We start from the raw sequence: 72089 nt of genomic DNA on the forward strand, positions 1-72089 counted from the left end.
TAGTTAAGCATTTCTGATTTTTCAACTTATTTCATTGTTTTATTACTCAATACTATGTTTACTAAATGAATATCTGAAGGAAAACATGAGGCATTGTTTTCATTTAAATAGAAAACCACAGTTTTTGGTTTAACATGGTTAGATGCACGCATGATAACATTTAAAAAAAAATCACGGCCCAATTTTTCCAATATATTTGCTTTAATGTACAGCCAAAGTATTAATAACCCTGTCTTCACTCACCAATCTTTTACAAATACAAAAAACCCCTTACAATCTACTCTTTTTCTAAATCTAATTCTAGAAAGTAATACAGTTTCCAAAGACTTAACCATTTTACATATTTATGTATTTCTTTGCTGACCCCTAAGGGATTCATTTCTCAGTTGTGTCACAAGACACTACAGTATAATGCTTGAATTATTTTCCCATCAACTATTATCCCACAGCTTCACGGTGCTTTCTATTTGTTGTTGTCTATAGGATACAGCATTGACCCTGCCTGCTCAATGTGCGGGACTCTTGCCTGCAAGCGTTGAGATGTTATAAGACTTATCACTGTGCCTTTACTTGTCATATCAGCAGGCTCTTCTGCAGAAATGCATTCTGACTGAGTAAGCCTGAGGTAGACAAAGCTTAATTCTCCATTTCAAAATCTTCTGGGAATAGAGGAGAAATTTGACTGGAGGGCATTTATTCTGTTAGCACCCTCTTTACCTAATGCAGAGTTTACTCTGCTCTGGTTTCACTTTCTTCATTCACATTTGATAATCACATTAGAAGTTTTCCTGTGTCAGTGTACATCAGTTCACACCATTTTTATGATCAGCTGTTAACCTGTGAACCTAGGGCTTAGTGTCAAGGTTTCTGTTTCACTACTGTGTTGTACCTTAGAACAGTAACAGTGCTTTTCTAGGACTGTTACTCTCCGAAGAACAGTTTGAGACAAAGAAAAAGAACGGTTTGATGTTTGCTAAAGAACAGTTTGGGACAAAATGAAAAGCATTTAGTGACTAAAATGAACAAGTGTTGAAATTTTTTTTTTCAAAATGAATGTCATGTAAAATATATCTTCTTAGTCTTCTTGGAAAGCAAAAATATCTATCCACATTTTAAAATAGCTGCTACTCTGACCTGACAAAAGCAATGGAAAGTGAAATAAAGGTAACTATTGTTTTAAATTTGGTTAATTATTTTTCTCATTCATTAAACAACTTTACTGTGTGATTATCAGTATCAGAAGAGTCAGGATTGCAAAAAATAAGATCAACTTTCCTTCAAATAATATAATTTAGAAATATGAAGTATTTGTGGAGTGATTAATTGTTCCTAGCACTGCAGTCAGAGTTCGGCAGAGTAAAATCAGTCAATAGTATTTACTGAGGACTTGTGCAGAACACTCTACTAAATGCTTGGGAGAGTACAGTATAACAAAGGGAAAACACATTCCCTTCCCACAACGATTCTAGAGAGGAAGACAGACATTAATACAAAAATTAATAAATTACAGATGTGTACATAAGTGCTGTAGGGCTTGGAGAGGGGATTTAAATAAGGGAGTAAGTCAGGGTGAAGCAGAAGGGAGTTGAAGAAAAGGAGAAGAGATTTTAGTCAGGGAAGGCCTCTTGGAGGAGACATGCCTTCAATAAGACTGTGAAGGTGGGAAGAAAAATTGTCTGTCAGATGTGAAGAGGTAGAGAAGCAGCATGGCTCAGTGAAAGAGCACGGGCTTTGGAGTCAGGGGTCATGGGTTCAAATTCCGGCTCTGCCAATTCTCCGCTGTGTGACTTTGGGCAAGTCACTTAACTTCTCTGTGCATCAGTTACCTCATCTGTAAAATGGGGATTAAGACTGTGAGCCCCCCATGGGACAACCTGATCAACTTGTAACCTCCCCCGTGCTTAGAACAGTGCTTTGCACATAGTAAGTGCTTAATAAAAGTCATTATTATTATTCTTCTTCTTATTATTATTATTTGAAGAAGGAAGGCATACCTGGCCAGAGGCAGGATGTGGGCAAGAGGTCGGTGGTGGGATAGACCGGACTGAAGTACGATGAGAAGGTTAGCATCAGAGGATCAAAGTTTACGGGCTGGGTTGTAGTAGGAGAGTAGCAAGGTAAGGTAGAGGGGGCAAGGTGATCGAGTGCTTTGAAGTCAATGGTGAGGAATTTCTGCTGGATGCAGAGGTCTATGGGCAACCACTGGAGCTTCTTGAGGAGTGGGGAAACATGGTCTGAATATATTTTTTGAAAAAGATCTGGGCAGCAGAGTAATGTAAGAAATGGAGTGGGGGAAGGCAGCAGTCAGTGAGGTCAGCAAGGAGGCTGATACAGTAATCAAGGTGGGATAGGATAAGTGAGTGACTGGATTTTACATTCTAGCAGTTTGGATGGTGGGGAAAGGGCAGATTTTAACAATGTTGTGAAGGTCGAAAACAGTTGCTAGACACAGTCTCTGCCCTCAAGGAGTTTACTGTCTAGAGAGAAGGAGAAAAAAATAAATTACATCTAGAGGAAGCAACAGAGTATAATTATATGTACATAATTGATAATCTGTTTTAAAATCTTATAAAATTCCCAGTAGTTGTAGTCAGTTGCAGAAATTTACTTTACATCATTAAGAAGCTTAAAAAAACTTTTCAATCATTATTTCAAGTACACTTGTGTTTATATGGGTCTTCATGGTTCAGGACGTTCCAAACTCATTCTTCCTAAGTGTTAGGAAAGGCAGTGAGGCTATAGGGGATCCTACAGTTCACTGTGTGGAAAATGCTTTAAAACAATTGTAACTAGTGACATTTGAAGTACAAAATCATATTATTTCGTGTTACTGGAGATTTTTCTGAATATAGTTTTATCATATGTTGAGTTTCCATTACTATGAACGCAACATTTTTTTCTCTAATTCACACTCCCTCCAATCCCTCTAAATAATTCCTTCAATTCACACTTCCTTCCTCTAATACTAACCTTCTCACTGTACCTCCATCTCATCTATCTCTCTATCTCTTGCCTAACTCCTACCTCTGGCCTGGAAAAGCCTCCCTCCTCATAACAGACAGATAATTGTTCTTCACCATTTCAAAGCAGTGTGGCTTAGTGGAAAGAGCCTGGGCTTGGGAGCCAGAGGTCGTGGGTTCTAATCCTGGCTCTGCCACTTGTCAGCTGTGTGACTTTGTGCAAGTCACTTAACTTCTCTGTGCCTCAGTTACCTCATCTGTAAAATGGGGATGAAGACTATGATCCCCACATGGGACAACCCGATTACCTTGTATCTTCCCCAGTTCTTAGAACAGTGCTTGGCACATAGTAAGTGCTTAAAAAATACCATCATTATTATTATTCAAAACCTTATTGAAAGCACATCTCTTCTAAGAAGATTTCAGTGACTAGGCTCTCCTCTCCTCTTCTCCCACTCCCTTCTGTGCTGCTCTTACTTGCTCCTTCACTCATCCTCCTTTCCATACCTACAGCACATATATCTATGCCTGTATATATCTTTAGGTAGGGACCATCTCTATATGTTGCCAATTTGTACTTCCCAAGCGCTTACTGTGTGCAGAGCACTGTACTAAGCACTCAGTAAATACGATTGAATGAATTAATGAATCTGTAATTTATTTACTTATCTCCTTATTTATTCATTTATATTAATGTCTGTCTCCCCCTCTAGACTGTGAGCTCGTTGTGGGGAGGAATGTGTCTGTTGTTATATTGTACTCTCTCAAGTGCTTAGTACAGTGTTTTGCACACAGTAAGTGCTTAATAAATATGATTGAGTAAATGAATGAATGAATGAACATTTAAATATTGTAGTGGATTTAGGAAATACTGAGTTTTATCTTCCAAATTGGAAAACATCTGGAACTGTTGACATTTCATTATGACATGTATTTATTCTTATGAATTAAGTTCACTTTGAGACCCAAATATAGTTCAGAGTAAGCTCATTGTTTGGACTGTAAGCTCATTGTCTAGACTGTAAACTCATTGTGAGCAGGGAATGTGCTTGTTTATTGTTATATTGTAATAATAATAATGGCATTTAAGTGCTTATTATATGCAAAACACTGTTCTAAGTCCTGGGGAGGATACAAGGTGATCAGGTTGTCCCACTTGGGGCTCACAGTCTTAATCCCTATTTTACAGAGAGGGAACTGAGGCACAGAGAAGTTAAGTGACTTGCCCAAAGTCACACAGCTTTCAAGTGGCAGAGCTGGAATTTGAACCCATGACCTCTGACTCCCAAGCCCGTGCTCTTTCCACTGAGCCATGCTGCTTCTCCCAAGCACTTAGTATAGTGCTTTGCACATACTAAGCACCCAATAACTACAATTGATTGACGGTGAATTATGTAAAATTAATTTAGCAGAGTTATAGCTATTGTTACGGCCCTAACCCCAGTGGTCAAGACCTCCTGTAATGTTCCCTTCCACAGCAAAAAATCCTTAGCCCTGGAGTTGGTACAAGAATAACCTGTATTGCTAATTTCCTCCCTCACTATAGGTGCATAATGAAGGAAGTCACTCCACCAGAGTAACACACTGGCAAGTGGTCTTGATAGTATATTCCCCTGTTCCTTTATTTCATGAGCATTCTGAAGGCAGTCTTTCAACCTGACCAACAACAGGTGAGACAACTTGACATAGATTGAATTATCTTGTTATTTATACACTCCTAACCCTCAGTATACCCTGTCTGTAATAGACAGGCATGCCATGGATTTTTCAGAGAAGTTTTTCTTTCTTTCCAAATATGTAGGCGGTGGAGAAGCAGTCAGCTTCAAAGGTAGTCAGTTGGCCTTTTCCTTTCATCTATCCTTCTCTTCTGGTGGTCTGTATTTGGTCACTGCAGTTGATCTTTCACCTATATTGTAAATCTGGTCCTTCTTCTTACACACCACTCTTGTATCATATCTGCACCTTCGGCTCTGTGTCTGACCTTCCAAAATGCATCTTGTGTTGCCAGCTTTTCATCTCACATCCTTCTGCCTTGTATCATACGGCTCTCTTTGGGGTTGTGCAAGATCCCAATGCCTGCAAGATCCGGATGCCTTCAGTACCATCATTTTGGCTAAGGTCAAGTGACAGTTATACTTCAGAAAATGGGCATCGTATTTTCTGTTTTCTCTTTTGCTCTAATATTAATTGAAAACAATCTTCCCTCACCATTTAGTGGTAGGTGGTTAAGTGTTTCTTACAGGTTTCGTAAAAGGAGAGTCCTAGCATCCAACCCTTCAATATTTCATTTTTTATCATTAGCATAAATATAGCAATAACAACAATAAAATATAGGCACTGGATTTAAAAAAATACAAAGTTATTTAGTTATTTTATGTAATTCAAAATTGAAAATTAGGCATTAAATTATCAGGTGTGCTACTCTGGTGGAGTGGCTCCCTTCATTATGCTCCTGCGGTGAGGGAGGAAATTAGCAATAAAGGTTATTCTTGTTATGGGGCTCAGGATTTTTTGCTATGGAAGAGAGCATTATAGGAGGTCTTGACCACTGGGGAGGATAGGGCCACAATAATAGCCGTAACTCTTCTTAATTAACTTTATGTAATTCACAGTCAATCAATCATAGTTAAACCATCCAATTGACTCTACAGGTGAGTAGAAAAAAGAAAATAAACCAAATATAAAGCATCAAAAAATAGAGTGCAGAGTGAGCTTAGAGTCTAGAGGGAGAGTGATTATCAGTCGGATATGAAGAGGGAGGGCATTCCAGCCAGAGGCAGGACATGAGCAAGAGGTTGGCCAAGAGATAGGTAAGATCAAGGTCCAGTGAGTAGGTTGGCATTAAAGGATTGAAGTATACAGTTGTAGTTGCAAAATAATGAGGTAAGGTAAGAGGGGGCAAGGTGAATGGGTGCTTTAAAGCCAGTGGTAAGGAGTGGTTTTTTTTGATGTGGAAATGGATGGGCAACCACTGGAGGTTCTTGAGGAGTGGGGAAACACGGACTGAATGCTTTTGCAACGATATGATCTGGGCAACAGAGTGAAATGTAGACTGGAGTGGGAAGAGACAGGAGGCAGGGAAGTTAGTAAGGAGACTAATAAAACAATCACGGTGAGGTAGGGTAAGTGCTTTGGATAAGCACAATTTGGATGAATAATAATTATAATGATGGTGGTATTTGGTAAGCGCTTACTATGTGTCAGGCAGTGATGAAAAGAATAGGGCATATTTTAGCGATGTTGTAAAAGTTGAACTGACTTGATTTAATGACAGATAATAATGATAATAATGATGGCATTTGCTAAGCACTTACTATGTGCCAAGCACTGTTCTTGACAGATTGAATATGTGGGTTGAATGAGAGAGATGAGTTGAGGATAACACTAAGGTGATGGGCTTGTGAGACACAGGATAGTGCTGCTGCCTACAGTGTTGGGAATGTCAGGGCGAGGACAGGGTTTGGGTGGTAGGTGAGAAGTTCGGTTTTAGACATGTTGAATTTGAGGTGTTGGTGGAAAATCCAAGTACAGACATCCTGAAGGCAGGAGGAAATGAGAGACTGCAAAGAAGAGAGAGAGAGAGAGAGAGAGAGAGAGAGAGAGAGAGAGAGACTGAGAGATCGATCAGGGCTGGATATGTAGAAATGGTAGCTGAAACCTTGGGAGTGAATAAGTTCCCTAAGAAGTATATGTAGATGGAGAATGAAAGAATCCAGAAGTGAACTTTGAGGGACTCTTACTGTTATAATGTGGGAGGCAGAGGAGGGGTCCATAAAAGAGACTGATAATGAGCATCCAAAGAGATAGAAGGAGAACTACAAGAGGATGATGCAGTAAAGCCAAGGTTGAATAATATTTCCAGGAGAAGGGGGCAGTTGACAATGTCGAAAGATCAAGGTGGATTAAAATGGAGTAGAGGCCTTTGAATTTGGCAAGAAAGAGATTATTGGTGACCTGAGAGATGGCAACTTTGGTGGAGTGAAGGGGGCAGAAGCCAGTTTACCGGGGGTCAAGGAGAGATTTGGAGGGTAGGAACTGAAGGTATTAGGTGTAGAAAAGACATTCAAGGAGTTTGGCGAGGAATGGTAAGAAGGAGATGGGGCAATAAGTGGAGGGAGTTGTGGGGTAACAGGAGGGTTTTTTAAGGGTAGGGGAGACCTGACCATGTTTGCAACAGTTAGGAACTAGCCCTTGGAAAAAGTAAAGTTGAAGGTGGTGATCAGGGAGGGAAGAAGACAGGGGACAAGTGCTTTGATAATGTGTGAAGAGATGGGGTTGGAGGTGCAGGTGAAGGGGGTGGATTTTAAGAGAAGGCAGAAGATCTTGAGATACTGCTGGAAAAGATGATAGAGTTGAAGAAGCGCAGAAGGAGGAAGAGACTGCAGGAGGAGAAAAGCAGAGGAGATTTTAGGAAGATCATGCTTGATTGTTTCAATTTTGTCAATAAAGTACATGGGCCAGGTTATTAGGGGCAAGAGCAGTCAGGATGTGATTGCCGAAATTTTGAAGGCTTCGGGTAGTACAGGGAATGAGGTTAAGAGAAAAGGAACAATTTCAGCAGATGCTTCTGGAAGCACGGAGGAGTCACATGGGAGAGAGGTGTTTTTGTCTTTTTGCAAGCTAAGAGAAGTTTCAAACCCTTTTGTAGGAGCAGATAAGGTCATAGTCTGGCAGAAACTGCAAAATGGGAGGGAAAGCAGGAAACTTTCTCCAGTCCCTGCTTAAGGATTAGAAGCTTTTGTGTGCCAGGAGAGATGGGGAAAGTGAATATGAGCTCAGTTACATGTTCTCAGGACCCAGGCTTCCAGGTCCAAGAAAGTTGGGTGTAAAGGGGTGATTCCTGAAGAGGCAAAGGGCTGGATCCTTTCCCCACATAGTAGGGAGATTCTTCCGTGCATTTTCCCAGTGTATTATAGAACATTTGACTCAGACCCTATGGTATCAGAGGCTCTGTACTTTGTGTCTCAGGACACTGTCTCGAGCTCCTTGTATTCTCCCCTATTCTCCTGTTGTTCCATGGAGGACATTACAACTGGGGACCATAGAATGAAAGGTTCTGAATGTTTGGAGCCTGTTGGGAGGGTGAAAGAGGAAGACCAGCACCATTTTCCTCTTGCTCTTTCTGAGTTACCCAGACAGTACAGGAAGCTATGCCCCGGGGTCTACACTGCTCTTATAAACCTCCTATCACTTGAAACAGGAAGGGAGAGTGTGCTGGTGACTCAGCCCTATGACTGTGCAAAATGCACCACCAATTAATCAATCAATTGTACTTATTGAGCACTTATTGCCTGTAGAAGACTGTACTAAATGCTTCAACTCAATACAACTGAGTTGGTAGATCCATTTTCTACCTTGATATGTCCCAGCACTGCACAATATCAAATAAGAGTTGGGTAAAGGGACCTTCACCCTTTAAACTCCCCTCCTCATCTGGATAGGGCTTCCAGGTATTCCAGGTATTCCTGTAGATTCAGATACAGACTCATCCATTCCTCTAGTGGTTGTCCATCCACCTCCACATCAAACAGAAACTCCTTGCCATTGGCTTTTAAACACTTCATCAACTGTCCTGTCGTCCTATCTTGCTGCTCTGATAACCTACTGTATTCCAGCTTGCGCACTTCTCTCTCTAATGCCAACCTACTTACTGTTAGCTCAGTCTCACCTATCTCACTGCCAACCTCTCCTGCCTCTGGTCTGGAATGGCCTCCCTTTCATAAATCACAGATGATTATTCTTCCCACCTCCAAAACCTTATTAAAAGCACATCTCCTCTTTGAGGCCTTCCCTGACTAAGCCTTCATTTCATCTTCTCACACTTCCTTCTCTGTCATCCTTGCATTTGGAATTATACCTTTAATTCTCCCCACCCTCAGCCCCATAGCACTTATGTACATATCCATGATTCATTCATTTATATTAATGTGCGTCTCCCTCTCTAGACGGTAAGTGCTCTGTAGGTAGGGGACATGTCTACTAACTCCTTTATACTGTACTTGTCCAAGCTCTGCACAAAGCTCAAGCTCTGTACAGTGCTCTGCACAAAGTAAGCGCTCAATCAGTCGACTGATTGATTGATTCCTGCCATAATGTTCTATCCAAATCACGGTTGAAGAACAATCATAGCCATAACAAGCCATGAATCAGTTGTGCACAAATTACACAACTTGCAATTAAATAATTGGCTTTAAAATCTTGTCAAGCAGATCAGCAGAATCTTCTGCAACAGCACAGTCAGTGGCATTACCCAGGAAATGTGTCAAGTCTGAGAAGGGCCGGATATACCAACTGTTTGAAATAAGCTTTAGGGAGCTTTTCCATCTTACCCAAACATTCTTCAACTTCACTAGATATGACAGAAGCCAGGCACAATTTCTATTATGCTTGCACCATCTTCTTCTGGCCTGTTATTTCCCAATGGAACAATGGTTCATCCAACACAGAATTAACACAGGAGTTTGAAGAAACACAACTCCTGTGTTGTTTAAGGCATTCTTCCACTAGGTTTGTTGTGCATACCCTTCACTGTAAAATTGGCCCTGAAAATTTTTACAAAATCCTAGCTCCCAATCACACCTCTGTAAATTAATATTTTCAGTGTAAATTAAACATTAGACAAATGTATTATTAAAGTATGCTTTCCATTTTAAAGGTTCACAATTGTTTGTTACTTTGGAAAGGAGTATTGGTGCACTTCTCCTCTCGGGGTCGCATTTGGAGAGTTTCCAATACTCTACCAGTTTCAGCTATGGGAGGGAGAGTCAAGCAGAGGCCTGTCCATTCTATTCCTAGCTTGGCCAGTGGCTAGTGAGTGGAAGACAGTCAAAACTCACCTGTGCTAGTAAGGAGGCATTGGAAAGAGTCGAGAGTGGACACTCAAGTTTATTGCGTGGAAGGAGGCAATGGTAAACCATTTCCATATTTTTACCAAGAAAACTCGATGGATACACTACCAGAACAATTGCAGATGGAGAGTGGGGCATTACGGAAGAGATGTGTCCGTGGTGTTGCTATGGGTCAGAAACTACTCGATGGCATTAGACAAGATATTGATACACTCAGTTTGCTTGCATTGTGTTAGATCTTTAGCTCTCTTCCTCCCTTCAAGGCCCTACCGAGAGGTTACCTCCTCTAGGAGGCCTTCCCAGATTGAGCCCCCTACTTCCTCTCCCCCTCCTTCCCCTCTCCATCCCCCCGCCTTACCTCCTTCCCTTCCCCACAACACCTGTATATATGTATATATGTTTGTACGTATTTATTACTCTATTTATTTTACTTATACACAGCACCTGTATATATGTATATATGTTTGTACGTATTTATTACTCTATTTATTTTATTGTACATATCTATTCTATTTATTTTATTTTGTTAATAAATTTTGTTTTGTTCTCTGTCTCCCCACAGCACCTGTATATATGTATATATGTTTGTACGTATTTATTACTCTATTTATTTATTATTTTACTTGTACATATCTATTCCATTTATTTTATTTTGTTAATATATTTTGTTTTGTTCTCTGTCTCCCCCTTCTAGACTCTGAGCCCACTGTTGGGTAGGAACTCAATAAATACGATTGAATGAATGAATGAATGAATGAATCTTTAGAAAATTTCCAGGTATTCTAATTAACACCCTAAATATTTTGAAGTAAGTGTTTCATTTACTAATTGGCTCTTCAAAAAAAGCAACACATCTTTTATGTAGACTTTTTCTTGAAAGAAGAAAGAAATAAACTCAATGTCAAGATTTATTCAGTGCTATTTTTGTTAAATATATTCCTGCAAGCACATTTCTGTTCCTTCTTCATTTAGATGTTGTCACCCGTTGTCCAGGGAGACGGGTTCGTTCAGTAATCGGTGCAGCGAGAGAGAGAGAGAGAGAGAGAGGCCGGGGACGGAAAGCCTGAGTTCTATATAAAATTCATTCCCCAAGGCGAATTGAATTATGTAATTGTTTAGGCGCAATGGATTGAACTTCCCTTTCGGGAAAAATGTAATCAATTAGTAATATTAGAGCTTCCCTAATGGGAGGAACGTACATATACATTACTCACGCATGGCAGAACCTCCAGGTCTCACCCAGGCGAAATTCCCTTACAGTTGGTTTACGCTCATGTGCACTTCCCACTCAGGAGGAATCCACTTGAGTTACACACCCATTGGGGAAGCCCCTAGATCCCACCCACGAGGATTTTCCATTTGGGATGAATCCATTCATTCGTTACGTACCCATGGCGAAGTGCCTGGCTTCCAGCCCCACGAGCCTCCAGCGGGACGGGACACTTCCCCATCCCAGGGCTCCTCACTTGGTGCAGGCAGAGCGGGCTCTGGACAGAAGCACCCTGTAGCCATCTGCTGCAAGTCTCAATTCTCTGCATAGAGGGCCAGAGGCCGCAGGTATTTATCACCTGTGCTCCTAGGCCATTCCAGCTTCTGGCCTTAGTTTATCCAATCTCTGCCCTCCCCCTCCTCCATACCTAATTTGATTGGCACGGAGGGGCGAGGGAAACCTTCTGTATTCCCATCTTGGGCTGTCAATCTAACAGTTTTGGTTGTGGGGGTGGTATCCCACCCTCACTTCAGAGTTCCGCCTGCTGGTTCAGGTGGCCACAAGATAGCATTTGACCTTGAGATGGCTGGTACCCAAGGGTCACCTTGGGACAGATGTCTCATTGGGAAAGACACTGTAAATACAGTTTATGTGCTACAGATGGCCATGCAATTGCACTTTAGACATTTTTTTCTTTCTGCGCTGAAAGGGTATTCGGCAGTTATTGAGGTGCATAATCCTACATTAGCTAAGATACATCATTTGAAGCAGTTGAGAACTTTAAGCATTTGGTGCCTTTGACTATTTTAACTTACCCTGTGATTTAGAGAAGACGAAAGAGAGGTACAGTTGTAGAAAAATAACACATACCCCATCAGGAACTGATTGTACAAACCAAAAGTGGCCATGCCAGAGAAAAGCATGTAAATTTGTAATGAACCTGAGCCAGTGCCATCCTAATCAAATATAGTACTGAGTTTAAGGGAAGACAAGCTATTAAATCTCTATGGTTATGAGATCATTTTTTACCTTTGGCTGATTACTGTCATGTATTCAGCAAGTTGACTTTCCAGAAATTGTCTCAGTACTAGAACAATAATAATGATGATGATAGCTTGGTTTTATAGAGCATCTGCTCTCTAAGAAGTTCTGAGCACATGTGAACGTTACCACATTTAACCTCCCATCTTCCCACATTTTATGAGACAAGGAAAATCAGATATTAGCATCCCGATTTCAAAAAGAGGTATCACAGGCAAACTAAGCCTAAATGACTAACGCAGCATATGACTGACGTGAGGCCCAGTTTGTGATTGAATTTCAATTAGAAGGATGTTGCCTGCCTACAAAGGCAGCATGGGATAGTGGAAACTTCCACACATGGGGCTGGACATCATTTGACTTCTCTGAGACTCAGTTTCCTCATCTGCAAAGTTGGAATTATAATATTCACCTTTTTCTGCTTCCAGGGATATTGTAAGGATAAGATGAGAAAATGGATGTGAAAACTTTTTGCTAAAATAAAAGTTTTGTGCAAAGACAAGTGTTTCACTGCCTTCTGCTAACCTACTATCATAATTCATAGTGAATGTGAATCGATTCAGTGCACTCAAATGATCCCATAAGGTCTGGGTGATGGAAGGCTCAACAACTGAAACAGAAGCAAATATATATATATAATGCATATCTAAGATCTAAGTGCTATTTACTCGTGTACCTTGAAGGGAGTATCAAGGTGCCATTTTAAAAGTTCTTATCATTGATCCATGTTGAACTGAAAATCTTTTTTGTGACCACAGTTGAGGTGGACATTAAGTGACTGTCCCCACTTCAATCCTGTTACACAGATTTCTAGCTCCCTGCCACCATTCTAGCCATAGATAATTGGAGATATGCAGAATGAAGACATGGCTGGATAGCAGTGATACCAATCATCATCAACCAATCAGTTATATTTATTGAGCACTTACTTTATGTGGACCACTGTACAAAGCACTTGGGGGAGTACAATATAAGAATATAACAGAGTTGTTAGAAACATTCCCTTCCCATAGTGAGCTTACAGTCCAGAGAAGTAGACAGACATTAATAAAATAAAAATAAATTACAGCTATGTGCATAAGTGTTGTGGGGCTGAGGGAGAGGTGAATAAAGGATGCAAATTCAAGGGCAGGAATGATGCAGAATGAAATGGGGAAGGGCTTACTCATGGAAGGCATTCCAGAGGGGCTGTGCTTTCAATAAGGCTTTGAAGGTGGGGAAAGTAAATCTGTTAGATATGAAGAGGGAGTGCATTCCAGGCCAGAAGCAGGTTGTGGGCAAGATGGCAGTGAGATAGATGAGATCAAGGTACTGTGAGTAGGTTGGCATTAGAGGAGCAAAGTGTGTGGGATGGATTGTAGTAGGAGAGCAGTGAGGTGAGGTAGGAGGGGGCAAGGTGCTTGTGTGCTTTAAAGTCAATAACGAGGAATTTCTCTTTGAGGCAGAAATGGAAAGGCAACAACTGAAGGGTCTTGAGGAGTGGGGAAAGTGGCCTGAACGTTTTGAAGAAAAATGATCTAGAAGGCAGAGTGAAGTATTGACTGGAATAGGGAGAGGCAGGGATGTCAGCCAGGAGGCCGATGCAGCAATCAAGACAGGATAGGTTAAGTGCTTGGATTAATGTGGTAGCAGTTTGATGGAGAGGAAAGGGATAATTTTTGCAATGTTGTGAAGTTTGAACTGACAGGATTTAATTATAAATTGATTATGTGGGTTGAATGAGAAAAATAAGTCGAGGATAATGCAAAGGCTATATTGTCTTGTGAAACAGGGAGAATGGTGGTATTACCTACAGTGATGGGAAAGTAGGGCAAGGACAGGGTTTGGGTGGGAAGATGAAGATTTCTGTGTTACCTGTTGAATTTGAGGTGCAAGCAGGACAACCATGTAGACATGTACTAACAAGGCAGGGGAAAATGTGAGACTACAGAGAAAGAGAGAGATAGGGCTGGAAATGTAGATTTGGGAATCACCCCGTAGAGGTGGTAGTTGAAGCCATGGGAGTGACTGAGTTCTCCGAAGGAGGACTAACCCACTTAACCCACAGCCCTGGATCACTGCCACTGTCCACCTCCTTCACTGTTATGCTCAATCTCCTGAATGCTGCTGGCGAAAGTCTAAACACCAAGCCAACCTCGTTCACTTCAAGTTTATACTTTCCTGCCTTAACTCTGCCCTCTCCTCTGCCAGACAAAACTATTTCTCCTCCCTTATTGACACCCATGCCTATCATCCCCATCAGCTCTTCCGTACATTTAACTCCCTTCTCAGGCCCCCTGTTCCTCCCCCTCCTCCTTCCCTCACCCACAACAATCTGGCCTCCTACTTCATTAGTAAAATTAATTCCATCAGGTCTGAGCTTCCCAAAGTCACTCCTACCCCTTCTCCAACCCCCCGGCTCTCAATCCTCTCCGCTACTCTCCCATCCTTCCAAGTAGTAACCTCAGATGAGATCTCCTCCCTCCTCTCAAGTATTACTCCAGCCACCTGTGCTTCTGACCCCATTCCCTCTCATCTTATGAAATCTCTCACCCCTTCCCTCCTCCCTTCCTTAACTTCCATCGCTCACTCTCCACTGGTTCCTACCCCTCTGCCTTCAAACATGCCCACGTCTCCCTCACTCTAAAAAAAGCCTCTCTTGACCCCACCTCCCCTTCTAGTTATCACCCTATCTCCCTCCTACCATTCCTTTCCAAACTCCTTGAACGAGTCGTCTACACCTGCACTCCAACACTCCCCAACACTCCACTGAAACTACCCTCTCAACGGTCATTAATGACCTCCTTCTTGCCAAATCCAACGGCTCCTACTCTATCCTAATCCTCCTCGACTTCTCAGCTGCCTTCAACACTGTGGACCACCCTCTTCTCCTCAACATGCTAACCACGCTATCCAAGCTATCCAACACACGATCCACAGACTCTGTCCTCTCCTGGTTCTCCTCTTATCTCTCCCGCTGTTCATTCTCAGTCTCCTTTGTGGGCTTCTCCTCCCCCTCCCATCCCCTTACTGTAGGGTTTACGCAAGGGTCAGTTCTTGGTCCCCTTCTGTTCTCTATCTACATTCACTCCCTTGGTGAACTCATTCACTCCCACGGCTTCAACTATCATATCTACGCTGATAACACCCAAATCTACATCTCTGCCCCTGCTCTCTCTCCCTCCCTTCAGGCTCGGATCTCCTCCTGCTTTCAGGACATCTCCATCTGGATGTCTGCCTGCCATCTAAAACTCAATATGTCCAAGACTGAAGTCCTTATCTTCCCTCCCAAACCCTGCCCTGTCCCATTACTTTCCCATCGCTCTAGATGGCACTACCATCCTTCCCGTCTCACAAGCCTGCAACCTTGGTTTCATCCTCGACTCTGCTCTCTCATTCACCCCTCACATCCAAAACCTGCTGTTCTCACCTCCGAAACACCGCCAAAATACGCCCTTTCCTCTCCATCCAAACCGCTACCCTGCTGGTTCAATCTCTCACCCTATCCCGACTGGATTACTGCATCAGCTTCCTCTCTGATCTCCCATCCTCCTGTCTCTCCCCGCTTCAGTGTATACTTCATGCTGCTGCCTGGATCATCTTTGTGCAGAAACACTCTGGGCATGTTACTCTCCTCCTTAAAAATCTCCAGTGGATACCAGTCAACCTACGCATCAGGCAGAAACTCCTCACTCTCGGCCTTAAGGCTCTCCATTACCTCGCCCCTTCCTACCCCACCTCCCTTCTTTCCTTCTACAGCCCAGCCTGCACCCTCTGCTTGCCTGCTGCTAACCTCCTCACTGTACCTCGTTCTTGCCTGTCCCGCCGTTGACCCCCGGCCCATGTCCTCCCCCTTGTCTGGAATGCCCTCCCTCCACACATCCGCCAAGCTAGCTCTCTTCCTCCCTTCAAAGCCCTACTGAGAGCTCACCTCCTCCAGGAGGCCTTCCCAGACTGAGCCCCCTCTTTCCTCTCCCCCTCCCCACCCCCCCGCCCTACCTCATTCCCCTCCCCACAGCACCTGTAAATATGTTTGTACAGATTTATTACTCTATTTATTTTACTTGTACCTATTTACTATTCTATTTATTTTGTTAATGATGTGCATCTAGCTTTACATCTGTTTATTCTCATGACTTAACACCTGTCCACATCTTTTGTTTTGTTGTCTGTCTCCCCTCTCTAGACTGTGAGCCCGTTATTGGGTTGGGACCATCTCTATACGTTGCCAACTTGTACTTCCCAAAGTGCTTAGTACAGTGCTCTGCACACAGTGAGTGCTCAATAAATACGATTGAATGAATGAATGAATGAATGAATGAATGAGTGTGTGTAGATGGAGAATAAAAAGGGACCCGGAACTAAATCTTGAGATTCTTTCATCATTTTCATCACCATCTTCATCATCATCATCATCAATGGTATTTATTGAGTGCTTACTGTGTGCAGAGTACTGTAATAAGCACATGGGAGAGTACAATAACACCTAACACAATTCATTTCCTCAATAGTGGCCCTCAAGTATCCCTTGGCCATCAATTCCCTGCACCCCAGAACTTCCTGCTCCAAAGAATGTCTATAATTGCTGGGTGTTCTGAGGGTCTGGGGGAAGATCTGGAGTCCATCTGAAAAGGTGATTGGGGAGGGTAAGAAGCTCCAGGACCCTGAATTGTCAAACCCTTTCCCTTGGCAACATTCTTGCACACAGCAAAGGATACTGGACATTGGGAGGGTGAGAGGAAGGAGGGGTCTCAGTCTGGGAAGGCCTCCTGAAGGAGGTGAGCTCTTAGTAGGACTTTGAAGGGAGGAAGAGAGCTAGCTTGGCAGATGTGTGGAGGGAGGGCATTCCAGGCCAGGAAGGATGTGGGCCGGGGTTGTCAGCAGGACAGGCAAGAACGAGGTTCAGTGAGGAGGTTTGTGGCAGAGGAGCAGGGAGTGCAGGCTGGGCTGTAGAAGGAGAGAAGGGAGGTGAGGTAGGAGGGGGCGAGGTGATGGAGAGCCTTGAAGCTGAGAGTGAGGACAGTTTTCAACCTGCTGTTTCTGGGAGGTAACCTTTCTTCCAACCCAACTTCTCCTTCCTTGAATGTCCATCCTCCCAGCTACCAAATTAAAGCCTCCTTGTCCTCAATTCTCCTTGTCCAACCTGGTTCAGACCACCCTTTTCTTTTACTGGATCTCCAGATGAGGATGAAGAAGAAAGGAGTAGGGATTTGTTCATTTACACACCTATAAACTGGTGTCCTGGAAAGAGACCCACCTTTTCACTCCTCTAACTCTATACTCACCCCAGCCCCAAACTATTTATGTAAATATTCTTATACTATTTCCCCCACCCTTTAATCTTTTTTAATGTCTGTCTCTTCCTGTAGACTGTAAGATCCTTGTGGACAGGGATCACATCAACCTACTCTATTGTACTGTACTTTCCCAAGAGCCTAGAATAGCATTTTTCATACAGTAAGTTCTTAAAACTATGTGCAGAACACTGTACTAAGCGCTTGGGAGAGAACAATGCGATATGCTGGTGCTTTGCAGGTGTGATGCGTGCTTGGAAATTGGGCAGCCAGAGGGACCAGGCTGCCTGGAACGATTCTCATTCATTGGTTATGGAGCTCTTCTGTGTGTGCAGAGCACTTCAGTAGGTGCTTGGGAGAGGACAATATAACAATAAACAGACATATTCCCTGTCCACAATGAACTTACATCTAGAGGGGGAGTTGGTTGTCTGCCACCTCTGTTGTATTGGGATCTCCCAAGTGGTTAGTACAGTGCCCTGCACACAGTAAGCACTCAGTAAGTTCCATTTAAGGATGATGATACTGGGGTGGGATGGCCCTATGGTCCATCTACCATTTTGTCTCCCTGTGGGGCACTCCATCCCAGTCTCTGTGGTGTGGACAATAGCTGAAAGGTCAGAAACCACCAAACTTTGTGGGTCACTGGGATATGGATCTTTTTTGTGGCTTTGCAGGCCTGTAGTTTTTAATCAAATCATACTTATCTGAGTGCTTATCATATGCAGAGCACTGTACTAAGCACTTGGGAGCATGGCCTACTGGCAACAGCATGGGTTTAGGAGTCAGAGCATTTGGGTTCTAATTCTAGCCCCGCCGCTTGTCTACTCTGTGACCATGGGCAAGTCACTTCATTTCTCTGGGTCTTAGCTCCCTTATCTGGAAAATGGGGATTAAGACTGTGAGCCCCTTGTGGAACAGCCTGATTACCTTGGATCTACCCCAGTGCTTAGAACAGTGCTTGGCACATAGTAAGTGCTTAACAAATACCATTATTATTATTAATAAATCCCAATGATTCAATGTAAAAGGAGAGAGATGGGTATCATGTAAACAAGGAATAGAAAGGACAGGTTGAATATGGTGTCACCTGTGTCCCAATAACTAGTTGGTTTATACCTGGAAAGCATGTAGGGAGTAATAGAATTCCTACTTGGAGTAATGACTGGACACTAACGCTACTGAATCAGGTGGGTTTTCCAGTTATCTGATCCATAAGTGATATGAATAATATATATTTTTTTCTGAGTAGTGTAACAGTACTCAGAAAATAAAGTCTACAATAATGATCATAGCATTTTTAAGCACTTACTAGACACTTAGCACTGGTACAAGTATAAGGAATTGTTTAGAAGCAATTTGTCACAAATAAGATTCTTAATCTAATAGATAAGGAAAGCAGGTATTTTATTTCCATTCTACCAATGAATAAATTTGTCCAAGGTCACAGAGTCAGACCAGAAACTAGAATATTGGTCTTCTGACTCTATTTCATGCTCTTTCTACTAGGCCACACTGTCTGTCTCATTTAATCTCCAATTTAAGAAAACACTGCTTTACACTAATGCTGTTACTTGGTTAATTATTCTGTAACCTCTTTGTTGAAGACTTGAGCCTACCACTGTCTTCCCCTTCCCAAAATGAGAATAGTATAAGGAACTTGAGTTTTAGAAAAATGCTTGGGGTGTATCCCTTTGTATCCTAATTATTTTTTGTTTCCAGCTCCAGAAATCACCACTAGTCTGGGTCAGAGTCATCATTAATAGGGTTTGTGATTAATGGGAAAACAAAGACACCTGAAGTTCATTCATTCATTCATTCAATCATATTTATTGAGCACTTACAGTGCTCTGTATGCAGAGCACTGTACTAAGCGCTGGGCAAGTGCAAGTTGGCAACATATAGAGACGGTCCCTGCCCAACAAAGGGTCTAATTTTTCTTTAATATCAAGTGCCATTTATTTGTCCCACCCTCAGTGCCACATAAGGTTTTTACATATCAAAATATATTTATTTATTTTAATGTCTGTTTCCCTCTCATTCATTTGTTCAGTCATTTTTATTGAGAGCTTACTGTGTGCAGAGCGCTTCGGAAGTACAAGTCGGCAACATATAGAGACGGTCCCTACCTGACAACGGGCTCACAGTCTAGAAACTGTAAACTCCAAACTGTAAACTCCTTGTGGGCAGGGAAAGCGTCTAATAACTCTTTTAGCTAATTCTTTTGCATCCTCCCAAGTAGTTAGAACAGTGCTCTGCACATAGTAAGCACTTAATAAATACCAGTCATTGACTGATTATACTGCAATCTCCAAAGCACTTAGACCAGTGCTCTGTACACAGTGCAGATTGATTGATTAATTGATTGAAGTAGTCCCTCTGACAAACAAAAGCACTCCAGGATACTAGTCACGTATTTGCCGACACAATAAAGGTTTCTCTAATTTGCATTCAGAATTTCAGCTGATTTAGTCTCAAATTCCAGGACAAGGGAAATTTAGAAATTCTAAGAATCCACTTCATTTTCCCTCACTAGAGAGTCAGCTTGGGAACAAAAAGATACTTACAGAAAAATTATTTCTAACATATGGCTTGTGAGTAGCACAAAGTAAAGCCTGTTATTGAAAGGAAGATTTACTTAGTTGCATACAACGATGAAATCATGTTCCAAGCATAGCATATTACTGCATTTCAATTTTCACTTATTTTCATGCATGACAGTCAAGATAGTGGTTTCCTATACTCAAAAGATTTCAGAGAGAAGTCTTAATCTTGGAAAGTTCCAGCTGCTGGCATGTTAAATTGATAAGCTGTAAGTAGCATGGGCTTATTCTTTAACAATTTATGGAAATAAAGGTTGTTCTTTAGGTCTGCACACCTCCTTAGTGTGCACCTATATGATAGCCGGTGTATTCCTGGGAGAGTGATGGAATGAATAATCCTGTTCCTTGCCCATAGCACTCCACCATCTTGCTCCCTCTACCTCACCTCACTACTCTCTTTCTAGGACCCAACCTGCACACTTTGCTCCTCAAGTGCTGATTTTCTCACTGTGCCTCAATCTTGCCTATCTCACCGCTGACTCCTAGCCCATATCCTGCTTCTGGCCTGGAACTCCCTCCCTCTTCAACTCCGACAGACAATTACTCCCCCGCTTCAAAGCCTTATTGAAAGCACTTCTCCTTCAAAAGTGTTTCTATCCACTATCTTGAATGTCTCCTTAGATTCAACTGGCACCCTTTACTATTGTGTGGAAAATTAATGAATCCAAGAATTCTGAATAAAATCCTTCATGCCTTATTCAAGAATACACATCACACTGCGGTAAATACCTATCTATAAATGAAATGTTATCAATTATTTATATTAATATCTGTCCCTATAGACTGTAAGCTAGTTGTGGGCAGAGAATGTGCCCACTAACTCTGTTGTATTGTACTCTTTCAAGCACTTAGTAGGCTGCTTTGCATACAGTAAGTTCTCAGTAAATATTATTGATGGTGATGATGAGTAAATCATAGAAATCAGCACAGTTCTTAAAAATCTTGAGACTCACCATAAGGTTGAAACCTATTCATCTATATAGAAAAGATGGTTCATTCACAATTTGCCCAGGGTTATGGTTAAATACAGACATGTCTCATCACTAACACTATGATTGTGTCTTACTTTATTTGTGAATGCTATTAGCTGCTTTTCCAAATAAAGGTACTAGAAAATCAGCATGGCTCAATGAAAAGAGCCCGGGCTTTGGAGTCAGAGGTCATGGGTTCAAATCCCAGCTCCGCCAATTGTCAGCTGTGTGACTTTGGGCAAGTCACTTAACTTCTCTGTGCCTCAGTGACCTCACCTGTCAAATGGGGATGAAGACTGTGAGCCCCCTGTGGGACAACCTGATCACCTTGTAACCTTCCCAGCGCTTAGAACAGTGCTTTGCACATAGTAAGCACTTAATAAATGCTATTAAAAAAAATCAATCATTCAAATTTATTGAGCATTAATGGTATGGAGAGAACTGTATTAATGCTTGGAAGAGTATAATACAACATGCCCTGACCACAAGAAGCTAAGATTCCTAACTTCTGATGTGTGCCATAAGTTATATTGGAAGAACCTGCCTTCTATCTATTTTGGCCAGCGGCGATTATGTGAAATTACTGTGATAAGAATTCCTCTGACAGATTTCTATTTTGCAATTTTTTAACAGCTGCTTTTCCTGAGTTCTAATAGTAGTTTCTCTTCTCAGAGGCGTGCTTGAATTCAGCTCATAATTCCCTGCTAGTTTTAGATTTGTCAGCTTTCCTCAACCATCTCCCAGATGTTTAATCTAATACTTATATCCATTGTTTCTTCCTATTTCAAATTATGAATTTATTTCAGATCTCAATTTTGTACAAATCCCAGCTGCACAGTGGGCTTGTAAAATGTATTCCTAGCTGTGCTGTCACGCTCGTTCTCTGGAGTTCCTGGTACAATTTTCACTGATGCCTCTTGGAGTTATTATCTACACAAAATCCCTGCTTTAAGAGAGTCATCTCAATCCTAACTGCCTCTGAGCTGGTTTTTCAGCGTGCCATGTTGTCTCTTAACTGTCCGCATCTAGTCTAAATAGTCTGAAATGCTCTTCATTTTTATTAGAACATTTACTTTGCCCAACTATTTTATGATCCCACAAGTTATTTCACTGAACAGCAGTTCTTCTTGTTCATGCCAACTCTGACAAGTACTTACACTGGAACTACCTATAATCTTCAATGGTAGTGTGTTGGTTGGCAATGCTGCTCGCTCAGGGTCTCATTAGAGGCAGGAGTGAGTTTCACAGGGTCAAGAGGGAAGTAGGAATGATCCTCTTGCTGCACCTGTTGCTTGGCAACTTATTTTTCCCAGAGATCCATGTTTCCAATGAGGCCCAATTAACTGGGAAGAGTCTTTTCAGTAAGCAGGGAACCTTACTCCTTCTTGCTATCCTCTGGCTTTGTTGAATGGCCTGCTCCATATGGTGATTTGTGAGTATGCATGCTTAGAACTTGGGCAGGTATTTATGGAAGTTTGCTTGTATATTTATCATACTATTGGTTGATAGGTTTGTGTATTTTCTGTATGTATTTATATTCCTGGTGTGCCCTGGAAGCATTTTAGCTTTCTCCCCCTGTTCTCCCTCTATATTAACTCCTGTGTCTGAATTCTGAATGTTTGAGAAACGTCTGGAAGTGCCTTTATTATTTTTCTCCTTTTCTCACTTCCTCCTCTATCCCTGGAAGACCAGCTTTTGCTGAATATCACATGCTAATAATTGCAGTCCTCTTGTTTAGAACCATGACCCAAGATATCTTAAGAACTAAATCTAGCACTGCAATCCAAAATCTTGGTTTGATGTTACTTTCTTGGATCTCTTCTTTTTTTATCTTATTCATGTTCCTTAACTTGTTTTATATTGCACATATTAGTTTCTGTTAATATCCCCATTATCACAGTCGTGTTGCTGCAAGTTGGTGATGATATAATTTATGTTTTGCTGTCAGCGGGACTTTCATCTTGGTATCTTTTTTGTCAGACTGGTCCTGATATTTTTGAAAATGGTCACAATATTAAAGGCTGTAGTCAGAATCTCCTAGAAAAGCCTATTTGTTGGTTGCATTGGTAGAGACAGATACATTTTTGTGTTTCCAAAGAGCCTTGTGATGTTGCTGTCAAGTTTCTTATAGTTGTTTTCTTTTTCCAGCATATTGGAACTCAGGTTTCTAGATAGGTTGGATTTGAAAATTGACTATATTTTATGAAATTTAGGAAAAATGTATATGCTCACCTCATGCTCACCTCAAAAGAACAAGAAATCAAGGAAAATATAATGATTTAAAACAGTACAGGGAATCTAGATATGTTAAGTTTAGCTATGATTTAATTAATAATCGTAGTATTAAAGACTTACTATGTTACACTTACTATACTAAGTGTTAGGTTGGGCACAGTCCCTGTTCCACATAGAGATCAGAGTTAAAATAGGGCAAACAAACAGGTATTTTACATTTGAGGAAACTGAGGAAATCAAGTTACTTGCCCAAGGGACACAGCAGGCAAGTGGTGAATCCGGGATTAAAATCCAGGTCCTCTGACTTCAAGGGTTTTGCTTGCTTAAATAGTGCCTGGCACATAGTAAGTGCTTAGTAAATACCATCATTATTCTTACATTATTATTATCTGGCCAGGATGCTTCAGTTTATGTATTACATGGATTTGTCTTTAATAAATGTCAAAATTTTCTTCAGCATAGCAGTGTATTCTGCAGTAGTATGTTCTGCTTTGAAGGTTTTATTTTTTTTTTTAAATAATTACCATTTCACATTGGTAATTTTGCCTCCTTTCAATTGAATTTAAAAGTATAAGATTTAATGTCTCTTTTGAGCTTAGTGAAACTCAGAGTAAAAGGCTCCAAAGAAAGCTGTTGTTTTTCAAATGAAAAAATGTATTTAACTCACCACAATCAAAGTTCTTCTATCAAGAGTATTGAGCTTTAAATTTACACACAAGCAGCTGAGGTCATTTGTGCAACCTAGTGACAGTGATTTTCCCACCATAGCCTGAAACAAATTGAGGTCACTGTACATTTTCTCATAGCCTTGCTCTTAGCTTTCTTCCATGAACTGCAGAAGGTTTCAATTTACTGAAGCATCGAGGTAGGTAAGATCCAATCAAAGTAAAAGCAGAATCAATAAATGCTAACCTCAGAGGGCTAAATGGTAGTGGCATCGGTTACAAAGAAAAGTTGTTTGCACTTTGAGTTACTGTGTCCTTTAGCAGTGAGAAAATGAAAATGCAGCACTGTGCTCTTATCAGCCTTGTTTACCATAACATATTTAACATGTTTAGCAAGATAGATTACATTTACACCTGAAGGTCGGGGTGGGGAGAGGGGGAATTCAGATTCTATAACCAATTCAGGAAGCCACTGAATTCCCAAATGTGCATTTTAACAAGATCCATCTCAGAAAGAGTTTTAGTACTCCTAGAAAAAGTATATTTGATCTAAGTGTAATCAATCAATAGCATTTATTGAGAGTCTCCTATAAACAGAGCACTGTTCTAATACCTTGCAAGTATCTTACAGAGTTAGTATACCTCATCCATGCCTTTCAGGAGTTTACAATCTAGTGGGTGTATTATTCAAAAAACAGTAATAAACTTAAAAGCAGTTTCACTATCAGTATTTTTTAACACTCCATTTTCATTCCACACCCTGCACCATATTGTCTATCATTCAAATGGGGAGTTTTGATAACTATCTGAGTTTTTAAAAAACTTTTTTTTCGTCCTCAAAGGACACAAGAGAATGGATTTTGTTATGCCAATCAAAGGTAGATTTTTAGAGGATTTTTGAATTAGATGTAGTGTTAAAAGACTAGAAACAAGAAAAGTTAGATGGAGTGAAGATATATTTAAAGGGCTACCCTGACTTAAACACCAAGACAGCTAATCTGCAGATTTTTCCTGGTCCAGTTGACAATATCATCATTATGAGAAATTTTGTTCATTCAGTCGTATTTATTGATCGCTTACTGTGTACCTAGCCATTTATTTTATTATTAACCTTGGATTTGAAAGTCTATAATTTCAGGGCATTTTTGTATGTACTTGTTTTTAAAAATCTACTAAGCTGTTTTGTATACATTGTCTGAAAGATTTGGTAAGGAGTCCAATAAAAATAATAATTAATAGCAATGCTCTAGGGTTCTGGATTTATTCAACTTAATTTTTGATAAATTTCCCCCCGATTTTTTGCTGACTGTACTGGGCTGGGTAGTTTGTTTGTTCATGGCATTTGTTAAGCACTTACTATTTTCCAGGCAGTGTATTAAGTGCTGGGGAAGATGCAAGCTAGTCAGGTTGGACACAGTCCATGTCCCACATGGGGCTCACTACCCCATTTTACAGATGAGGTAACTGAGGCACAGAGAAGTTGAGTGACTTGTCCAAGGTCACACAGCAGACATGTGGTGGAGCTGGGATTAGAACCAGTTCCTCTGAGTCCTAGGCCCGTGCTCTTTCCAAAAGGCCATGCTGCTTCTTCAGTCTTCTGCTTCTGTCTACCAATTGTCCACCATTATACCACAGTGTATTTGAAACTGGATCTTTATAATGTTTATCTACTTACCATTTTCTCAGTGCCTGTATTTGAACTCACAATCTAGCAGCTTGTCTGGGAATTGTCCATTCTCCTCACATGGACTGTTTAAAGAAGCAGTGATACAATGAGCATTGCTTCAGTGCTTCTAGACTGTGAGCCTGTTGTTGGGTAGGGATTGTCTCTACCTGTTGCTTAGTACAGAGCTCTGCACACAGTAAGTGCCCAATAAATGCGATTGAATGAATGAATGCTGGTTAACTGACTACATCCAGGGAGTCAGAATAATAATAACAATTGTGGTATTTAAGTGCTTACAATGTTCCAGGCACTGTACTAAGCGCTGGGATGGATACAAGCAAATCAAGTCGGACACAGTCCCTGTCCCATGTGGGGCTCACAGTCTCGCTCCTCATTTTATAGATGAGGTAATTGAGGCACAGAGAAGTAGAAGGACCTGGTTTCTGATCTCGGCTCCGCCACTTGTCTGCTTTGTGACCCTGGGCATGTTGCTTAACTTCTCTGTGCCTCAGTGACCTCACCTGTAAAATGGGGATTAATACTGCGAGTCCTTTGTGGACTATGGATTGTGTCCAATCTGATTAGCTTGTACCTACCCCAACTCTTAGCACAGTGCCTGGCATATATAAGCACTTAACAAACACCGTGAAAAAAGTTGACACTGATGGAACTGCTTTAAAAGTCATAAATGGTGTTTGTTGCAGACTCAGGTCTTTTAGCCAGCTAGATTGTTGCCCTGAATATTTTTACTTTAGTCTGAATCTTGGTTCATATTCAGTCGCTCAATCAGTGATATTTATTGAGCACTTACTGTGTTCAGACACTATACTAAATATTTGGGAACGTGTAATACAACAAAGTTGGTAGACACAATCCCTACCCACAACAAGCGAGTTTACAGTCTACAGGGGGAGATGGGCACTAAAATAGATTAGGGATAGGGGAAATAGTAGAGCTTAATACACTGCTCTGCACACAGTAAGTGCTCAATAAATACGATTGAATGAATAAAAATATTTACATGGTGCCCAGGCCTGGGAATCAGAAGGACCTGGATTCTAACATTGGCTATGCTACTTGTCTGCTTTATGACCTTGGGCAAGTCTGAATAACTTAAATTCTCTATGCCTCAGTTCCCTCGTCTGTAAAATGGGAATTAAGACTATGAGCCCTAGGTGGGACAGTAATTAGAACTCTGTGGGTTTTGTTGTAGTAGGAGAGAGCTGATTAAGTGGCTTATAAAAAAGAAAATAAGGAGTTTCTATTTGAATCAGAGGTGGTTGGGCAACCATTGGAGGTTTTTGAGGGGTAAGTGTTTATGGGCTGACTAGTTTTTCAGAAAAAATGATCTGGGCAGCTGAGTGAAGAATGGCCAGGAGAGATAGGATATAGGGTATTCAGCGAGGAGGCTCGTTCCTTTGTCAAGGCAGGAAGTAATGAGTGCTTGGATTTATATATTATAAATTACTTATTCATATTAATATCTGTCTCTCCTTATAGACTGTAAGCTCATTATGGGCAGAGGACATGTCTAATTCTGCTGTATTGTACTCTCCCCAGCTCTTAGTACAGTGTTCTGTACATACTAAGCGCTCAATAATACAATTGATTGCATCAGGGAATAACAGTTTGCATGGAGAGGAAAGGCAGATTCTAGAGATGGTGTGGTGGTAAAGCCCAAAGATTTTGTGCCAGATTGTACGTGGAAGTTGAATGAGAGATATGAGTTGAAGGTAGTGGCAAGGTTACAGGCTTACGAGACAGGAAGGTTGTTGGTGCTGTTTACAGTGATTGGAAAGAACATGGAGAGAACAGATTTGGTTGGGAAGATGGGCAATTCTGTTTTGGATATGCTAACTTTGAGGTGTAAGAGAATCATCCAAGTAGAGGTGTTCTGAAGCCACACTGGGCTTATCAGTTTCTCAAAGTAACCTTCTTGAACATGTTTTCTGTCTTTAACTTTGTGTCATTTTAAAATTGGCAGAATAAGCAATTTAACAGTAACACAGTTAAATCTTTATTACCCTAAATTCTACTACAGCCATCCAGCCCCAGCTCTAGTCTTGTCTATTTTGCAGCCAATCCTATTTCCACATCCTCCCCATACCATGGAACTCTCTCGCCAACCATATACACCAACCCACCACTCTCCCACCTTCAAAGCATTATTAAGATCACATCTTCTCCAAGATGCCTTCTCCGACGATGTCCTTTTTTCCCTAGCTCACTCGCCTGTCTGTGTTGTCTAAGCACTTGAATCTGTGAGCTATGGGCATTTCATATTGGACCCAACTCCACATCACCTATGTACATATCTTTAAATTATATGTTATCAATAAATTATTTATATTATCTGTCTTCCCATCTAGACTGTAAGCTTGGTATGGGCAGGGGACATTTCTACTAATCCTGTGTTGTATAGTACTTTCCCAATTCATTCATTCATTCAGTCATATTTTTTGAGTACTTACGGTGTGCAGAGCACTGTACTAAGCATTTGGGAAGTACAAGTTGGCAACATATAGAGACAGTCCCTACCCAACAGTGGGCTCACAGTCTAGAAGCAGCAAGGGAGAGAGAGCAGGGGCAGAGATGTAGATCACTTAATACAGTGCTCTGCACATAAGTGTTAAATACCATTGAGTGATAATAAAATAACTTCGATTGTGCATAGGTGAGGACTGTAATCTATCATTGGTATTCCACAGGATGTTAGTCCATGACATGTTTTTGATTTTAAAGATTCCATAATCTACGTATTTTGTGTGAACAATTCTGTTATTCATTAACGTATTACTTGTCAGTTATGCTCTTTGTACATTCTTTAAAATGAAGTGTCCATAAAAAAATTCTGGATTACCAGCAATATATTTTGTTGGATTGTAACAAAAGCTGTTAGAGCATTTTATTAATTTCACATTATGTATCCTAGTAGCTCCATATCTTAAATCTTCAATACCCATTTTCCTCATATGCTGTAACCAGTGGAGATGTCACAGCAATCATTACTTAAATGAGAGATATCAGACTTTTTGTACTCTTTTGTTGAATAGTACAGTGTTCTACATACCCTGAACATTCAGTGAAAATCACTGATTGATATGGCTGGGCGATAATTGTTAGTATTTACAGATTGCCCACTTAATTGGGAAGTACACAACAAAGTGACAAATATTTCCTCCTGTCCATTAGGAGCTTAACTTTAACTGAGAACTACATGTGTCTTAGGTATTTGGACAGTCATATTAGTAGCCCGAGTCTCTCTGTGGATTCAGATATAAGAGAAGTGCATCAGAGATCTTTAGGGTGCAACAGACACAGGAAACCACTTTACAGTGTATGTAACATTGCTGTTTTGAGAAATTTGCCAAAGTCCTCGAGGTATCTCACAATGGAATGGTTAAAGTGCCTCTTTCCCATCCATGTCAAAGTGAACTAGAGTTTTGTGGGAGGCCCGGTCCTGTTAAACCTGTTCTATGCTGTTTTGCATGAGTGTGCAACAAGGGATCTACTAGGTGGAATTCTGACTCATTGGGAAACCTTCCAGCCCAGTAGGCTTGGAGCATCTTCAGAATTCCAAGATCTACTTCATGCACACAAAAGTACATGCAATTGATTGTGAATTGCTTTGGAGGTGCAGTATTCTGCTGTGGACTGAAAATAAGTTGGAATAAAGTGGAAGTAATGGAATAAAATGGGAAATCCTACATAAAACCAAGAATTTTGCAAAAACAAAACAGAGCTTCAAGCTGTCGTCATTTTCTCCAACTAAGCAATATACTCGCCAAAAATGTGTTGGATGGATGTGATAGAAAACATGAAGAGGGCCAGTATATTTTTGTCAGATTGCAAAACAAGTTGTGCAACAGAGTTGCACCTAGCATCATGCCATGGTGAAAGATTATTAGACATCTGTGTACATGTTTATGTTCAATAGTAATGCATAAACAAGAGGGAAAGTTGCAGAATACTAATAATAATGATGGAATTTGTTAAGCTCTTACTATGTGCTGAGCACTGTTCTAAGCACTGGGGTGGATACAAGGTAATCAGGTTGTCCCTTGTGGGGTTCACAGTCTTAATCCCCATTTTACAGATGAGGTAACGGAGGCACAGAGAAGTCAAGTGACTTGCCGAAATTCACACAGCTGGTCAGTGGCAGAGCTGGTATTAGAACCCATGACCTCTGAGTCCCAAGCCCGTGCACTTTCCACTATGCCATGCTGCTTCTTGCACTAGAAATGGGGCATCAGTGTATAAACCACAGAGAAACTACAAAATCACAGGAAACTTGCTTTCTTAAGAATCTAATACAGTTAACCATTCTGTTTTGGTACAAGATTTGTGGGTCCAAATAATATTTCTACTAATGAAAACATGTAATTTATCCACATTTATTGGCAAAACCCAAGACCATTAGCTCTAAATAGATCAGTGGTTATTTTAGTGAATGTCATGTACATATGACCTGGAATTTTATAGTCACGAGACTTGGTTCACTTGGTTTCCCAGTGTCTTGTCAAATTTTAGATAATTATTGATAACTTCCAATATCAGAATACTAAATGTTCTTTTAGCAAGTACTGTGGATAGAAGGCAGATGGTGCAGTGAACCACTTTTCTATGAGGCAAGCGTGTCGTCATGTACAATGCAAGCATCATAAAATCTGACTTTGCACAACCATATAGAGTATAAATGCTATTACACTACACATTTTAAAACCTGTGGTTAGGACAAGCAAGTTCTACTCAAATAAATACACAAAATCAACCACTGGATTGAAAATAAATTCTTGACTCCTCCGAGAAGAACTGTGGATGAAATGTGTGCTGTTTGAAAGAAACATAAATCTCTTGTTTTAAAGTAAGACCTGTGACAGTGTATAAATGAGCATTGTATTATATTCAGGAAATATTATCACCTGTTTTGCTTTGAGAAGCAGCGTGGCTCAGTGGAAAGAGCACGGGCTTCGGAGTCAGAGGTCATGGGTTCAAATCCCCGCTCTTCTAACTGTCAGCTGTGTGACTTTGGGCAAGTCACTTAACTTCTCTGTGCCTTATTTACCTCATCTGTAAAATGGGGATTAAAACTGTGAGCCCCCCCTTGTGACAACCGGATACCTTGTAACCTCCCCAGCGCTTAGAACAGTGCTTTGCACATAGTAAGCGCTTAACAAATGCCATCATCATCATTATTATTATTATTACATGTGTATACATCACTACTGCCAAATGTACCCAAATATTTTGTAAAGTGTTGGGATTTATTGTGATTAACTCACTTATCACTCTCTCCCACAGCAATTCTCAAACAGTGCCATTTTAAATACTTATTGGTTAATAGAAACATTTTTTGATTTTTCCCCAAATTTGATTATGTTTGGTTTCAGGAATACTTTGTCAAAACATGCACAAATGTTTACATACAAGACAATACCATTATGTTATAGTTTATGCCACTTTGGCAAATAGAAGATGCACCTACATTTGTATTAGTTTAAAGCACTAGTATTAATTACTATGAAGAGCATAAAAATATATGGACTCTTAAAGCCTGAAATAGTTTCCAGGCATCAGAGTTAACTCCATGGGGACAATCTTCCCACAACTTTTTGAACCGAACTCCCAGACTTACCCATTCTAAGTCTCTGGCAAGACCTTAGTGTTTCTAATCAGGCTGAAAATCCCACAAAATAGTAGCTTCCTAGCTTTCTTCAATCAGTCAGTGGTATATACTGAGTATTTACTGTGTGTGTAGAGCATTGTACTACGTGCTTGGAGAGAACAACGTGAAAAATCATTAGCAGAAACATTTCTTGGCCACAACAAGATCATAATCTAGAAGGAGGAAGACATTCATATAAATTTTGAATATGTACATAAGTGGGACTTAGGAAAGGTTAAATAAAGAGTGCAAATTCAAGTTCAAGTGAGACACAGAGGGAGTAAGAGAAAAGCAACTGAGGGCGTAGTTGGGGAAGGCTTCCTGGAGGAGATGTGCTTTTAATGAGACTTTGAATCTGTTTCCTAATTCATTCATTCATTCAATCATATTTATTGAGCATTTACTGTATGCAGAGCACTGTACTAAGCACTTGGGAAGTACAAGTTGGCAACATATAGAGACGATCCCTACCCAACAAAGTGTTCATTCATTCATTCATTTAATCACATTTATTGAGCGCTTACTGTGTGCAGAGCACTGTACTAAGCACTTGGGAAGTACAAGTTGGCAGCATATAGAGATGGTCCCTACCCAACAACGGGCTCACAGTCTAGAAGGCGGAGAGAGACAACAAAACAAAACGTGCTCAGGTGTCAAGTCATCAGAATAAATAGAGGTAAAGCTAGATGCACATCAATGAAAAAATAAATAGAATAGTAAATATGTACAAGTAAAATAAATAGAGTAATAATAATAATAATAATAATAATGTTGGCATTTGTTAAGCGCTTACTATGTGCAAAGCACTGTTCTAAGCGCTGGGGGGGATACAAAGTGATCAGGTTGCCCCACGTGGGGCTCACAGTCTTAATCCCCATTTTACAGATGAGGTAACTGAGGCTCCGAGAAGTTAAGTGACTAGCCCAAGGTCACATAGCAGACGTGTGGCGGAGCCGGGATTCGAACCCATGACCTCTGACTCCAAAGCCCGGGCTCTTTCCACTGAGCCACGCTGCTTCTCAGAGTAATAAATCTGTACAAACATACATACAGGTGCTGTCGAGGGGAAGGGAAAGGAAGGAGGTAGGGCAAGGGGGGATGGGGAGGAGGAGAGGAAAAAGGGGGCTCAGTCTGGGAAGGCCTCCTGGAGGAGGTGATCAGTAGGGCTTTGAAGGGAGGAAGAGAGCTAGCTTGCAGATAGGCGGAGGGAGGGCATTCCAGGCCAGGGGAAGGTCATGGGCCAGGGGTCCATTGCGGGACAGGCGAGAACGAGGTACAGTGAGGAGGTTAGCGGCAGTGGAGCAGAGGGTGCGGGCTGGGCTGTGGAAGGAGAGAAGAGAGGTGAGGTAGGAAGGGGAGAGGTGACGGAGAGCCTTGAAGCTGAGAGTGAGGAGTTTTTGCTTGATGCGTAGGTTGGGGGTGGCAGCCTCTGGAGATTTTTGAGGAGGGGAGTAACGTGCCTAGAGTGTTTCTGCACAAAGATGATCCAGGCAGCAGTGTGAAGTATAGACTGAAGTCGGGGGAGACAGGAGGATGGGAGATCAGAGAGGAGGCTGATGCAGTAATCCAGTCGGGATAGGATGAGAAAGTGAACCAGCAAGGTAGCGGTTTGGATGGAGAGGGAAGGGTGGATCTTGGCGATGTTGTGGAGGTGAGATGACAAGAGCATGAGCCTGGGATTCAGGGGACCTGTGTTGTAATCCCAGCTCTTCCACATGCCTACTGTGTAACTTTGGGCATGTCACTTAACTTCTCTTTGTATTAGTTGCCTTTTCTGCAAAATGGAGATTCAATACCTCCTCTCCCTCCTACTTAGCTCCATGTGGGACCTGATTATTTTTTATCTTCATTCATTCATTCAATCATATTTATTGAGCACTTACGGTGTGCAGAGCACTGTACTAAGTGCTTGGGAAGTATAATAATAATGATGGCATTTGTTAAGTGCTTACTATGTGAAAAGCACTGTTCTAAGCACTAGGGGGCATACAAGGTGATCAGGCTGTCCCACATAGGGCTCACGGTGTTAATCCCCATTTTACAGATGAGGTTACTGAGGCTCTGAGAAGTTAAGTGACTTTCCCAAGGTCACACAGCAGACATGTGGCAGAGCTGGTATTAGAACCCACAACCCCTGATTCCCAGGCACAGGCTCTTTCCACTGAGCCATGCTGCTTCTCGACAACATATAGAGACGGCCCGTACCCAACAACGGGCTCACAGTCTAGAAGTCTTATCTACCCCAGAAGTCTTATCTACCACAGGCTTATCTACCCCAGCACTTAATAATATAAAAGCGTTCGATGATAGCAAAATTATTGTTATTACTAACTCAAGTTGGGGAGAGTGACTGTCTTTCAGGTATGATTCCTTTCCAACCTGTAAACTTCCTTTATGTCCCTCACTGAAAGTGAAAGAGTGGTTGTTTAACACTCTGCCGTGTACATTGCCAAGAGCTGTTTATTGAACTGGCAAACTCCAACACATACTGCTGAGGCTCGCACCCCAATCTCTTCAGGTTTATACAATAAGCGATGTTAGAGAGTCTGCCAGCATCCTGCTGCAACAGAAAGAAGAAAGTCCAGTATTTATGTCTGAACAGGTAGCAACACTTCCAAGCCTGAACACCACAGTGTTTCTAGTAACCACTCTTACCAAAAGTGCTCTGCACACAGTTAAGCGCTCAATAAATACAGTTGAATGAATGAATGCCTGCACTGGCCTACAGTTCCCCCTGTATGCTCCAGCCTCCGTGCATAGCAGGAGGACCAAAGGAAGTCAGGATGATGGTATCAGGGGTCGGGTTAGGTTAGTTCATACAGGACTATCGAATTCATTAAAGGCATTTGATTGACTTATGAATTTTTCTAGTATCCTATCAATTCTGAGGAGGAGGAGGGGTTGAACTATGGTCGAACTTCTTCATCATCATCAGTGGTACTTATCAAGTGCTTTCTAGTCAGATGATACAACTTGATGCTGGCCTGATGTCTTCTCCTTATGTGCCATCCCAATCGGGGCACAAGACTCCTCTGTCCAGTCTTGTGGCGCTGTCTGGTGTGTGGCCTTAGTAGCCCCAGCCTGGGGATTGCTCCTACCTCAGATTGCTGTGGGCTTGGGGAATTTGTTTTTTAATATATTTGTAAGTAAAGAGAACACAGACACAGTTCTCTTCAGTTGTGCCTCTTCCCTGCTTTGAGGGGAGAGAAAAAGACCCCTACTCCGGTGTGTGCTAATGTATACACCCATTGTGGTGGTAGCATCAGCAGCTCTCCATGAGTTCTGACTCCTTCCCTAGCTGAGGAGTGGGGAGTCGGATTTCGACAGTACGAACCCTGCCCAGGAAATAATACAGAGCCACTTTGGTCTGAGCTACTTTCCTGTAATGAGAGAAGGGAAAAGGACCTCTCTGTGTCATACATCACCAGTGTGGCTTAGTGGTAAGAGCCTGGGCTTGGGAGTCAGAGGTCATGGGTTCTAATCCTGGCTCCGCCACTTGGGCAAGTCACTTCACTTCTCTGGTCCTCAGTTCCCTTGTCTGTAAAATGGAGATGAAGACTGTAAGCACCATGTGGGACAATCTGGTAACCTTGTATCTAACCCAGTGCTTAGAAAACAGTGCTTGGCACATAGTAAGTACTTAACAAAAAATATCATTATTATTATTATTATAACAGCTTGGAGAAGATATAGCCTTAATGAGGTTTAATAATGTTTGATCTTAATAATGAATGATGTATATATGTGACTTAGCAACATGGCCTAGTGGGAAGAGCACTGGCCTGGGTATCAGAGGACTTGGGTTCTTTATCAGCTCTGCCATTTGCCTGCTGTCTGACCTAGGCAAATCTCTTAGTTTGTGTGTGCCTCAGTTTCCTCATCTGTAAAATGGAGATGAGGTCCCTGTTCTACCTCCTACTGAGACTCTGAGCCCCATGTGGGACAGAGATTAAATCATACCTGATTATCTTGTGCCTATCCTCAGTGCTTATAATATAGTGCTAGGCAAACAGTAAGCATGTAGCAAAAGTCATTTTCATCATCATCATTATTATTGTTACTATTCTAATTATTATATGTGCCAATTTTACTTTTCATTTCATGCGCTTCAATGGGGTTGGAGCCCTTATGCAAACAGAACTTCCTGATATTGGGCTTCCATGAGCATAGACCCCAGTAGAAGGGTTTAGGATGGATTCAAGGATGTGGATTTTAAAAGACTTTTTAGGAAGTGGAGAACTGAGGTCAGGAAGATTTAGAAAGGAGAGAGACAACTCTTTGGGGAAGCCAACATTTCCTACAACTGACTCTGGGGAGGAGGAAGGGATCAAACCACGCATGATGTTGTCTTTATAGTTGATGGAGAAGCCATTACAGGGATCATGTCCAGGGAGTTTATGTCCTTGCTGTGACAAATGTCCAAAACAGTTAGATGTTATGCTCTAGAGATAAACTTCTTTATCACTAACATTAATGGATAGGATAAAAACAGCACTTTCCAACTTCTAGCTTTAGTTATTTGTCAATACCATTCAACGTTTAGGCCTGGCAGTGAGGAACCTTATTTCTGCTCTGCCTTACATAGTATCCTGGTGGCAATATTATTACATGATTATTGCAATGTTTCAATATGCCCAATATTAGGTAATTTCTGGGGCAGGAGTTTTACTAATAACTTTATTACTGATATCAGGACACCACGTGGGGCTCACAGTCTTAATCCCCATTTTACAGATGTGGGAACTGAGGCACAGAGAAGTTGAGTGACTTGCCCAAGATCACAAAGCAGATAAGTGGCAGAGTTGGAATTAGAACCCATGACCTCTGCTTCCCAGGCCTGTGCTGTTTTCACTAAGCCACACTGCTTCTCTATTATATTTATGAAAACCATTATCTTAGCATTTAAAATTAGGCAAGTTTGAAGATAAGTATATTGTTATGCTATAGAATCTTACATCAGTGTTTGCAAAGATTTACTAACTTTCAGTGTAATCATATACCTCTTAAGATGGCAGTATTACCTTTAAAATAAAGAAACTCCTAATGAAAAGTATTTTATGGAGATCATATGCACTATAAGACTTGAATCAATTTTTAAGGAATTAATTAGGACAGCTGTTGACAATGAGATTTGGGAATGGCTTTAGCACCATGGATTGTTAATAAGTACTTTATGCTTCTAAATAGCTTTTCTTTTTAGCATCTCAGTATATCCACCCTGAGGTAAAAAGGCAGTGCTGTTCATGCAGTGTTAGGTATATGATTGCTGAATAGGAAGGATGCCCACAAATTAAATGCAGAACTGGCAAATGATAGAGAGTTTGGAGCTTGCAGAATGAAATAATAAAGCATAAAACTCGTAACTGCACTTGGAAGCAAAATTGAGCCCATGGTCTAGTCTGCACAGGCCTCAATTTAGTCAAACTCTTCCTTTTTTATTGCAACACAATTCACCAAGCTTCAGTAAATTCCAAATCGATCCTGTTATCCAAAGGCAACAAAAACACTTGCACATTATAGAAATAAAGGGCTTGGAGTATTATAACTTGCTTTCTTTTCCACTCTAGTTGAGGTGTGTCAGCATTTCCATTACGTATCCTATTTCTTAAAGTTTATAACTTCTAGTAAAAACTAACCCCTGGGTTGAATTTTGGTTCTCTCAGTGAAACATATGAAAATAAATGTGCATGACTATGCATTACTTTTAAAAATATAAGCCAGATCATGAATCTTTGCTAGGCCCATTGGTTGATAACATCCCAATTGGGGAAAAATGTTTCTATAAGAAAAATATAATTTATATTCAATTTTGTTGAGTTGCAAACATCAATACCTAGCTATCGGTGGAATGTATTCTCATATTGCTTTCCTGAACTCAGAGGAAAACTCTCAGTGGGTCACATAGTAACCTTGGCAAAGCACAATTTCCTTCTCTCTACTCATGGGACAATTGTTGTCAGGTGTTCCAATAATTCATTCTTATATTCCTGGATTTATGCAGATTACCCACATTTGCAATCAGTTAAAGCCAATCCTATCACCTTTTTTTGTGGCATACACATATGTGTAGTGTATAGAATAATGCCACATACTATGTAGAACTCAGTAGATGTTTGTTGATTATTTTAAATAATTACCTGTGCCGAATAAGATTTGCTTCTATAAATCACTAAATTCACATACAAAGAGCTAAATCTTTGAAGCAGAAGAGGCTTTTCCTGAAACATACTTTCCTAAGTGTCTAAACTTTCAGAATCTTTCTGCATATAGAGGTACATATATACATATGTTCTCTCTCCATTGTTGTGTGCATACACACACAATAATAATAATTATGGTATTTGTTAAGTGCTTGCTATGTGCTAGCAGTGAGTACTAAGCACTGGGGTAGATACAAGCAAATCGGGTTGGACACAGTCCTTGGCCCACATGGGGCTCATAGTCTCAAACCCCATTTTACAGATGAGGTAACTGAGGTGCAGAGAAGTGAAACGACTTCCCCAAGGCCACACAGCAGACAAGTAGCGGAACCAGGATTAGACACATTTTACACACACACACACACACACACACACACACACACACACACACACACTTTTTTATATCAAATGTTGTAGCCTGGGGTGTTCTGGCAAATCCCAGTGTCTTAAAAGCTGTCTGGTAGATAATATCAGTACTTAGTCACATTCATTAGTCATTGAGGTAGATGCAGATGGAATTTCTTCTGCTGGTAGGGTAGCTTCAGTGATGTTGCAGAGATTCCTCCTTACGTCTTCACTCTCAAGGCCTTTGACATTCAGCTATTTGGAAATTCAGGTGCCAGTTTAGGGGTACTTGCATTTATTATTCAGTGTAATATGGAACGTATCATACTATGAGCAGTACAGAACACTAGTAAAAGGCAGTCTTACCTAACACTGACCCAAGCTATTATGTGTGAGGTAGCCTTTGAAATATGCATTTTATACAATAGATGCAGTTTATATCTTCTGAACATTTAAGATGTTCCTGTTATTTTGAGCATCCCAAACATCAGGCACTTTCTATCTATTGAACATGTCTGTTCATGCCTTTTAACTTAAAACCTCACCCTACCAACAAATGAATTGCAATTTTTTATGTCTTTGCACCAGCAACTTGTGTATAAACTACATACAACTAAACCAATTTTTCTAAGATTTCATATAAAAATAGGCATGAATAGAACACTTGTACTCACTATCACCCTTAAATTGAACCGTTTTGCCAGATTTCACTCAAGACTGGTGAGTGATAATGGATGCTAAATTTGTGCTAATGCTATGAAATGGAAAAATGTACACTATATTCTGTATGATTCATTTGCTTCTGCCCAAGATGAGTTATATTCACTGGTTCAACTAGCAAAACCCACTACCTTCCTCCTTGTGGACAAGCAATTAAAAAAAAATGATGGAATTTCTGAAGCACTTACTGAGTGCCAGGCACTGTACTAACCACTGGGGTGGATATGAGCAAATTGAGTTGGACACAGTCCCTGTCCAACATGGGGCTCACAGTCTCAATCTACATTTTACAGATAAGGTAACAAGCACAGAGAATAATAATAATTTTGGTATTTAAGTGCTTCCTATGTGCAAAGCACTGTTCTAAGTCTGGGGAGGATACAAGGTGATCAGGTTGTACCACGTGGGGCTCACAATCTTAATCCCCATTTTACAGATAAGTAACTGACGCACAGATAAGTTAAGTGATTTGTCCAGAGTCACACAGCTGACAATTGGTGGAGCCGGGATTTGAACCCATGACCTCTGACTCCCAAGCCCGTGCTCTTTCAATTGAACCTCGATGCTGACCTGCCCAAGGTCACACAGAAGACAAGTAGGGGAGCTGGGATTAGAACCCATGACCTTCTGGCTCTCAGGCCCATGCTTTATTCACTGTGCCATGCTGCTTCTCGTGTGTCTACCAACTCTGTTATATTGTACTCGCCTAAGTGATTAGTACAGTGTTCTGCCACAGTAAGCACTCAACAAATACAATTCATTGATTGATTGAAGTGCCACTTTGTAAACTCTGGATCTCCACCTTCCTAATTATTTCCAAACCTGTACAAATACAATTAAAGCATTGACTTCACTGGAGGGTTTGCCTAAGAAAAATCATCTCCTGCCAGTTGACTGATTAGCCTGAAAAGGAGTCCTTTTCATTTACTGGCTTGAAAAACAACAAAAAGGAGAAGGTTGTCTGTTCCCCAAAAGTATGGTTGAAGTGTAGACAAGGCATCCTGTATGCCCAAGAAGTGGGTAAGATCAAGGAACTCTGAAAGACCATAGGTCTTGCCTTATAAGCCTGGACCTCACATATACTAGTTTGGGTTAGTTTTATATAAAAACACATTTTACTAATGTGCTGGACTGGTCATAACATGATATATTTCACATTTTATTGAATAATAAGGGCAATGTCTCTTAAACCTGCACCTAAATTTACAGATGGCTGAATGTCAAAGCCTAGAAAGGAAAGACAGGCAAAGCTCTGAAACATCACTGAACTCCTCCTTGAGTTCACAAGACCTTCATTAAATCATTGGAGCTTGCCGTCCATACTGGTCTTCTCATGAGTTGTGCCTATTTTCATGATAATGATCCTCTAGGAGTCAGTTACCAATAATAGGTGGCTACATTCATTGTTCTATAAGGGCACAACTCAGCGATTGGTGCTCTTGGGGTCCCCAAGACTCCCATGATTTCAGCAAAGCCCTTAAAGATTCCATAGTTGATTGCTTTAGTGGTTGTAATAGGATTTCTCAATGCAGATACAGTGTTCCAGTAACTTGCAATTGGGAATAATTCTAATATGTATACTCTTCGGCTTCAGGATTGTGCTTGGGTTGTACAGGGTTCGGTGACTTTGGGCAAGTCACTTCACTTCTCTGTGCCTTAGTTACTTCATCTGTAAAATGGGGATGAAGACTGTGAGCCCCCCGCGGGACAACCTGATCACCCTGTAACCTCCCCAGTGCTTAGAACAGTGCTTTGCACATAGTAAGTGCTTAATTCCCAGACTGAGCCCCTTCCTTCCTCTCCCCCTCGTCCCCCTCTCCATCCCCCCATCTTACCTCCTTCCCTTCCCCACAGCACCTGTATATATGTATTTTTGTTTGTACATATTTATTACTCTATTTATTAATTTATTTTACTTGTACATATCTATCCTATTTATTTTATTTTGTTAGTATGTTTGGTTTTGTTCTCTGTCTCCCCCTTTTAGACTGTGAGCCCACTGTTGGGTAGGGACTGTCTCTATATGTTGCCAATTTGTACTTCCCAAGCGCTTAGTACAGTGCTCTGCACATAGTAAGCGCTCAATAAATGCGATTGATGATGATGATAAATGCTATTATTATTGTTATTATTATTATTATTATTGTACTCTCCCAAGCACTTAATACAGTGCTTTGCACACATTATGTGTTCAGTAAATATTATTGAATGAAAGGGTCCCTGTACCCACTGAGAGCTTAACAGTTGTCACAATGACATTACTTTCACTCTTTCAGGCCCATAAGTTCCTTTTCATTGAGTAGAATCCATATATTAACTACCCTCACTGCCATTTTTTTTCCCTCTCCACCAGAATGTGGGCTGGCTCCCTCATATTTTCTTTTTTTATTGCTGCTTCTGAACTCACACTACACTGTGTTTCATCTACTCTGGGTCCTCATCCCTTTCTAGCTATTGCTCCATGCATGCTGAGTCTGGTGGTGGTAAAGGCAATTGAACTACTGGACTGGGGAGCAATGGATCACCGCCCTCATCTGAAGTCAGCCTTGCAGTCCAGTGACGGGAGCAGCCCAAAGTTACACACACCTCCCGCCGGAGCTGACAATTGAATCCCAGATCCCGGGCAAGCACATACAAGATTTAATTTAATGGATAACCTCAAAACAGCTTGAAAAATTATATCTGGAAAAACTAAGTAAAAACTTGATTTTTATTTTCTTGGAAAAAAGTAGCCTGCTTTTTTTGGACAAAAAAAGAATCATGCTAGTCGACATTTATTTTTATCAAACGTGAAAACCTGAAATGCCCAATTAATTCTGGAATGGTTAAGAAAACTCTTTTTCTGAAAGATTTTAGATGTCTGATTACTGAAGAGCCTTTTCAGGGTCATATTCATAAATTTCTAATGAGTTTCCCTGTTTTTTAAAACTGAAACAGCTATCCTAGATGCTAGCCAGTATGTATATAACTTCTAATGCCCCAATCTAGGTGCATTTTGGCAAATCACTGAACTTGAGAATCAATGTTTTGTAGTGGAAAGAGCATGGGCCTGGGAGTAGGAGGACCTGGTTCTAATCAAGGCCCTGTCAATCTCTTGCTGTGTGACCTTGAACAGGTTGCTTATGCGCCTCTGTTTCCACATTTGCAAATAGGAATTGACTGCACCTCCCTCCAATTTAGATTGTGAGACCCATGGGACAGGAACTATGTGCATCCTGGTACACTTGTATCTTACATGCTTAAAACAGTGCTTGACATATAATAAGCACTTAACCATACCATAAAATAAAACAATATAAAATCAAATGTTTCCATATACAAAGGAAGTTGAAATATGCAATGTATACTAAAGTAGAACTGCCATACCTGGCACTTTTTATTTTCAAAATATAATTTAATTTCTTTAAATTTTTATATCCTTTTCAATGAAATAGGACTAATGAAATGAGTATGAAATTAAATGTTTTGCAAATTCTTATTTCCAAGTAGAAGCTGTAAGAATGAATACATCAGGCAATGACATGACAGACAACCTGTCACTGTGTCAGCAGCTGCGACTGCTCCTACTAGTTATGGAAGGGAATGAACAGCCTGTCTGTATTATTACTGTTCCTAATGGAAAATGTCGATAAGGAGATCATGGCCTTAGGCTTGCCTATATGTATGCTACATGACTGGGGACCAAAAAGTGTATATCTTCCTAACGGAACTCCTACAAGTGTATATATCACTGGTCATTCATCCTTGTTTCAAGGTCAGTCTTTAAAGAAGACTATTTAGATGTATTATATTTTGTCCAGGAACTTCTTCCTTTGTTGTAACTGAAATCTTCCTTGAGAGCAAACTTCAGAATTTGCCCTCTTCCTCCTCTCCACCAAGTTTCGTTTGTTAGATCCAGGCCAAATTCCATTTAAAAGCTCAATCCTTTACAATCAATAAATAATATTTATTATAATTTTCTTCTACTCCCAATTCTGAGATACAAATTAGAAATCGGAAGGATGTGGAGATAGTTAAGGTAAATGGGGAAATAAGTGGGAAGAGAGAGAGATGAAGTTTAAGGAAGACCAAAAGGAAAGATAGGGAATAAAGTGGTTAAGAAAACAAAGGGAAAATTGAGACTGAGAAAACAGAAACAAAGATGGAGAAGAAAATGTTGGTTAGAGCTGGACACAGCGAAGGGTATGATGTGGGGAAATGCTATCCAGAAGGGGAAAGAATGAAATTGTGAGAGGGGTCAGGAGGCTGGACATGGACTGGATTGCTAGCCTCACAGTACTGCCAATGGAACCGTTTTTCTCCTGAGCTGAGCTTCTGCAGCTGCCGAGCCCCTTCTGCCCATGAGACTATGGGTTGCCAAGTTAGAAATGTGTACGCTGGCCTTCAGTCTGCCAGTGGTGGTCAGCAGGGTGAGGAAGCATCCCAGGGAGAGGATCCATTGCAGATTGTCTTGCAGTTCTTATGATGGGGCTGGATCTGTCGAGAATATGCGGAGGGGAAGAGTGGGTAGGATGGAGAGGGGAAGAGTAGGTAGGGTGAGAAGGGGTGTGGTGACAGTCAGGATGGGAAGGTGACTGCAGGAATGGTATGCTCCAGTGAGCACAAAATGGATTTTTTAGTGACTGCATCTTCTTCTTACTCTCTCCCAGTCCCTAGGGTCTATGCAGGAAGAGGCTGATGACAGTGGCAAACTGGGACCTAAAGTCGGTGGGGGGGGGGTGTGTGCTTGCCAAATAAATCTAACAAGTTGTACTCTATCCTAATCTTCTACCACTTGGCTGTGTTGGATACTTTAGACTGTAAACTCCCAGTAGGCAAGGATTGTGTCTATCAAGTACATTGTATTGTACTTTTCCAAGGGCTTAGAACAGTGTTCATCACCCAGTAAGTGCTTAGTGATACCACTGATTGATTCATTGATTTGATTCTCCTGGAAACACTAGCAAACCTTGATTTAACTGACATAATTCTCTCCTGCTTCTCCTCTGAACTTCCTGACAATTCTTTTGTGAATTTCCTCTGCCAGGTTTTCACTGCACTCACTAACTGTTGGTATCCTGAAAGATTCAGTTCTGTGTCCCCTTCTTTTTTCACTTTTCACTGACTCCCAAGATTTCAACAAATACTTCAATGCAGAGGATTCATCAAATCTATTTAATTAACCTTGCTTTCTTTCTCTGCAATCTTGCCTTTCCTCCACCCTCTGGGACATCCCTTCATGGATATCTTGTTGGTACCTCAAACTCAACATGTGAAACTGTAATATTCATTTCCCCCACAAATATTCTCCTCCACCTCAAGTTGACAACGCAGCCATCTACCCAATCTCAAGCCCACAACTCGGGAAGTACCCTTGAATTCTCTTTCAGCTGCCATATACAGTCATTTGCTAATTCCTGTAAATTCTTCTTTTTTCAAATGGAACTTGTTAAATTCATTCATTCATCCAATCATATTTATTGAGCACTTACTGTGTGCAGAACACTGTACTAAGTGCTTGGGAAGTACAAATCGGCAACATACAGAAATGGTCCCTACCCAAAAACAGGCTGACATGCAGGTACCTGAGAGTACTGTGGTCAGCTTGCTTATCAGGGAGCATTACAATAGGGAATGAATATATCCATTTTATTTCAAATGAAGAAAATGTTAAATGCTTACTATATACCAGGCACTGTACTTCATGTTGGGATAGATACAAGATAATCAGGTTGGGCATAGTTCCTGTCCCATAAGAGGATCACAGTCTAGGTAAGAGGGAGTAGAATTTAATCCCATTTTGCAGATGAGGTAATTGAGTCAAAGAGAAAATAAGTGACTTGCCCAAGGTCACACAACAGACAAATGGTGGGGACGGGATTAGACAAGTGGATGGGGACAAGTACTCTGACTACCAGGCTACTCCGTGGCATTTCAGAATTTGACTTTTTCTTTACATCCAGAAAACTGCTAAATTGAGGAAGCCTCTGTTCTGAACCCTAACAGAGGGTGACGAGTTACTGAAGAAGGAGGAAAATGATCCAACTGGAAATAATTCAGTCATATTTTTTGAGCGCTTACTGTGTGCAGAACACTGTACTAAACTCGTGGGAGAGTACAATGCAACAATAAACAGACGTATTCCCTGCCCATAACGAGCTTATTGTTAAAGGGGGAGAAATACATTCATATAAATAAATAAATTACAAATATGAAAATTAGTGCTGTGGGGTTTGGAGGCAGGGGATAAAGGGGCTAAGGTCAAGACAATGCAGAATGAAGTGGGAGAAGAGAAAAGGAAAATTTAGTCAGAGAAGGCCTTTTGGAGGAGATATGCCTTTAAGGCTTTAAAGTGGAGGATAGAAATTGTATGTCAGATAGGAAGAGGAGGAGGGCATCTCAAGCCAGAGGCAGGATATAGGCAAAAGGTTGGTTCCTAGATAGATGAGATTGAGCTACAGCGAGAAGGTTAGCATTAGAGGAGCGATGTGTATGGACTGGGTTCATTCATTCAGTCGCATTTATTGAGCACTTACTGTGTGCAGAGCACTGTAGTAAGCGCTTGGGAAGTACAAGTTGGCAACATATAGAGACAGTCCTTACCCAACAATGGGCTCACAGTCTGGAGAGTAACAAGGTGAGGTAGGAGGGGGAAAGGTGATTGGATGCTTTAAAGCCAATGATGAAGAGTTTTTGTTTGATGCAGAGGTGGATGGGCAACCACTGGAGTTTCTTGAGGATTGGGGAAACATGTCCTTAACATTTTTGTAGAAAAATGATCTGGGCAGCAGACTGAAGTGTGGAGTGGTTAGAGACAAGAGTCAGGGAGGTCAGCAAGGAGGTTGATACTCTATTCAAGGCAGGATAGGATAGTGATTGGATTAACATAGTAGCAGTTTGGTTGGAGAGGAAATGGTGATGTTGTGATGGATTTAGTGATGGATTGAATATAATAATGATGACATTAAGTGCTTACTATGTGCCGAGCACTGTTCTAAACTCTGGGGTAGATACAAGGTAATGGGTTTGTCCCATGTGGGGCTCACAGTCTTAATCCCCATTTTACAGATGAGGTAACTGAGGCACAGAGAAGGCAAGTGATTTGCCCAAAGTCACACAGCTGACCAGTGGCAGAGCTGGGAATAGAACCCAAGACCTCTGACTCCCAAGCCCGTGCTCTTTCCAATAGGCCATGCTGCTTGTCTAATGTGGGTTGAATGAGAGAGAGGAGTAAAGGATAATCCAAGTTTATGGGCTTGTGAAACAGGAAGGATAGTGGAGCCATATACAGTGTTGGGAAAGTCAGAGTTTGGGTGGGGAGAGAGGAAATTCTGGTTTAGACATGTTAAGTTTGAGGTGAGAGGAGGACATCCAGGTAAAGATGTCTTGAAGGCAGGAGGAAATGCAAGAGAGGGAAAGAGATCAGGACTGGAAATGTAGATCCATAATTTGGGTAGACTTGGGTAGTTGAAGCCATGTGACCAAGTGTGTTCTCCAAGGGAGTGCATGTAGATGAAGAACAGAAGAGGAACCAGAACTGAAAAATGAGGGACACCCTCAGTTTGGGGATGGGAAGCAAAGGAAGAGCCTGTGAAAGTGACTGGGAATGAGTGGCCAGAGAGCTAGGAGAACCAAGAGAGGATAGTGTCAGTGAAGCTACGGTTGGATAATTTTTCCAGAAGGGAGTGGTCGACAGTTCAAAGGTATCTGCGAGTACAGTGAGAATTAGGATAAAGTAGAGGCCTTTGGATTTGGCAAGAAGAGGATCAAGGGCAACCTTTGAGGGGGTGCTGTCTGTGGAGTGACAGGGACAGAAGCCAGGTTGGCAGAGGTCAAGGAGAGACTTGGAGGAGAGAAACTTGTGTCAGCGGTTGTAGAGAACTGGCTAAAGGGATTTGGAGAAGAAAGGTAGGAGGGAGATGGGGTGATAACTGGAAGGAGCCATGGGTTAAGAAAGGGCTTTTTTAGGATGGGGGTACATGGGCATGTTTGAAGGTTGTGGGGTAGAAGCTACTGGAGAGTGAACTGTTGAAGATGGAAGTTAGAGAAGGAAGAAGGAAAGGGGTCAAGTGTTTTGTTAAGGTGTGAAGGAATGGGATCAGCTGCACAGGTTGGAAGGGGTGGATTTTGAGAGAAGGCAAAAGATCGTTTCTAGAGGTACTGCTGGGAAAGATGGGTGAGTTGAAGAAAGGGCAGGAGGTAGGAGGGACTGGGAGAGGCGGGGGAGATTTTAGGGAGACTATGACCAATAGTGTCAATTTTCACTTTAAAGTACGTAGCCAGGTCATTGAGGGCAAGGGCAAGGGGGTGGCGTGTTTGAGGAGAGTGTTAAATGTCTGAAACAACTGGTGAGAACAATTGGCTTGGGTGTCAGTAAGGATGGAGAAATAATTTTGCAAAGCAGAAAGGGCAGAAAGTTTTCAAGGATAAACTTGAAGTGGAGAAAGTTGGCCTGATGCCTGGATTTCCACCAGCAGCTCTCTATGGCTCATGCACAAGCAAAGGGGACAGACTGTGGACTTGATCCAGGTTTGTGAGTTAGTGGTACATGATCAGTGGAGGGATAGAGAAGCAAGTGAGTTGAGTTCAGTAGAGAGAGTGATGTTGAGAGCATCGTGGTCATCAAGGGAGGTAGTTTGGGAATGGACGGTAAATGGATCATGATGACTTGAAGAAATTGGATGGATCAAAAGGTTGGAGATTTCTGTTGGGGAACAGCACAGGGTTGCAAGGAGAAAGTGTGTGGAAGAGAAGGCAGATGAGAAGGTTATTTATAATCAGATAGAAGGATTAAAGAGTTGGTGAGGGTAATGACTGTGCAATGGCCAGAGATAATAAGATTGAGTGTGTGTTCAAATTGGTGAGTGTGTATGGTGGGACGGAGCAGGAGGATAGTGAAGTTGAGGAGTGGGCAGCAGGAGGGTTTTGAGGAACATCTGTATGGATATTGAAGTTCCAAAGGATCAGTGTAGGGATGGAGAAAGGGAGAAAAAATATGAGAAAGGGATCAAAATGGTTTAAAAAAGTTGGAGGTCAGACCTGAAGAGCAAAAGATGATCATTACTAGAATTTGGATTGGGTGGTAGAAGAGGACGATGTGGGCTTTGAAAGAATGAAAGAAAGGAATGGGGAAAGTGGATGGTGTGAAAGCAGCATTGGGGTGCAAGAAGGAAGCCAACACCTCTTTCTTTCCCAGTGAGTCTAGGGAATGGGTCAAAATCAGGTCCCCTCTGAAGAGATCAGTGTGGGAGACCGTGTTGTCTGGGAAGAGCCAAGTTTCAGTGATGGCAAGGAGGAGGAGTGATTGGGTCAGATACAGGTCAAGGATGAAGGGATGCTTCCTCATGATGGAGTGTTGGTTCCACAAGCCACACTTGGTTTAGGCAATGGGGTGGGGGTTCTAGGGGAGGAAACAGTGTGAGAGTTGGGGAGGGGTTGGATGCAAGTGAGCTGATGGGCTGGTACAAGGAAAGAGGGATGAGGGGTGGGCCTGGGACAGGATGATAGTTGGGGAGAGAGGTGGGGATGGCACAAAGGGTTGGAAGGGTTGGATAGAGGAGGGGGAAGGGAAGTTGTGGTGGGAGGGAAAGACTGGGATGGGTTTACTGGAGAGGGGGGAATTGAGGGGTTATGCTGGGGTCAGTTTAAGTTTAAACTTTGTAGGTGAGGTAATTGACAGCAATAACTATTTAATCTGGTGATACCCTGAGGAGATGGTTGAACTATGCACAGGTACTTGTGTCCTTGAAAGTGAAGAGACCAGTGTTTACATAGATGGACTATGTTGGTGTGAAGGTAGGATAAAATAGGTGCTTGGTTGGTGTGAAGGCAGCAGCGGTTGATATGTAAAAATATAAAAATCTGGATCTTTGTCAACTGGGGGTTGGATAGCCACACACTGATCTATGTTCACTGAGGAAATTGTCTGACTGCAGGGAAAGGGGTATGATGACTAAATAGCTGCTTCTTGGTCACAGTAGATAGGGAACAAAATGTCAGAGTCCTGGCAGACAGACAGTAGTGATTCCAATGGCTGATAATCTAGTCTGGCTAAGGCCATTCAGTGGAGAGATCTTGGTGTCCTTAGGCAGGTCTTTGTCCCAGGCTGTAGTCGATGATCCACATCGGTTTGTGGTCTCTCCTCAGTGGAAAGGTGTCCTCAGGCAGGTCTCTGAGAGAGCTGATTGAGTGCTTTAAAACTGATGGTAACGAGTTTTTGTTTGATGCAGATGTGGATGATTAACCACTGCAGGTTCTTGAGGAGTGAGGAGACATGAACTGAACAATTTTTTGTAGAAAAATGATCCAGGCAGCAGAAAGAAGTATGGACTGGAGTGCAGGAGACAGGAGGCAGGGAGGTCAGAAAAGAGGCATGGTTGCAGCAACACTTGTTTTTAGGCCAGTGTAGCATTCTGGACCATTCTGACTAACTTTCACCTCTGGATTTCCATGCCCTTTAAAAGAATTAAGTTTTTATTTGAGCAAGTTTAAAGTTTTGGAGTCTTTAACATTTTCAAGTTTTTGCAATTTGCCTTTCATAATTGTGATTGAAACAATTTGATATCAGACTGATTTCTTGATTACTGTAAGGCTGCACCTGCTTCAATCAAAAAAGGAGATGCAGTTAGGAATGAAACTGTTGTTTCCGATGATAATTCTAGGAGTTTTTTGATGTGCCTATCTGAATGCGTAGACAAGAAATGAGCTAATAGAAATCAGTCATATTTGAGTGCTTACTTTGTGCAGAACATTGTACTAAGCACTAGAGAGAATACAGTATAATGGAGTTGTTAGGCACATTCCTTGCACACAGTAAGCTTACAGTTTAGAGGGGGACCCAGACATAAGTACAAATAAATTAAGGATATGTACATAAGTGCTATGGGGCTGAGGGGGTGAATAAAGGGAGCTAATTAGGGCAACATGGAAGGGAATGGGAAAAGAGGAAATGAGGCCATAGTCATGGAAGGCCTCTTGGAGGAGATGTTTCTACAGTAAGGCTTTGCAGGTGGAAAGAGTAATTGTCAGATATGAAGTGGGAAGGTGTTTGAGGCTAGAGGAAAAACGTGGATGAAAGTTCGGCAGTGAGATAGACAAGATCGAAGTGTACTATATTTAATAGGTGGACATTAGAAGAGCGAAGAGTGCAGGCTGGGTTGTAGTTGTTGTTGTCTTATGCTGTCGAGTCATGTCTGACCCATAGCGATGTCATGGACACATCTCTCCCAGAATGTGTCACCTCCATCTGCAATCATTCTGGTAGTGGATCCACAGAGTTTTCTTGGTAAAAATATGGAAGTGGTTTACCACTGCCTCTTTCTGCACAGATAAGTAAGTTTCTGCCCTCAGCTCTGTTCCATGCCACTGCTGCCCAGCACAGGTGAATTTTCATATGCAGCAGATTGCCTTCCATTCGCTAGCCACTGACCGATTCATTCAATCGTATTTATTGGGCATTTACTGCATGCTTGGAAAGTACAATTCAGCAACAAATAGATCCAATCCCTACCCAACAATGGGCTCAGTCTAGAAGACCAAGCTAGGAATGAAATGGGTATGCCTCTGCTTCACCCTCCCTCTTGAGTCGAGACTGGTAGAGTACTGCAAACTCTCCAGTTGCTACCCTGAGAGGAATGGGTCATAGTAGGAAATCAAATAGATAAGATAGGAGGCTAAGTGATTGACAGCTTTAAAGCCTATGGTAAAGAGTTTATTTCTGATGTGAGGTGGATGGGCAACTACTTAACATTCTTGAGGAGTGTAGAAACATGGACTGCTCTGGGCAATAGAATAAAGTATGGACTAGAGTGAGGAGTCACGGAGGTCAGCAAGGAGACTAATGCAGTAATAAAAAATGGATAGGAAAAGTGCTTGGATTAACATGGTAGCAGTTAGGGTGGAGAGGAAAGGGCAAATTTTAGTGATGTTGTGAAGGTTGAACTGACAGAATTTAGTGACAGATTGAATAGGTGGGTTGAATGAGAGAGAGGAGCTGATAACACCAAGATTACAGGCTTGTGAGACTGGAAAGATAGTGATGCTATCTACAGTAATGGGAAAATCAGCAGGAGGATAGGGTTTGGGTGGGAAGATAAGGAGTTCTGTTTTGGACATGTGAAGTTTGAGGTGAAGGTGGGATATTCAAGTAGACCTCATAAAGGCAGGAGGAAATGGAATACTGTGGAGAGGGAGAGAGAAAAGGGTTTGAGATAGGGATTTGGGACTTATTTGCTTAAAGGTAGTAGTTTTGAAGCCCTGAGAACAAATGAGCTCTCCAAGGGAGTGGGTGTAGATGAAGAATAAAAGGAAATTCAGAATGAGCATTGAAGGACTCCCGCAGTTAGAGAATGGGCAGCATTGGAGGAGTCCATGAAAGACACTGAGCAGCAGAGGTAGGAGGAGAGCCAGAAGAGGACAGTGTCAGTATAACTAACAGATAATTTTGCCAAACAGAGCAGAGCTAAAGCACACAAGAATAATCTTGAAGTTGTTGAGTTTGGCCTGATAACTATATTTCTGCCGGCAATGCTCTGAAACTAATGCACAAATGAGAGATGGACAAACAATTATTTTTTACTACAGTAGCAGTGTTTACGATCTGCTGCTGATGAAAATGATGATGGAGTCTCCTGTTGAAAACGATGGACAAGCCTCAGTCCTGAGCCTTTTTTTCTTTAATGGTATTATTAAGCACTTACTCTGTGCCATGCATACTTCTAAGTGCTGGGGTGGATACAAGGAAGTCAGTTTGGACTCAGTCCATGCCCCATATGGGGCTCACTGCCTTAATCCTCATAGTACAGATAAGGGAACTGAGGCACAGAGAAGGCAAGTGACTTGTCTAAGATCAAGGGTAGACAAGTGGCAGAAGACTTCAGGACCAAACCGTCTTTCTGAAAGAATTGATTATAATGATAGTGGTTCAGTAAACTAGGAACCATTTCATTCTTGACTCTCATATTTTAGCTGGGTCACAGAATGCCAAGGGCGAGTAGATGAGAGCCCTCTCAGGATCGCACTTGGAGAGTTTCCAGTACTCTACTAGTCACAACTAAAGAGTGAGAGTCAAGCAGAGACATACCCATTCCACTTCTAGCAGTGGCTAGTGAGTGGATGGCAACCTGCTACAAGTCAAAACTCACCTGTGTTGGGCAACAGCGATGTGGGAGAGAGTCAAGGTCAGAGACTCGTTTACTGTGCGGAAGGAGGCAATGGTAAACCAAATCCATATTTTTACCAAGAAAACTCTGTGGATACCCTACCAGAATGATTGCAGAGGGAAGTGGGACATTCGGGGAGAGATGTCTATGGCGTCGCTATGCGTCAGACATGACTCAACAGTAGATGAGAGTGGTTCTGCATCTTAGTTTTCTGCAGTTATTGGTTGCTCTTAATCTGTTACAAAATGGGAGAATTACAGAGTGAAAAGTTTCTTTTTTTCCCAACAGTGTCCTTTATTGAGGGGGACTGTTTAACTCTCATGATATGTTGCTCAAAATTATGTAAACAAGGTTGTAAGCAACCAACAATGCAGTCTAGAAGGGAAGACAGACATTCATATGATTAAATTATGAATATGCATAAATGCTGTGGGGCTGAGGGAGGGATGAATAAATGGTGCAACTTCAAGGGCTAAGCAGAAAGGAGTGGAAGAGGAGGAAATGAGGGCTTAGTTGGGGGAAGCCTCTTGGAGAAAATGTGCTCTTAATAATGCTTTGAAGGTGGGGGAGGTGATAGTCTGTCAGATATATAGATATGGAGAATTTCAGGCCAGAGGCAGGACATGGTGAAGGTTGGCGGCAAGAATTACGATATCATGGTACAGTGAACAGGTTGTCATTAGGGAAGCAAAGTGTGTGGGGTAGGTTGTAGTAGGAAATCAAGAGGTAAGAGTGTGAGATGATGGTATGGAGTTTCTGTTGGATATAAGATGGATGGGCAACTCCTACAGGTTCTTAGGAATGGAGAAACATGGACTGGACATTTTTGTAGCAAAATTATCTGAGCAACAGAGTGAAATACGGACTGGAATCAGGAGAGACAGGAGGCAGGGAGGTCAGCAAGGAAGCTGAAGCAGTAATCAAGAAAGAATAGGCTAAATGCTTGTGGCAGCAGTTAGGATGGAGAGGAAAGGGAGGATTTCAAAGCAATGTGAAAGTTGAACCGACAGAATTTAGTGACATTGAATACGTGGGCTGAATGAAAGAGTAGTTGAGGATAACACTAAGGTTACAGGTTTGTGAGACAGGAAAGATAGTGGTGCTGTCTACAATGACAAGAAAGTCAGAAGTAGGACAGAGTTTGGGTTGGAGTACGAGAAGATTCAATTTGGAAATATTAAGTTTGAGCTTTTGGCAGGACATCCAAATTGAGGTGTCTTTAAGGCAGGAGGAAATATGAAACAGCAAAGAAGGAGAGAGATAAATTGTCACTCTCCAAAAATGCACTGCTTGCAGAATCAGCTATTGATTTTTTTTAAATATCCTTTTTTATTGTACTTCCTTTTGAAATTGACACACTATCCTTCAGAATAACAATATTAGTTCAGTATTTGTTTTGCTTACTAACTGCCAAAATCTGTACTAAATGCTCAAAAAGAAATAAGGGAATTAGGTCAGACATAGTCCTTGATCCCATTAGGGCTCAAAGTCTAAATAGGAGGGAAAATAGGTCTTAAATCCCATTTTTCTAATGAGGAAACTGAGATACAAAGAAGTTAAATAATTTGGCCAAGTTCACACAAGAGGTAAGTAGCAGAGTTGGGTTTGGAACCTGGGTCCTCTGACTCCCATACTTCTAGTACTTACACTAGTCCATGCTGCTTCTCCTAGTCCATTGTTTGCTTTGAGTCAACAATCCATCAGTCAATCTATTTGAGTGCTTACTGTGTGCAGAGCACTTGGGAAAGTACAGTATAGCAGTATAATAAGAGTTGGCAGACAAATCCCCTGCCCACAACAAGCTTACAGTCTAGAGGGGGAGGTATACGTTAAATAAATTGCAGATATGTACATAAGTGCTGTGGGTCTGAGGCACAGTGAATAAAGGGATCAAATCCAAGTGCCACAGAAGGTGATGGGAGAAGAGATGAGTGTTTAGTCAGGGAAGGCCCCTTGGAGGAGATATACCTTCAATGAGGTTTTGAAGATATGGAGAGTAATTGTCTCTCAGATATAAAATTGTCAGATATAAGTCAGCATGAGTCAGGATTAAATCAATTTAAATCAGTAATGAAATGTATTAAAGGTAGTGTAAATCAAAATTGGCGGAATTTAATTGAATTTACTTTTAATCTTGAAACATTTAAAATTGGAATTGAAATTTGACCAGTAGCATGAACTAAACCATAAAAACCTCATAAAAACTTAGATTTAGGAGCCTATTTTTCTAGTTGTATTTTTTCCAGCTCTTCCTATGGAATTCTGATTGAGAAACAATTTACCCAGGGAGTTCAATGCCTTGTTTGACCCTCAGCTTTATCCTGCATCCTGACAAAGTGTTTTAGATTTTGTTAGGAAAAAAAATACCGGTAATATTTTTTCCCCTTTAGTGGAAATTAAAAAAAAAAAACCTGCTGCCAAAGTGAATTCGATTCATCTTTCCAAGTGGGAAAACACTTAAGCTTTTCTAGAGCCTCTTGGGGTGAGAAGTGATCACACACACCTACTGAACAACTTCAATTTACAACAAGCGGGATATCTTTTTAGAACCTTCTGACAACAATAATCACATCTAGCAATTCTAAGGCAAGAATAAGAGTAACAGTGGCAGAACGTGGAGAGCAGGCTGAACAAGACAAAATCAAATTGCTATTCCTGGACTCACCCCCAGCAACTATTTTGCTCCCCAGTCAATACTGTAACCAGTTAGAGAGGAAAACAAATTAAATGTGGAAGAAGTTTGTGTTCTGAGCGCAGTGCTTCTGGATATGTAAAGAAACAAAAGTGCAAACTTTTTCATGAAGAAAAGGGATTAGAGGATATAGCATGTAGGATGCTGGAAGTTGGTGTCTCTTACTGATTGAATCGTATCTATTGAGTACTTAGTGTGCAAAGCACTTAGCACTGTACTAACTTCATCGTTCAAGAATCGTTATAGAAGTTCCCCCTTCTGACCTTTGAAAGGACCACTCCATTCATTCCAATAGAATAATTCAGAGGCATTTTGAAAGTTCCTTTAGTTCCATAACATTATTTGCTAACTTTTGTTAATACTTTGGTATAGTTAATTTTGGAATAATTTATGATTTATTTCAGCAATTTGGGTAGACTTCTCATAGGGACTTAAGGCATATTCTTCTCATGATACACACCTGTCATGAATGAACATGCATCACAAACTAATCCCAGCAGATTCATTCAGGAAATAATTGTTTTGTACATATGCCTGTCACCTGTACTATAATGTGAGTTCACTCTACTGCATAGTTCTTCCAAAGCACAGTCCCACATTTAGAACTGATTCTTTATAGATGTCAAAATTACGATTGGACAGTGTGCTGATTAAGTAGCAGAATTCAGTGGCACTAATCAACTCTGTTGCTTAGGGGATCTTTAGTTGTGTGTAGAATTTACAATCTGCAAGATAGCATGTAATTTAGGGAATATTCAGGATAATCATTAATCCACAGGCTTTGCTGATTCTAGAAAGCTTTTTATTGCACTTTTTGGACTGGATTCAAATGGTAAGCAAGAGATGCCATAGGGATCACTGTCAGAGGAAGCAAGAGAAGCTGAAAATTTGAAATAATCAAGTTTGCCTCTAATAGGATTAGAAGCAGTACCTTTAACCAATCAGTGGTATTTCTTGAGCTCTTACTGTGTGCAGAGTAAGTGCACACTATACTAATTTCCTGGAACCCAATGTTCTTAGACTAGGTGAAGGGTTAAGGGTCATCCAGAGAAGTGCTGTAGAGTTCAAATTTCTGATGGACTTCTGTATAGCATCCTTATTACAGTGCGTAATAAACACACATAAGCACATACATACATGCCCTCTGTTTCAAACACAATCTTCACAGTAAAATACTGGAATGCTTGATTGTAATACTCATTGTTATGACAGAAAAGGAAATTTGTAAATGAAACTTTAAGGGTGTGTGTTTGAAAAACTCTGTATCCTCTCAACCACAGTGGTCTAGGTCAAATGGAGTAGGTGTCAGAGAAGAAGGAAAGAGAGTGAATGATATGACTATGACTGTAATTGACACTGTGGAGTGTGTGTGTCTGTGTATGTGAATCCATGTATGTGTATCTATCTATGTATGTATGTGAATCTATCTATTCTATGTATGTGAATCTATCCCTTGGCTAGTTATGTCTGTGGAGGTGAGTGTGTAAACAATACATCTATTTTAATATGTTGTGTGCAAGCATTTCTGGTTGCAGTTCATTGCAATGTTCTGAGATGAAACAGATGAAAATTCTATAAAAGGATGATTCAGTCAAAAGAGTTTAAGAAAGGCAGCAGTAAGTTGAATAAAAAGAGAATCAGTGAGGGTGAAAAAAATAAATAAGGACATTCTTAGAAATGGTTAGTTTCTTGTCTTGTCTTATGCCCTCGAGTTGTCTCCAACCCATAGCGACATCATGGACACATCTCTCCCAGAATGCCCCACCTCCATCGGCTATCAATTTGGTAGTGTGCCCCTTGAGTTTTCTTGGTAAAAATACAGAAGTGGTTTATCATTGCCTCCTTCCATGCAGTCAACTTGAGTCTTGACCCTCGACTCTCTTCCACGTCGCTGCTGTCCAGCATAGTTGGGCTTTGACTCGTAGCAGATTGCCTTCCACTTGCTACCCATTGCCCAAGCTAAGAATGAAATGGACAGGACTCTGCTTGACTCTCCATCCTGTAGTTGAGACTGGTAGAGTACTCAAAACTGTCCAGATGTGACCCTGAGAGGGGAGTTAACTTCAAATCCCATGATTAAATATTACAAGAAAGGAAGAGAAAAGCAGTCAGGAATGTATAATTCCCCCTTCACTAAACCCTGGCATAGAATATGAATAAAGAAATGTTCATATGCCTCATGTTTCCCTCATGGACTGTTCTCATATTTTATAACCTTTAGGAAAGCACCTTTGGTAGAGACTATTTTTGATTCTTAAATTTAATATGACAGTTTCTAGTAAGATTTAATGCATCCTCAAACTGTTGTGGACTGTACTTGGTTCCTTTGTTTTACCTACCAAGTGGGCTTTAAAGAAATAATAGCAATTCTGTACAGCATGATAATCTTAATCCCTCAATATAACTGACTGATTTAAGATTAAGTAGAGAATCATGCCTGTTAAATTTATATTTATATGACATCCTATTTTATGGAGAGACTCAAATTTTGAGCCTCAAATTCAATAACCAACAACTCAACTGCTATACAGTCACACATATACCAGGAATATCACCATGAACTCTATTCCTGAAAATGCATGACAACCATTATCTGGTACTCTATAATGGCCAGTTAAACTCCACTCAATATGAAATTATTTGGACACTATGATAAAAAAAATTGCCTGATGTGAGAAAGAGGGCAAAAATGGTAGGTGGGAAACTACTTTAAACAAATTTTCTTAAACATTTTTATTTTCCCAGCAGATATTTGAAGGCATATCATTACAGTTGGCTATTTGCTTGTCCTTCATTTTACACCACAATCACCTAGATGATAGAGATAATTTCTGTTTATATTCCAATAACGTGTCATATTTTGATGAGTACTTATCCAACATTTTATTATGTGATGATGAGCAAGTTGGATCCTGAGATGAACCGTAATGTTTCATACCTTTTTTTTCTAACTTGCACCTACCCTGTCTTTAACAATCTTTTCTATGAGTTATTTGCTCCATTAGTGTAGGGCTGTGAACTTGCCTCTACTAATTTCGAAATAATTTTATAAAACAGATTTCCTAGTATCAAAGATAATACTGAAAATAATGTCTTTTTAAGTAGCAACACTGACCATTTTAGAATCATCTGAAACAATAATGAATGATTCTTTAATTTCCTTTGCATTATTTAAGATTTGAAATATATAGCTGACTCATTTCATAAATTATGCTAAAATCATCTCCAGTTGGGACTGTGAAGTTGAAAAGTCATGATACCAACTCTCAAGTTGTTTACAGGTTAGTGAGGGAGACAGAAAATAATTTTCAAGTGGAAGAGAAGTAGGCTAGGACATGGACCTCAGCACCACCATCTTCCTGTCTCACAAGCCCATAACTTCAGCGTTATCCTAGATTCATCTCTCATTCAACCCATGTATTCAATCTTTCATAAAATTCTGTTGGTTCTACCTTCACATCATTTTCTTCTTTCCATTTCACCCACTCTGATACCACTTTAATCCTGCACTTATCCTATTGCACCTTGATAAGTGCATCAGGCTCCTTGTTGACCTCTCTGCCACTTGTCTCTCCCTACTCTAGTTCATATGTCACTTTGCCCCTTGGATCATTTTCCTACAAAACATTACGTCCATTTTCCCCCGGCTCAGAAACCTCCAGTGGCCGTCCATCCACCTATGTGACATCAGAAATTTTTTACCATCGGCTCTAAAGCGGTCCATTACCTACCCTCCTCCTACCTTATCTCTCTGATTTCCTACTATGACCTGGCTACACATCGATCCCCTGATACCAACATATTCACACTACCTTGGTCTATTCTGCCTCACATTGGACCTCTTGCCCACCTCCTGCCTGGTCTGGAATGCCTCCCCATCCATATCTGACAATCACTCTTCCCACCTTCAAAGCTTTACTGAAGCTGCAAGAAGCCTTCCCTGACTAGGCCCTCATTTCCTTTTCTTTTGCTCCCTTCAATGTTGCCCTTGTCCTTGGATTTGCACCCTTTATTTGCCCCTCCCTCAGGTGCACAGCACTTATGTGAAGCAGCATGGTTCAAAGAGCATGGGCTTGGGTTCTAATCCCAGCTCAGACATTTGTCAGCTGTGTGACTTTGGGCAACTCATTTAACTTTTCTGGGCCTCAGTGTCCTCATCTGCAAAATGGGGATTCAGACTGTGAGTCCCAAGAGGGACAACCTGATCACCCTGTATTCCCCCCCCAGTGCTTAGAACAGTGCCTTGCACATAGTAAGCGCTTAACAAATGCCATAATAATAATAATAATAATATAATTACATACAACAACATATAACAACAACAATAATATATAATATAACAATATATTATATTATTATATAATATAATAATATTATTAATAATATTATTAATAATATGTACATAACCTTAATTAGTAATGTTAATGTCTGTCTTCCTCTCCAGACCCTAAACCAATTGTGGGCAGGGAAATACCTACCACCTCTGTTGTATTGTACTCTCCCAAGTGCTTGGTACAATGCTTTTCACAGAGTAAGTGCTCAATAAATACAATTGATTATTATTGTGTTATTATAATAATCATATTTTTAATCTTTATTATTATGCCAGTATCATTCTTGAACAATATGTGCTGTGCACTCATTAACTAGTCTTTGGGTAAATCCAAGCTAATGATGAACCCACATAAGAATAATGTAATAGTAATAATTAAGAACAGTGTGGCCTAATGGAAAGAGCATGGGCCTGCAGGTCAGAGGACCTAGGTTCTAATCCGGACTCTGCCAGTTGCCTGCTGTGCCACTCTGAGCAAGATACTTAACTTATTGTGCCTCAGTTTCCTCACCTTTAAAATGGTGATGGTATTTGTTTTCCCTTCATTTTTGACTGTGAGTCCCATGTGTGACAGGGACTGTTTCTGACCTTATTCACTTGTATATACCTCAGAGCATAGAACAGTACTTGATGAATAGTAAGCACTTAACTAATACAGTAACTACTACTACTACTACTACTACTACTATTACTACTACTACTACTACTACTAATAGTAAGTGTTATTTGTTAAGCACTTATTTTCTGCCAAGCAGCATACTAAGCACTGGGACAGATCTAACATAATCAGTTTGGACACAGTCCCTGCCCCACATGGGTCTCACAGTCTTAACTAGCAGAGAGAACAAGTGTTGAATTCCCACTTTACAGATGAAGAAACTGAGGTACAGAATAATATGTTCATGATCCCATTTTCTCAGCCTGTAGAAGAGAATGTCAGATGGAAAAGAATCAAAAGATTTTCTGAAATCTAGATAGATTTCATCTATTGCTTCTCTCTCGTCTACCTGGAATATTCTCCTGTCATAGAATGAGAATATACCTGTCAAAACAATTTGCTCTTCACAAAATGCTCTTCATTAAAATCTCCAGCTTGTCAAATTGCCTAAAATAAGTTTCTTGAAATAAAAACTTTATGATATGATTTTAACCTTGACACAAAAATTGAAATTGAACATTTCAAAAGCATTATTTCAAATGATTTTTACATTTTCAGTATAATGATACTGATACTACCAATTTTAATTGTGGTATTTTCTAAGTGCTTACTGTGTGCTAAGCTGTAGTAAGTGCTGGGTTAGATACAAGATAAAATCAGGTCCCACATGGGGCTCAGTCCAAGTAGGAGACTGAGGCACTCAGAAGTGAAGTGACTTGCCCAAGGTAACACAGCAGGTACATGGAGGAGCTGGAATTAGAACGTAGGTCCGTTGACTTCAAGGCCCGTTCTTTGTCCTCTAGAACATATTACTTCTCATAAAGTAGACTATTCTAATGTTTGTTTGAGAAACAAATCAGTTATATGTAGCTTTGTGATTTATTTGGTTTATTATCCTTAGATTAAAATAAGGTTAAAAAATGGGTTGCTGAATTGATATTGGCAAGTTAAAATGTAAAATATATTTGCCAAAAATATGGATTAAAATGAGGAGCAAAGCATATCCTATACCTATTTTTACTGTTGTTTCTTTTTTGCCCCTACTGGGCAATGACCACATATTACAAGTAATTATTAATTATAATGCATTTATATTATTATATATGTCCTCTTTACTAGTAATTGTAGCAAATGAATTTAGTGTTTTTTATGTTATCCTTATGTTGCTTTCCCCTGACACCTTTGCTCCCTTCCTTAAATGATTCCAATATAGTTTTTGTATGACCATTTATGTTAGTATCACGCATTGTGCTAGACTGAAAGAAAACCTACATAACCCTCATAGACTATTTACTCTTGAAATATGATCACTACAATATGGACTGGGTGAAGCAAAATCAACAGTTTTGCCAAAATGTTATGCTATGAAAATTGTGGGGTTTACTGGCTTTTCAGTTGGAGGACTATTTTTTTTCCCTACTAAATCATTCCTTGCTTCAAAAAGTACAAAGGATCAGGTTCTTTTGCTAAGTTTGGCAAACTGTACCTAGAGTTGTGATGAAAATTCAAAATGCTTTTTGAAATAAACTTTCAAATATTGGATGCGACATCCATCTATTTTTATCAAATCTCTTAGCTTCCTTAATGTGTTCTGCTTCACATCTACTCATGTCAGTCCATGTGCATGGCACATCTATCTACTTACCTATGGGAAGGTAAAACAATAGGCTAACCGTGAAAGACAAAGAAAATGCAGATTCAAAATCTAGATTGCACGTAGGCAGATTATGAAATAGGAATTTTTCAAATGTAAAAGTATAAATAAAAGTATAAATCAGAGTGAATAGGTCAACATGTCTTGTGACTGAATTATGATAAACAATGCTTACAGTGTGTATCTTTTGCAATTGTTATAGATTCTTACCACTATCTTTAAAGTACTCAGTTTGCCCCATTCTACCTCATCAAATGATCTCCTACCACGGCCCAACCTGCACACTCCACTCCCAGCTTGCTCACTTGTGCCCCGATCATGTTTATCCTTTTTCCAGGTCCTTCCCCTAGCCTGGAACTCCTTCCCCCTCTGTATTATATCAGACCATCACTTTCCCCACCTCGGTTTTCCCCAATTAAGCCCTCTTTTCCTCCAGCTCCCTCTCGCTTCGGCATTGCCTTTGCACTTGAATTTGTGAACTTTGTACATTTGATATTCATCCAAACCCCAATCCCACAGCACTTCAATCAATCAATCAATCAATCAATTTTATTTATTATTAGTGTGCAGAGCACACTAAGCACTTGGGAGACTTAAATCATATATTATAAATTATTTATATTAATATATCACCCCTTCTAGACTGTAAACTCCTTATGGGCAGGGAGTTTAATTCTGTTGCATTGTACTTTCACAAGCACTTAGTATAGCGCTGTGCTCATAGTAAGTGCTCAATGAATACCACTAGTTAACTGATTGATTCTTCCAAATTGTAAGATAAATAATGGGTAATTAACACCTAGAGCAAAGCAAACTCTATATGCATTAAATGATGATGCTAATATTCAAAATTTTCTTTAAGAAACATAAGTTGAGAGCATGATCTATGACCCAGTGGTGAGAAAATCAGCCTCTGATTCTTTGTTTATATGTTCTGTAAACAGGACAAGAGTTAATAATTTAGAGGGAGCATATAGGAGAACTGTATTGAATTAAGCATCAAATCCACGATCACTTTAGAAGGGAATTAATGTGTAATAGGAGTTAATATTTTGAAATACCATTTTCAATTTTATCATTAACTCAAATTTTTTTTTTAAGAGCAACATTAAGTACCTGCACAGAGAAGAGCCTTACAATGATTTTAATTTTTGGTAATCATTATTTTCTTACCTGGGGCTTCAATTCAATGTCATAGAAATTCTACAAATGAATTAACTGTTCAATAATTCTCAGAAGTCATGAGACTCAAATCAAAATTCAGAATGCTAATCATGAATTAAATGTGAATATTAAACATGAATTAAATAAAACATGAATATAATTAAACATGAATATAATCCTAGTAATTATCATTATAGCCATTAATTAATAAAACATTAATTTTTAGCTGATAGAGCTGATAGAATAATCAAAGCGAGATAGCGTAAGTGCTTACATTAATGAGGTAGCAGTTTGGATGGAGAGGAAGGGACAGATTTTGGTGATGCTGTGAAGGTAGAACTGACAGGATTTTGTGATGGCTTGAATATGTGGCTTGAAAGAGAGAGATGAGTCAAAGGTAAAGCCAAGATTATGGGCTTGTGAGACAGGAAGAATGGTGGTGCCATTGATAGTGATGGGAAAGTGAGCGGAAGGAAAGGGCTGATTGGGAAAATAAGAAGTTCAGTTTTATCCATATTATGTTTGAGGTGAAGGGGGGCATCCTAGTAGAGATGTAACACTTATGTGTTACTCTCACATGGTGAAGCTCTTACCTCTGTGTTCCATGAACACTTCCCTCTCAGGAGGAATACATTCATAATAATAATGATGGCATTTATTAAGTGCTTACTATGTGCAAAGCAGTGTTCTAAGTGCTGGGGAGTTTACAAGGTGATCAGGTTGTCCCACGGGGGGCTCACAGTCTTAATCCCCCTTTTACAGATGAGGGAACTGAGGCCCAGAGAAGTGAAGTGACTTGCCCAAAGTCATACAGCTGACAATTGGTGGAGTCGGGATACGAACCCATGACCTCTGACTCCAAAGCCCGGGCTCTTTCCACCGAGCCACACTGCTTCTCTAAGGCAAAGTACCTAGTTCTTAGTGTTACAAGTGCACAGTGGCATACTCACCTGTCCCACATTCCCTCACTTAGTGCAAACAGAGAGGGCATCCCATGTTCTGGGCAACAGTGATAAGCAGCCAGCTGCTGCAGGTCTTGATCCACTGCCCAGAACGTCAGAGGTGGCAGGTATTTGCTACCAGTCCTTTCAGGGCATTTGGCTTCCCAATTCTGCTTAGCCGAAGTCCATGCATTCTTCCCTCCCCGCAACCTCCTCCTCATAATACCTTATTTGGTTGGCACTAGGGTGAGGTATACCATCTTCTGCATTCCTGTCCTGGGGTGTCTAGCAGTTCTGGGGGTGGTGCCCCATCTGCACTTCCAAGTTCAACATTGCTAGCTCGGATAGTCATGGGATAGGGTTTTGACCTTGAGACCTTGAAAAGGGCTACTGTTAGTTTAAAGAGGCAGACTTGCTTCAGAGTGTAAAGCAAGATTTGTCACAGGGTGACAAATCTGATAATAATAATGATGGTATTTGTTAAGTATTGACTATGTGCCAGGCACTGTACTAAGCTATGGGATCCAAACAAGCAAATTAGTTTGGGCACAGTCCCTGTCCCACATGGGGCTCAAAGTCTTAATCCCCATTTGGCAGATGAGATAACTGAAGTACAGAGAAGGGATGTGACTTGCCCAGGGTCACACAACAGGCAAGTGGTGGAGTCAGAATTAGAAGCCAGTTCCTTCTGAGTTCCAGGCCTGTGTTCTATCAACTAGGCCATGCTGCTTCTACCATTAGCTGAAGGTTTGCTAATATAACTGATACCACTCTTCTTGGCACATAGTAAGCACTTAACAAATACTATAATTATTATTATTGTTATCATTAAATAACTTGGCAACTGAGCTCCCTCCTAAAGAGATATTCACTTCTTCTTGCTTCAGTGAGGAGATCCAATCAGTCACTCAACACCACGCAGGGTCTGACTTCTTATTTGCAAAGCGAGAGGGAGATGGAGGAAAAGAGGGCTTAACTGGGAAAAAACAAAGTGGGGAAAGTGATGGTCTGATATAATACGGAGGGGGAAGTAGTTCCAGGCTAGGGGAAGGACCTGGAAAAAAGGTTAGCATAGAAATAAGCATGATTGGGGCACAGTGAGCAAGCTGGGAGTGGAGTGTGCAGGTTGGGCTGTGGTAGATCAGTGAGATGAGGTAGAATGGGGCAAACTGAGTAAAGTCAGCGGTAAGAATCAATAATAATTGTAAAAGATACATACTGTAACCATTGTTTATCATAATTCAGTCACAGGACATGTTGACCTATTCAACATTTATACTTCTATTTACACTTTTACATTTGAGAAATTCCTATTTCATAATCTCATAATCTATTATTCTATCAGCTTCCTTGCTGACCTCCCTGCCTCCTGTCTCTCCCCATGCCAGTCCATAATCCTTTCTGCTGCCTGCATCATTTTCCTTCAAAAACATTCAAACCATGTTTCCCTACTCCTCAAAATACTCTAGTGGTTGCCCATACACCTTTGTATCAAACAAAAACTTCTCACTATTGGCTTTAAAATACTTAATCACCTCGCCTCTTCCTACATCTCCTTGCCCCTTCTTACCTCACCTCGCTACTCTCCTACGACAACCCAGCCCACAGACTTCTTTCCTCTAATGCTAACCTTCTCACTGTACCTTGATCTCTTCTCACAGACAACCTCTCACCCAAATTCTACCTCTGGCCTGGAACACCCTGCCTTCTCATATCAGACAGATAATTTATCTCCCCCACTTTAAAGTCTTATTGAAGGCACATCTCCTCCAAGAAGCCTTCCCTGACTAAGCCCTCCCCTCCTCTTCTCCCACTTCCTTCTTCATCACCCTGACTTGCTTCCTTCATTCATCCTCCCTCCCATCTCCATAGCACTTATGTACCTATCTGTATATAGCTGTAATTTATCAATTTATTTATATTAATGTCTGCCTCCCCCTCTAAACTGTGAGCTCATTGTGGACAGGAATGTGTCTGTTGTATATGGTATTTCAGAAAGTGCTTCTTAGTACAGTGCTTTGCATTCAGTAAATATGGTTGAATGAATGAATGTATTCCTTCCAATTGGGAGTTAGGAGATTTGGAGCTAGGTGCTGGGAGCTGGGAGCTAGGTGCTTTGTCAGTGCATGAGAAATACATAAATGAATTCCTCCCACTGGACAGCGATCATGGGTGGGAGCCAGGTGCTTCACCATGTGTGATTATCACATGTGTAGTCCTCCCAAGGGGAAACATTAATGGGTCTAGGAGCTAGGTACTTCGTCACTTTCAAATTATGTCTAAGTGTATTCCTCCTGAGTGTGAAGAATTGGTGAGTGGGACCTAGGTGCTTTTCCAAGTGTGATTAATGCATAAGTGTATTCCTCCAAAGGGGAAGTGTTCATGGGGCTGGGAGCTAGGTACTTCACCACCATGTGAAGCAGCGTGGCTCAGTGGAAAGAGCATGGGCTTTGGAGTCAGAGGTCATGGGTTCAAATCCCTGCTCTGCCAATTGCCAGCTGTTTGACTTTGGGCAAGTCACTCAACTTCTCTGGGCCTCAGTTACCTCATCTGTAAAATGGGGATTAAGACTGTGAGCCCCCCGTGGGACAACCTGATCACCTTGTAACCTCCCCAGCACTTAGATCAGTGCTTTGCACATAGTAAACACTTAATAAATGATATTATTATTATTATTATTATTATTATTATTATCTGAATGCCTAAGTGTATTCCTCCCGAGAGGGAAGCCTTCAGTTTGAGTGGATGCAAGATGTCTTAGGACACAGGGAAACAAACTAAAATAAGTGTTTTTCCCCTGAGAGGGAAGTTCAATTTTCCTCATGCAAACAACTAAAAAAAAAAAGTATTCTTCTCGAGGATAGTTCCGTTTTCCACATGCAAATAACTAAATGTATAATCCTCCTGAAAGGGAAGTTCAGTTCACCAGGTGGAATACATTTTTCATAGCTCAGACTTTATGAATCTCATCTCTCACTGTCACCACGCTGATCCTCAAACCCGTCCCCATGCGATGTGTGACACTGAGGCACAGAGAAGTGAAGTGACTTGCCCAAGGTTACAAAACAAAGTGGGAGAGCTAGGATTAGAATCCAGGTGTTCTGATTCCCAGGCCTGTGTTCTTTCCATTAGGCCACTTTCCCTCGCCATTGCCATGGCAGCCCAGGCTCTCGGTCACAATGAAACCCTCATTCCCGCCCTTATCTGAGACTCAGCGCTGCCCACCAGCACCTACATCCCAAGAATGCCGAGACACTCTCCTCCTCCACCCGGCAGGTACACTCGTGACTGGGATCCTTGGACTTTGCCTGGCCCCACAATCAGCGTGGCTTAGGTGGATGGCCCTGCGCTGCTCTCAATATCAAGCAGGGTCTCACCCAGGCCGAGGCTATCTTTCTGGTTAACACTCACCTTCAGAGCCTTATTACAATTACACCTCCTCCCAAGAGGCCCTCTCCAACTAAGCCATTATTTACCCTATTCCCTCTTGCTTCTATATTGCCCTTGCACTTGGATTTTTACCCTTTAAACACTTGATATTCAACCCACCTGGCTCAATCTCACCTATGAACATATCCATAGTTATTTTACTGCAGGCAGGGCAGGGGACATACCTACCAACTCTGTTACATTTTGCTCTCCCCAACAGTACAGTGTGCTCTAAACAGAGCAAGCACACAATAAATATGATTGATTCACTGGTGTTAAAATTATATTGATCATCATCATCATCAATCGTATTTATTGAGCGCTTACTATGTGCAGAGCACTGTACTAAGCGCTTGGGAAGTACAAATTGGCAACATATAGAGACAGTCCCTTCCCAACATTGGGCTCACAGTCTAAAAGGGGGAGTTGATATAACTAATTAGGTTTATTCATTATAAATCATGTCCCAAATGATTGCTCTGATATTTTGCATATGTTCTGCTTCTGTACTTTGTGAATGTATGGGACAGTTAAGCAATTGTTTTAATCAATAGTATTTATTAAGCACCTTTTGTGTTCAGAGCAAGGGATTAAGTGCTTGGAAGGTTACAATAGTAAATATACCCAATCCCTACCCTACTCTAAAAAAAATCCACATATCCCCACTCCTCAGAAGCCTCCAGTGATTGCCCATCCAACTCTACAGCTTTATACCCTTAGCTTTAAGACACTCGACCAACTCTCCTCCTCTTACCTTATCTTGTTGAATCACATCAATTCCAACAGGCCTTCCCCAACTAAGTTCTCATTTCCCTTACTTGCTTTCACCAATGCATCACATATGCACTTGAATCTGTACCATTTAACAACCCCACCCTCAGTCCCATAGTAGTTATGTACCTTTGTATCCTTTTAAACTGCTGTTTCCCTATCTGTCATTTATTTAACATGCTTCCCCCTCTAGCCAGTAAACTCCTTATGGGAGGGATTGTGTCTACAAACTTGTGTCTGTTATATTGTACTCTCCCAAGCATTTAGTACAGTGCTGTGCACACAGTACGTGCTCAGTAAATATAATTGAATGATTGAAACTCTATTGTACTGTACTTCTCCAAGTACTTAGTACAGTGTTCTGCACAAGGTAAATATTCAATAAATTCATTAAATGAATGCACGCTAATCACTGTTTTTAATAGGATAACTGTTGTGTCAGTGAACTGTCCTAAATAAAGGATATGTGTCAACTTTAGTCCTGGAGAAGTGTTGTAAACTTTCAATTTTGTAACAGCTCAAAAGATGGAAACTTCAAGGAGCCTCGAGGCAAATTCTAATGAAAGTGAGAATTTCAAATTAATATGTTTACATTTTCTTTTGAAAGGTATTAAATTGATCATGGAGAAGTTTATTTGAATATACTGATAGCTGAAGGTAGTATAACCCAATGAAGATAGTTTCATGAACATCGTGTATCCCATTAAATAATAATATAACCCAGTGGCAATGATGTACTAGTAATTCTTTTGGGAAATATCTCACACTTAAAGGGCAAAGTTGACCTGCAACAAAGAGTAATTGGAAGTGTAATGATGGTAGAAAAGTTGATCTTTAGATTGTTCTTTGCAAATCTTTGCAAATCTTTACCTGGATTTCACTGTTTACCCACATGTGTAAACATTGAAAAAGTGAAACATTCTGTCTTATAAGATCCTAGCAAGATATGAAGCTGGACAAGAGACATTTCACACACTGGTTATTCTGAGCTGGTGAGTGAGGTAATACAGAGCATTAGCTGTTTAATCCACCTATTTGTTAAGGATTAAATTGTCCATTGAGGACATGGGATATTGTAAATGGCTTCTCAACGTCCATCCTTCTCTTTATTGGAAGGAATAGAGATGCAAAGAAAATTGACTGAGAGAAATAATAAAATGTCAAAAAGACAGTCAGCTTTCATCAAGCAGCAAATGCCTTGTTATCTCACTTTCAATTCACACACCATTTATGTACTCAGACCTGGCCCTATGTCATTGTGCCAATCAGTCAATACATCGGTGGTATTTATTGAGGGCTTACTCTGTGTGTGTGTGTGTGTGTGTGTGTGTGTGTGTGTGTGTGTGTGTGTGTGTGTGTGTACGCGTGTGTGTACTCATACATGTATATATAAATATACATATATAGAATTTGGTGTGTGTGTGTGTATACACATGTATCTTCAACTCTCTCATCTTTCCCAGCAATATTTCAAGAGAGCTCCCACATCCTGTCAAAATCCACCACCCCTACATGCGCCTCTGACCCTATCCCTTTGCAGTGTTTCAAAATGCTTTCCCATCTTTTTCCCTCTCTGACCATCATTTCAGCTGTTGACTCTACAAAAGTTTCTTCCCCACCACTTTCAAAAATACTCGTCTTACTTATCCTAAAATAACCCTCACTTGATGTCACAGCTCCCTCCAGTTAACACCACATCTCTTTAATAATAATAATAATAATAATAATGATAATGGCATTTATTAAGCACTTACTATGTGCAAAGCACTGGGGAGGTTACAAGGTGATCAGGTTGTCCCATGGGGGGCTTACAGTTTTCATCCCCATTTTACAGATGAAGTAACTGAGGCCCAGAGAAGTTAAATGACTTGCTCAAAGTCACACGGTTGACAAGTGGTGGAGCCAGCATTTCAACCCATGACCTCTGACTCCAAAGTCCGGGCTCTTTCCACTGAGCCATACTGCTTCTCTCTCCAACCATTCCTCTCCAAACTCCTTGAGCAAGTTGTCTACACCAGCTGCCTCCACTTCCCCTCCTCCAATTCTCCCCTTTACCATCTGCTATCTGGTTACCATTACCATTTACCCCCCTCTTGTCAAATGCAATGGCGTTTACTTCATCATAGTCCTTCTTGAACTCTCAGCTGCCTTCAGCACTGTGGACCACACCCTTCTGTTGGAAAAAAATCATAGCTTCACTGACACTGTTCTTTGTTGGTTCTCCTTCTATCTCTCTGGCCACTCCTCATTTTCTTTAGTAGCCTTCTCTTCAGTGTTCCACCCACCCTCTGAGGATCCCTCAAAGTTCAGTTATAGGTGTATCCTCTATTTACATCCACAGTCCATTAGAGAACTCATTTACTCCATGACTTCAACTACCATCTCCATTGCGGATAATTCCCAAATCTACCTCTCTAGCCCGAACTGTCTCTTTTTATGCAATACCACTTTTTTTCTGCCTTTTTACACTGATGTAGAATGTACATAGTAGTGAGTAGTGAGTACTAGTAGCGTAGTGAGCAAGGAATGTGTCTACCAACTCTGTTGCATTGTACTCTCCCAAGTTCTTAGTTCAAGACAAGGGAACCAATAAAGTCAGTGCTTTAATTAGAAGACTGAACAACAAAATTATCTCTGAAGCCATTAGTTGTGGGAGTCATAGATTAGCAAGTCACACTGTACCAGGAATAGAAGTCTTGATTCACTCACATGTGGAAAAAAAAATATGTCTGGTGTACTTTAGAGCAATTTATAATATTTTTTTAAACTATTAGATTCAGAAGCATTTTTTTTGAGCTATTGATGTTGAGGTAGTTAAGCTGAGGTACAGAGTATATATAGATTAAATATAGATCGAATAGAGATTCTCCTATATTAAGAATATCGAAGTACAGTTCTTGGCTAAACTTGTGTACCAACTATGCAAAGTCCATAGTAGTCATAGCTGACTAGACTTCCTAGATAAAGTCAAGATTTGTTCAATATTACAAATAATATTCACAGAGAGGCAGATTTATAGAATATTTTACTGAAAGTAAAAGTTGCAAATACAAAGCCTGATTGATTACTAAAATAATTAATATGTGTTAGCTGACACTTTTACTTGGGATGGGAAGGGGAATGGAAAATATTTCATTAGAGAAAAGAAAATGGTTGAAAACGTCTTCTGGCAGAGACACAGCTCAAACTAGGTTCAGGAGCAGAGGAACAAGCAATTATCAGGGCTAGCAGCAAAGCAAACTCTGGTTTCTCCTAAAGTAAAGGAGAAGAGAACTCAACTACACCCAAGATAAGGAATGGAGCTCTTCACAATTGATAGGGGTGGCACAACGACCTTTGGGAACTGTTGTTAAACTAGATTGCAACCTGAGTTAGATCCTTTCCTTGCCTTTCTCTCTCTCATAATTCCCCAGTCAGACCTCTTTGAAAGCTTTTACAGCAAACTGCTTTGGCTGTGATCTAGTCATGTATCAATACATTAGTTTACCAATTTAAATCCCTGCAAGTTAAAAGACTCATTCTCACCCATATCATCTACTTGCCAGGTCATTTGGATATGCCACTATTTTGCTAGATGCTTGAGGTACAAAGACCTGTGCATTACCATTTCTTTGGGTATGGATATAAGCAGTACAGAATAAAAGGGGTACAAAGGCCAGATTGTCTTCTGGTGAGTGAAACATCCCCCTCACAGCATACACATCAAAAGTGATGAAGTACTGAATATACTCAAGTGCTTTTGCCAACCACAGCTTCAGTGGGAAGCAACATCTATGATAGTAAGGACCTGGAAAACAAATGCAGTGAATTTGGAGCAAAAGGGTGGAAATCAGGAGCACCTCCCAGAGAAATGCTCTGTGTTTGGGATTTGATTGTATCCTGGAAGGCTCCTCCTGTATTTGTATCATTACATTATGCTGTGTACCCAGCATAACACATTCAGAATTTTGGTTTGGGCTGCCAAATATCTGAAACTGGCCATGATTAAAGCAGTACACTGAAGCACATCTTTAAATTATGTAGCAGAACTAGCAAGTAAAAATGATGACAAATAGACCAACCAGGCATGAAACATTAAGCATGTTTTCAAGATAATTCTGACAAAATAAAAAAACAAACTGCACACAGTTTCCTGACTTTGAAAATAGTGGCTGCAGCTGCAAACCAAAGGGCATGTTTTGTACTACTATCATGTGGAAAGAGATGATAATTTATACATCAGTTTATTCAGCTGCACACAAGGATGGCAATGTAGATGGAAGACAGGGGGAAAATCCAAGAAAGACAGTTAGCCAGGCATAGAGAGGGTGATTAAAAAAATGCTCTTATTCTTTTACTTTCCAGTTTGAAAAAACCCATTAGTCATTAAGAAGACAAAAATCACTGAACCTTGTTTTTGTTCTACATCCTTTGGAAAGTCACTGATATTTCCTAGGTGTTCAGCACCATATCTCAAATAATAACTCAGACCTGCAGATTTCCCACTTTGGGGATTAATACATTCTTCTCAAATATATCTGTTGTACTTTCCCGGTGCTTAAAGCAGTGCATTGCATTCAGTAGGCATTCAATACATAATATTCCTTCTGCTAATAAAACTACTTCAGATTTGTTGTACATAGATGAACTGATGGCTTGCAAAATCTAATTGTCTATACTTTTTATTTGAGTATGTGAAACTAAATAGATATTTGAAAGTCTACACCTATTTTTTATTTCATAAAGAACCCATACTGTAGAAACTGTACAGGCAGAATATATCATGTCAACTTTTATAATTATAGTCCCTATTTTCATAGTTAAAGCCTAAAATGATTTAATACAAAGCTAAAAACTGACAATTTATGAGGAAAGATATTTTTAAATATTTTGTCTTATCAATGTACATTTTCTCACCCCTTATTCT

The sequence above is a fragment of the Tachyglossus aculeatus genome, chromosome 2, assembly GCF_015852505.1.
Source record: "Tachyglossus aculeatus isolate mTacAcu1 chromosome 2, mTacAcu1.pri, whole genome shotgun sequence".
In the NCBI taxonomy this organism is placed as follows: Eukaryota; Metazoa; Chordata; class Mammalia; order Monotremata; family Tachyglossidae; genus Tachyglossus; species Tachyglossus aculeatus.